This window comes from Rhodamnia argentea, chromosome 6 (assembly GCF_020921035.1).
Source record: "Rhodamnia argentea isolate NSW1041297 chromosome 6, ASM2092103v1, whole genome shotgun sequence".
Classification (NCBI taxonomy): domain Eukaryota; kingdom Viridiplantae; phylum Streptophyta; class Magnoliopsida; order Myrtales; family Myrtaceae; genus Rhodamnia; species Rhodamnia argentea.
This window is the reverse complement of record NC_063155.1, coordinates 6,207,799-6,268,746: the sequence shown is the minus strand read 5'-3', so window position 1 is coordinate 6,268,746 and position 60,948 is coordinate 6,207,799. Positions and strand designations below refer to the sequence as shown.

At 40.4% G+C, this 60,948-nt stretch overlaps 5 protein-coding genes across 10 annotated transcripts; 2 read left to right on the top strand and 3 right to left on the bottom strand.

Moving 5' to 3' along the window:
• Positions 1-1,952: 1,952 nt before the first annotated feature.
• LOC115745691 lies at positions 1,953-3,075 on the bottom strand. Its single transcript, XM_030681259.2, has 2 exons — positions 2,847-3,075; positions 1,953-2,374 (listed from the first exon to the last, which is right to left on the bottom strand). Exons 1-2 carry the CDS (start codon positions 3,016-3,018, stop codon positions 2,199-2,201), a joined length of 348 nt encoding a protein of 115 aa, XP_030537119.1. The 5' UTR covers positions 3,019-3,075; the 3' UTR covers positions 1,953-2,198.
• Positions 3,076-10,730: 7,655 nt separating this feature from the next.
• Positions 10,731-14,914, top strand: LOC115745663. Its single transcript, XM_030681237.2, has 5 exons — positions 10,731-11,431; positions 12,400-12,555; positions 14,032-14,130; positions 14,236-14,391; positions 14,517-14,914. Exons 1-5 carry the CDS (start codon positions 10,868-10,870, stop codon positions 14,649-14,651), a joined length of 1,110 nt encoding a protein of 369 aa, XP_030537097.1. The 5' UTR covers positions 10,731-10,867; the 3' UTR covers positions 14,652-14,914.
• A 254-nt stretch (positions 14,915-15,168) lies between these two features.
• On the bottom strand, positions 15,169-19,822 carry LOC115745416. 4 transcript variants are annotated; one of them, XM_048280818.1, is made up of 10 exons: positions 19,466-19,820; positions 19,245-19,322; positions 18,238-18,379; positions 17,797-18,020; positions 17,543-17,645; positions 17,242-17,342; positions 16,966-17,134; positions 15,967-16,137; positions 15,784-15,869; positions 15,169-15,598 (listed from the first exon to the last, which is right to left on the bottom strand). In XM_048280818.1, the coding sequence occupies exons 1-10, from the start codon at positions 19,730-19,732 to the stop codon at positions 15,539-15,541; spliced, it is 1,401 nt and encodes a 466-aa protein (XP_048136775.1). In that variant the 5' UTR covers positions 19,733-19,820; the 3' UTR covers positions 15,169-15,538. The 4 variants fall into 4 exon arrangements, with proteins under 4 accessions (XP_048136775.1, XP_030536817.1, XP_048136773.1 ...); XM_030680957.2 differs by having other exon boundaries at positions 15,769-15,869; positions 19,466-19,818; XM_048280816.1 differs by having other exon boundaries at positions 15,572-15,685; positions 15,718-15,869.
• Positions 19,823-22,454: 2,632 nt separating this feature from the next.
• On the bottom strand, positions 22,455-24,749 carry LOC115743715 (ecdysone-induced protein 75B). Its single transcript, XM_030678638.2, has 2 exons — positions 23,523-24,749; positions 22,455-23,362 (listed from the first exon to the last, which is right to left on the bottom strand). The coding sequence occupies exons 1-2, from the start codon at positions 24,698-24,700 to the stop codon at positions 22,555-22,557; spliced, it is 1,986 nt and encodes a 661-aa protein (XP_030534498.1). The 5' UTR covers positions 24,701-24,749; the 3' UTR covers positions 22,455-22,554.
• A 3,031-nt stretch (positions 24,750-27,780) lies between these two features.
• Positions 27,781-39,323, top strand: LOC115745017 (lipid phosphate phosphatase 2). 3 transcript variants are annotated; one of them, XR_007198892.1, is made up of 10 exons: positions 28,012-28,021; positions 28,269-28,388; positions 29,096-29,321; positions 29,447-29,534; positions 29,632-29,741; positions 29,933-30,026; positions 30,634-30,822; positions 30,935-30,994; positions 31,270-31,537; positions 39,184-39,323. XR_007198892.1 is itself a non-coding variant. In XM_030680437.2 (9 exons), exons 3-9 carry the CDS (start codon positions 29,106-29,108, stop codon positions 31,479-31,481), a joined length of 969 nt encoding a protein of 322 aa, XP_030536297.1. In that variant the 5' UTR covers positions 27,781-28,021; positions 28,269-28,388; positions 29,096-29,105; the 3' UTR covers positions 31,482-31,698. The 3 variants fall into 3 exon arrangements, 2 of the variants coding, with proteins under 2 accessions (XP_030536297.1, XP_030536290.1); XM_030680437.2 differs by lacking the exon at positions 39,184-39,323 and having other exon boundaries at positions 27,781-28,021; positions 31,270-31,698; XM_030680430.2 differs by lacking the exons at positions 31,270-31,537; positions 39,184-39,323 and adding an exon at positions 31,078-31,257 and having other exon boundaries at positions 30,935-31,044.
• The last annotated feature ends 21,625 nt before the right edge of the window (positions 39,324-60,948 follow it).

Sequence of the window (60,948 nt, the reverse complement as noted above, 5' to 3'; positions counted from 1 at the left end):
GTTTAACTAGTTGCAAGAATTTTCCTTATCTTTTGTAGTTTTTGCACCTCTGAGCTTGCTGAAATTTTCCAAGAAAGCTCCCATATGGGTATTCAGATGTTACTCAGCCTGTTTGTGGCTATAATCTCCACTCTTGTTGAGCAAAAAAACCTGAACGTTTGACTATAAATCATCTACTGGTGTGGTTGGCATGCTATTAATTCAACAATTTGCCAAAATTATAGCACAAAATCAAAGTCAAGCACACGATGTTTGATACACGTTGCGTCGAAAAAAAGAACAAAGAACTTTTGATGGTGAAAAACAGCAGAAGTTATTACACAGTGAGTCTATGTAGAGCAATAGCGTCATAACCATTAATCATGTGAGACTTACGGCAGATTGCACACCATAACATGCGTGGACTAAGACTACTAGGTAGTTTTCCGAAAAATCATGTAGGCGTCAGGTGTTGCTCAGTCTCAAGTGGCCTTGATTATGAAAAAAATAAGAGCTACACAACACTTTCTTTACTTGGGTTTAATTGCTCCCCTGTGCTGTTGCTGGTGAACCAGAGAATAGAAGAGAACCAAGAACAGTCCATCCAAAGCAATGTCAAGACATTAGAACTACCCAATTCTTCGATATCTATGACAGTAGAACATGGACTCGAGATCCAGCAAGAGGAATCCCGAGTTAAAATAAGTCAATCAGATGGACTAAAACTTTCTCGAGGAAAGATGATTAGAAACAGAGCAGTACACCAACCACAATGTGTTTCCCTGTCCCACATAGCAAGAGATGGATGATCATTATTCCTAGACTCCTGAGAGAACTAAGGAACTATAGCCTCATGTATGTGGCAAAGAAGAATAATACTGGGTAACAGACAATCTAAATGCAAGACATGTCATCCTACTCCAAAACAAACTTACACCAAATTGATCATTATCAAAACAATCCACACGACTGATTCTGTCCTTACAAACTCACATAGGAATCAGACCGTCTCCGCAATTTAAGTGGCTTACTATCAGAATCAGTATCTGAGAATGTAGAATAAGCTGCATAAACTTTCTTCTTTGCCCCGCAACATGTTTGCTGCCTCACTTTCTTCAAAGCATACAATCCAACCCTGCAAGGTGCCTTGACGGTGCGCGATAAAATGGTGAGTGGACACGCGATGCACAACAAGCAGCACGAACACATGCATTCTGTAGCATCGTAGCAGCATCTGGAAGTCTTCTCCTTTGAAGTTAAATCAGTGCGGGAGGCAGAAGGCTTCCCTTTCATTTCCGCTATGAGGAATTGGATTAAAATACATTCTATTGACCTCAAAACCAGGTATCACTGTATCAAGAGAGTATGGACATTGCCTAAGGAAGTCTCTTATCAGAGAATGTACATAAGCTTTTTCTTTTAGAAGGTGAACCTGATTCTTCCTTCTCTGCCACTTTTTATACTTTTTGCTAGATTACACCTTATCAAACACCGTCCAGATTATTCACTTCCTCGCTTTTTCTGAACCCCTTCAGACCTTTCTTTATCAACTTAGTACGAGGGAAAGCCATTTCTACACACCCTTTAGATGCTATATTCTTAAACTCAAAGGCAGTGCAATGATTCCTTAAGATGCTATATATTCCTTCAGCCAGTATGAAACCTGCTCTAGCGAATAGCGAGACAAGAGAAGGTAGTCCATTACGTCAGCTCAGGAAGTCTTAAATCTTTCAACACAAGCAAATAAAAGGCGAAAAAACTAAATAAAAAAAACCATGAACAGAGCCTTACCTTCAGTGAGCATCCGACTGCATCATCAACCAAATCTATGGATAGAGAGAACGCCATAGATGTAATTCGATAGTTGATGAGATTTCGTTTCATTCTCTCTGTCTCACTAATAGCAACAACCACATCAGAATAGGCCCTTTTGAAGTCTTGTACCAGTTCAACCATATCAAAAGCTTGGAAGGTAAGAACATGGAACAATTCAAAATTAAATTCCTCTTGAAGCAAATATCTTTAGCATTCACAAATTTACATCTGATGCTAGAAACTGGGAAGATTCCGCACAAGTTAGTTACATTACTCCAGAAAAAACAACAAATCGCCTGCATCAGAAACGCAAGCTAACAGATCTAGAGTGCTACGTATGTATTAACCTTATCCCTTCCTAACTGACGGTCATATGACCTGGTAATGAACAGATTACCAATCTCTCAACCACTGTCTTCACCACTTTTAAGATCTTCACGTCTAACGTCAGAAGGAAGTTGATCGAGTAAGCTCTCATCATTTTTTCCCGCCAATTTCCGCTTCAAAATTTCCTCGAGAATCGACGGGATCTCGTCCATGTCGCCATCGTTGTAAAACTTTAAGATCCTCCTCTTCAGTTCTGGAAGAAGGGAGAATTCACTTTGAACATAAGTCAAATGTTACATTACAAATAAATCACCTATAAATTGTCTCCAAAAAACAATATCATCTCAATTTTACAACCATCCAAACAGAATAGAACACATACAATTCAATTCCTTATCCTATGCCAATAAGGTATCACCCGCTGATGACCTAATAGATGTATAAATTTGGAAGGACAAAGCAAGTCCCAGAAAAGTACTTCGCAATCTAAAAAAAGAAACGCGAAACAAAATTATTGATTAACACTCATATCTCATGGCAATTGCAACTGTATCAAGCTCAAAAGCATTGAAAAGACCACATTTTTCAGGTGTCGTACTCCAACATTTTCACTTCCACGATTGCCAATAGTGCATAGCAATTGACCTTCCCCAACCAGTACTCGTCCACCGAAATCAAGCAAGAGCGAGAGATAAAAATTGACCGCATATTTCTCCATCCCTAACCTTCTCCGCCATCATCGTCGGCATGGGAAGCATCGTTCTCCTGATCTCGGGGCTTGCTGTGTCCGTCGTGGGAATAGAATCGGACCCTATTGATGATCGAACCAGGAAAGGCAACGATGGGTCGATTCCAATGAGAGTAGAGAGAGAAGCTCCTGAGTAGACTCCCAGTCATGGCTTCTCCAGTTCAGGGTTTCAAGGCCAGATCAAGAATGAAGATGCAGGGTTTATGGCTAGGGTTTATAACTGAGAGAATTACCGTTAGGTAGTAGATGAACAGATTGTGGGCCTTTTGGGCCAGTTTATATCTTAGCCCAATTTCTGGATTTGGGCCTTTCATTTGGGCCAGAACTGCCACTGAGCCTCTTTTGATTCTTTTCTTCTTATATCATTCCTTCAATGCACGCGCTATATTTTAACAAAATAGGTAAACCGTTTAAATCCCGTAGACAAGCGATGTGAAATACTTCGACAAAGTTAAATGGCTGAAAAGATCAGTCTTTTTGTTTTCTCTTTTCTCTATTCTCTTGTACTAGTAAGGTGAAGTCTTTCGAGATTTGCGACTACGTACTTCACCTCCTAATTGGTCTCATCACCGTACTGATATCCTCCAATCATCTCGCCCTAGCACCAAACACCCTTTTTTTTTTCCAAGCTGAAGGGCGTGACGTACTATATTAAGCAACCTAATTACAATGACTAGACGTCGATCTCACATAAATCAGATACTCTCCAGTCGTTACACAAATGTTTACTCGACGCTAGCCACTACATGATAAGAATTTCGCCCGTGACCCGTAAAAAACAGAGGAAAAGAGATGCCTAACTTGATTCGTGGAGATGATAAACAAACACAACACTGTATAACTATCTCCATCTATCTACAATCAGCCGCAATGAAGTGTCGTGAGGTGTCAAGAAGCACCAAAGACGGGGCCAAACTTTGCTTTTGAAATTGGGTGGGTGATGCACACGATACATGAACCTGGTGAACACGTACGCTTGCCCATCGCATGTCAGCACTCAAGATAAAATTCAGTAATTGCAGGTCAAACTTGCCGATGGAAAGTACATGAGAGGAAGGTGTTACAATGGGTGTTTCTAGGGTTTGAGGCATCACATCGGTTGTCCATCGATAATTGAAGTGCATATTCTTGCTTGTTGGTTGAGCTCACCTATCAAATTTCCATAAGGCTACGCTAAGGCTTCTTGATTAATTGAGCCGCACTTTGAGTTCATTAGAGAAATAGGGTTGTACTTGCTCTTCTTTTTCCCTTCTTTTTTTTTTTTTGGCCAAACAAATATATGTAGAGAGAGAGAGAGAGAGAGAGTAACAAAAACGGATCTTGAACTTTGGTCTAATGTGCGATATAATCCATGAAATATCAGTACAAGTTCAATTTAGTCCATGAACTACATGAAAATGTTTAAATATTGTCATTACATTAATCTAAGTTCGAGGACAGCATTTCTTGCAAAAGAAAAGGGTAACGTAGATTATTATCATACAACTTAGGGAAAAAATTAATATGTACCAAAAGTTTAGGGATCATGTGAAACAAATTAAAATTTCAGGTATGATACTACACATTGAGCTAAAGATTAGGGACGATATTGCACATTAGACCAAAGTTCAGGGACTATTTATGTCATTATCTGACATAAACAAAAAAAAAGTTAGCAAATCTAGGGTGCCAAAAAGCTTTTAATTAAAGGCATACAGGCATACAGGCGATGGAGGAAAGGAAAAGTAAAGGATGGAGAAAGGTGGGGGAGATATTGATGAGCATGCATAAGCTGTTGCCAAGCGAGTTAAAAGCTCAATCATGTTGAAAGATGCAAACATTTCATGATTTGGTCCATATGGACAAAACCGAGCTTTTTTGCAGGCCGTGAACTAAACATAATCGTGAATTTGCTAAGTATCTCCTTTGCACATTTTAAGCATTTTAAAATGGATGGATGATTAGCCACGCAAACAACAAGGAGCCGTGGAGGACCGGCGAATGCACGTCGCCGCCCTTTCCGACCGCTCCATGCTTATCGCAATTTTTCATTTTTGACAAAAAAATGCGTCAAAAGAACGTGAAATTTCATGTTGATTTATGTATCTCGCCTTTGAAACCTTTCTTTTTTTCATCCCTTCCTTGTGATCTAAGTTTCTTGCCTTTGGTAGACGATCTGTAAATCCACCAAAAGACCTTCAAGGTCTGTGGTATGCCCTAGCCTAGGCATGGGGCAACCTTCCCTCCTCCTAAACTTTATCAATACTAAAAATAAAAGATTTCCATTGATGATGAAAATATTTTACATTAATTCATTTTTATAAGCAATCTCGTGGGTAAATATTATATAAATCATTAGTATCCCAAGCACCATGTCTATATTGACGTGAATAACCAACAAATTTATTCATTGTGCAGCAATCCCCTTTGGCAGGCGATTTGTAAATCTACTATGTTTGGGGTATGCCCTGGGGCTTAGCATGGGGTAACCTCCCTTCAACCTAAACATATTCTGATAAAAAAATTTATACACTATGTTTTTGCTTCAAGTTAACCTAGGCTTTGTGACTATATCGCCTCGTTAGGTATAATGATAAAAGTGTTTCGACTTTTAGAATGATCAATTGAATTTTTTTGGCTATACCCTAAGATGAAACCAAGGTCCACCACTTATAAATAGACTCTATGTTGTATTCCTAGTTGATGAAGAAACTAGAGAGAGAGAGAGAGAGAGAGAGAGAGAGAGAGAGAGAGAGAGGATCATATGGGAAGAGTACAAGCAAAGAAAGAAAAGAAAAGTCAAAAAGCATCTTGTTTACCTTTTGTCTTTGCTAATCAAGCTTTGTAAAAGATAAAAAGCACCCAATTGGCTTGGCTTCTTTTCTTGTTAATTACAGCTTACCAATAATCACTCTCTCCAATGCCTTGCTTTCTATCAGATAACTCATGTCTTTGCCGGGCACTTTAATTGGCAGGAATAATTGAATGAAAAAAATAGAGATTGTAAACCATTTTAATGATTCATAATGTGTGGAATATAATAGCAACCATGATTTTAAATTCTAACATCTTTTTTTTTTTTGTACTTTAAACTCCATCAAAAGTTGTTTAAAGAAAATTTAAAAAGATAATACACACCAACCAAAAGACCATTTATTAAATTAGGGTTAAAACACAAACATCGACGAGGCAAACGACCATGGCTGTCGCGATCAACTATTGGATTTGTCAAGGAAAATTTGCGATCGACATGATATGAAGATTTAGATAATATCCGACTTTGACCGGCCCAAGAACATATCGAACCGACTAATTTAAATCATGTTAATTACGTATTCGATCGCGTCTAGTTATCAACTGGCCAGAAAATTAGTCTCTTGAACAAGGCCAATCAGTAATGTGAAGGTGGAACATAATCTTGTAGTGGGGGCATGGCTCGAGACTCAACCTGCTCTATTAGATGCTGTTTATATTAGTAGCTTGCGGCCACTTGACATTTCTAAATAATTTCCAAAATTAGCAATTGATTTTTTTCGTTTTCCATTGTGTTTGTTGGGTCGTTCCTCCTCCTAATTTGATGCATTGTTACTTAATTGCTAGTCAAGGAGAACTTATCACTCTTTATCATGGGAGGAGATACATTGTATCAAGGGCTTTTTTTTTTTTTTTTTTTTTGGTCGAAGTTTCAAGGGTTAAATATATCACCATCTCTACAATATTCGGCATCTTTGGTTTAGAGCATTTCCTATCATGTGAGAATTTTAAGGTTGTCAATTAAAAAGAACAAATGCTGGTGGGCTAAAAGAATTTTTCGATTAGAGTGAAGAAAAGTGTAAGTGTCGCTGGTCATCTCTAAATCGGTCCAATCCGGAAGCCCCTCTCTCTCTCTATAACCATGGCCGCTCAAGCTCAAGACATCATGGTTGCCTGAGCTTGCAGCGTCCATGGCCAAGGCCACCATATCCGAGCAGGTCGGTGGCTAATGGCATGGTCGATGTTGGCAAGGCGTTTCAAGGTTTGCAAGGGCGATGGCTGGTGGTGGGGGAGGTTAGGGATAAATGGTCGGGAGGGTTTCGATGTGGGTGATTTAGAGTTGGTGCTTTGTTCATTTTCTGATTTTCTATGTCGATGATTTTGCCACCTATAGAGTGCCATATAAAAATTTCGATCGTTCCATAGCACGATGCGAGTACTCCAATGGTCCACTTCAATAATTTGACGGTCAATTTAGAAACAAAAACTGACCGATAATAGAAAGAGTGTAACGGAAGGATTATGGGTTTCGATTTTTAGCCAAAGTACATGAACCATCGGTAACACTAACTCAATTTTAAAAATTAGTAGACATATATTTATGTCGGAAGACGAGTCTTTTCTCTTTTCTTTCGAGGAAGTACTTAGTCGGTAGGTCACATTCATGTTACCAACCAACCCCATCTCAGGCAAATCAAGAAAGGGTCATCGTAGGAAAAGGACAAAAAAAAAAAAAAAACAGGGAGAGAAATTTAGCAAAGATCCCTTTCTCGATCCCTTGCCTCAACAATTTCAAATGACACCATTTGCTCTCCTTTAGAACTTGCTGATTTTAGCAAGAAAAGAGAGCATCAAGGTTAAGCTTTTCAAGTTTCCACGAGCTAACTCAAACCCTAAGAAGAAACATATAGTTGTGTAGATTTTTGTGTCTCTTATCATGCCACTTCTCTCGAAATATTGCGTTCGAGCGGACTTCGTTGTCCCGCACTCGATTCAAGAAGAAACTATTGAGAAAGATTTAAACAATTTTCCTAAACATTTTGATTGTTTGTCAATGTAGTTTGTTTGGCCAAATTTTCTAGAAAATTGCTGGCATGGACGCCAAGCGTCTTACGTGGCACGGTTGGCGCCGACGTGGGCGCCAAGCGTCCTACGTGACACGATTGGTGTTGAGTGTGCAATTTTAACAAATTTCTAAGAATTTTTCTTTATTTGTTTGTTCCCTCTTCTTTTTGCCGGTTGTGATGGCCGACAAGGGCTGGTCTCTCTTGAGCGGAGTGCAAGCGCCAACGAAGGCTCCCTTACTAGATTTAGCGAGGCATACCTTCACCTAGGCCAAGGCAGCCTCGCCGAGCATCGCCTGGGCAAGGTACGACATGGGTCGACTTGGCCTACACACAAAGAAAAAGGAAAGAAAAACATATCCAAAAATTATTTACACTGGTGATGAACATGCCATGTAGGACGATCAGCATCCATGTCGGTGATATTCAGCCAAAATTGGTTTGATGGACTATATTGATAAATCGTCAAAAAATTTAGGGCTAAATTGGCTAAATTAAAAGATTTATAACCGAATTGGCACAAGTGCAATATATTTTTAACTTTCTTGGTAATTTCTCCAAAAGATTCGAAGTTACATGAAAACTCCAAAACCCTTTATTCGGATCACGTTTGGGCGAATGGACTTACTTAGACACAATTATGTTCCACAAGTTTAAAACTCAGTAAACTATGCTAAATTACAGAGTCCGACCCGCATCGAATTCGTATACTTGTTCCTCACTTCGTTGCAACTTCCAATTTTCCCTTAAATTACCATGACACTGTGCTAAATTGCTAGGAAGATTCAAAGGGGGACTGGCGCGGACAAGATCTGACTATTGAGAGTCGACAAAAGAAGATGTTAGGTAACGAAAGGAAAAATCAATGGCGATACAAAGTTAGTCAAAGAACGACAAGAAGCACGCCAGAAACGAGGAAAAGCCTGTCGCCAGCATATGACGGAACGGATGAAAGATGAAGACGTAGCTTTCTTCACGCGCCGCCGGTCCGTTCCCCGGTCCGAACAGCTTCGCTTCTGCATCAAGTGGTCATGTCCTCAGGAATTTCAAAAGCCGCCCCTTATCAGATCGAACGCCTGGGCATCTAGAATTTGGATCGGCCTGTCTTCGTACTCCACAATGATTGAGAATGTACATTTTGTCACATGATTTTGCTGGAGTAGAGCATAATGATGGGGAGAACATAAGGAACCTATGAGACGGTATGAGCGACAATGGGCGTGGACCGTCCCTTACGCCGGATACGATACGCGAACTCACCAGTCACGATGTTGGTTCATGACTTTCCGAGAGCATGATCAGGTTCATTCTTTCGTTTCCCTCCTCAACATCTCGATTCTTCGAAAATGTTGCTATCTTCAACTTCCTTTCGATTCTACCCTTTTTATTTTCGAGCATTGTTCATGCCCTACACGATTAGACTCGATCGGTGGTCTCGTGACTCATTCGGCCAATCTAGACACCCGTCAAGGCTCGTCGGCAGACGGGCAAGCCCGAGAAACACTTTATATATTGAAATGTCTAGCCGGATATATTGAGATCTGCCCGCTTGATCGGTTCTAGCAGTGAAAATGGATCATGACTTAACCCTATGTGGGTTTTGAAGGCGCTCATAATGTATCCCTCTTGTACTCTGCACCTGCATTGTTATGCTTCTTTTGCACCTTTGAAGTTCACATGTCACCAATCTGAATAACTTCCAAAGCTGTTTTTGCTTCATCTTCAAACCATCCTTCCCTCGTCAAGCTATCTTCCATCCCAATGCATTCACGTGCCAATTTAACTTGATCTATCAGCAAGTCCTCATGGAAGGAAAAAAATATATGTAAAAAAAGATGAGAACAGAGGAGTTTTTAGGCAGAGAGCAAAAAGCTCATATTGAGATGGGTTAATATTAACGAAGAATCTCAAATTAGTACACTCGTGATAAGTTTACCTCAAACTAATTTTATGATCACGAAAAATTTCAAATTGATGGACTCGTGACAGATTTATCTCCGTTAGTTTTTATGAAATTGGGTTATTGCCCCGAAAAACTACAAACTATTAAACATGTGACGAATGAATGATAAAAATTTCAAATGATACGTTTGTCGACTGTCGCTTGTCATCTAATTCGGCAATTTAATGATAAAATCTAACAGAAACTAACAGAAAATAAATTTATTACGGGTGTATCGGTTTGGTATATACTTATTATATTTGTACCAGATTAGGGTTTTTTTACAGTATTAACTATGATGAGACGGAAGATGAGGGGCCTTAAATGTGGAACCGTGTGATACATGCATGGGCCCCACCGAATTGGATGCTTTTGTCTGAAGACATATTAGCAGCGCACATGATTACAACTGTTTTTGTGGGGGGGGCCTTAATGAAATGCCAAGCTATGATAGTTGCAATCCCAATCCCAATCCTAGTGCTAAGCCTAAGCAAAAAGAGATGGAAAATCGGAACAAGACAATAGTACTCCCACAATGCCAAAAAAAAAAATGCAAGTTAAAAATGCAATTTTTGACCTTGTGATTAGCTTCATTGGGGATGATGACGAACTGGGCCCCATTCAAATGCTGTCGACACTGCTGCACAAATCCGACTTTTTGTGCACACACTGTGTCTTCTCCCCCTCTCCTGCAACTTCCTCTCTCCACCACCTCAACCAAGACAACCAGGTCCGAAGGGGAAAAAGGGTTTCATTTATCTTTTTTTTTTATCGAAATTTCTGAAACGAAAAGGTAAAATGTTTATGTAATAAAGAGAGAGAGCACTCCTCCTGATCTCCCCATTGATGAGTAGAATCTGTCAAAGCTTAGAAAAAGCAAAAAGCTCGGTTTGCAGAGGTTCCAGCAGAGGCCTACAGTCTTTCATGTTTCCCGGCAAAAGAATTCCCACCATTTCCTACAAGAAGACAAACCGCAGCCCACTCAACAACCCAACATCACCAAAATTAAATCTTTATGGCCAGAAAAGAAGGAGAGAAGATAAAAATTAAATCTTTGTCACAGGAATTGCAGAAGCCAGGAGAGGAAAAGAGAAAAAGGGGAAAATTCAAAACCAAAAAGATCAAGAATTCAAAGAGTCCTCTCTCTCTCTTCACTAAAAGAATCCCTCTATCTGCAACACTCATTCTTCTCTTCTAAGCCTAATCACCCTAAATATACCATCTCTCTCTCTCTCTCTCTCTCTCTCTCTCAGAGAAACCATGCCTGTTTTGGGAGAGAGCTCTGAGCACACCAAACCCAGAAGGCCGAGAAACCAACTCAGCAATCCCATTCAAGAAACCACAGATCCAAGTCCTTCACTCTTCGTCCCTCCAAACCGCACTAAACCCACCATATCTTCATTCCTTCACCCGGAATCCCCCAATGAACACGTGCCCACGACCATGAACCCCACCAAGAAGAAGCATTTCGCATCGTCAAGATTCAGGGGGCTCGGGTGCACGGCCTCCGCATCGCAGCAGGTCTCTGTGCCAGCAGTGATTAGGGCATCCGCGGATTGGGAGAAGAGGAAGGTGAAGAAGAAGAAACAGAAGAGAGGTGGCGGTGGCGGTGGCGGTGGCGGTGGCAATCAAACAGTGGGGGTCGATGGTGGTGGGTCAAGCTTCGGGGGTTGCAATTCTGGGTCTTCTTGCGTGGTGGCTGAGGACGCTTGGTGTGGTCCTGGAATTGGCTTCTCAGCTGCTGATGCCGACTGTGTGGTGGTCGGCAGGAGGAACTTGTCTGCAAGAGGGATGATGGATGGCGATAATATTGGTCCAAGAGAGGTAAAAAAAAATTGCATTATCCTCTTCATTTTTATCACCAATCTCTAGATTTTCCTTCTCCTAATGTGAATTTAATGCCACCGATGGATGCTTTACTTAATTTCTGAACGGAAAAGAGAGCTAAAGATTGATGCTTTGCGTCTTTCTTTGTTGAACAAGATTTTGGTTCTCTCGGTGTCAGCGAGTAATAAATAATCTTTTGGCGTTTCTTTAGATAGGGAAGAGGAAAAGGGTAATCTTGAATTTAGAGCTCATTGAATTTTCCTCCTTTTTTATGGGGTTTGATGATGCTATTGAAAATATGTCAAATTTGGCTATTTTCTCTTGGGTTATAGCATTTGCATACAGATTCGTGGATTGGATATTTTGAAGTTAGTATAGGTTAAATAATCTCTTACTATTATACGATGTGATCTTCGTTTTGTCTTTTGTGTTCGAAAGGTAATTCCTTTTAAATCTTTCCCATAGCGAATTCACAGGCACCACTCATTCCATATAAAAGCCGCTCGCTGAATGGACTGACCATACTCTGTTTTGTTTTTGGTTGAGCTCATATTTGGACCGATGATTCGCAAAGATTTGCGTTGATCTAATCTGTTTTGAGGTAAAATTTGCTGATGTTTGAGAATCTTGTTTTCTTCTTGTTATTCACATAGGATCACAAAGAGTCACAGTTTGATTTTATTTGGAGAGAATCACGGTTCTGTTTGCCATCTTATCTATTTCGCCATGGTTTGATCGGAAGAGGAAGACTCTCTCTCTCTGCGTTTGTGAAAGTTTAAGTGGTTTCTCTGTGGAAGGTGATCTTAATCATCGCTTACGTACTCTTGATATTTTGCTGTTCTGCCGTTTCTGTCCTGTGTGGACTATTTGCTTCTGCAAGGAGATGGAAAGTTTTGGTTTTTGCACCATTAAGTGTCCAGTAGCAGATTGTTTCTAAGATAGGGTTATTGATCATTTTTTGGCAGCGACTTTGTGTCTCACGGCGGACTGTGAATCCAGAAGAGTTCGTTCTGGATTCCGACCCCGCCTTTGGAACCAGTCACCCGGGGTCGGAAGCATATGTGCCTGGACCTCGCCGCTACCGCCATATTCGACATCCTTCACCTGAAGGCCTTGCTGAGGTTTGTTTCAAATGCACTCACTCTTGATCATGCTATGTCTCTTCCGAGTAATTTCTATGTGAGGAGATGAACTGGGGGTTCTTCTCTCAATTCATTTGTCCCGTGAAACGACATCCCTCTCGCATATCACCAGATAAGGGGGAAAAAAAGAAACTTCTGTGGGAGGATGGGTGTGTCTGTCTTAAGATTCACCTGCATCAAGATGTAAGCGAGTAAAGGATGCCTATAGTTAGTTTCATGTCGTAAATTTCACGCTTTTGTGCCTAGAGTACTGTTCTATCAAGGTTTCTTGCATAAGCAAAAGCTCTATGTTTTGCATCCACAAAGCGGAGAAAAGCTTCATCTTTCTAATTTCTGACACTGTAAATGGTTTGTTTTCTTTTTTTTTTGGTTTTCCCCTCTTTAGAGACTTGGATGTTATCGATAGTTATGTGCTAGGCTGTGCGAAATAGAATGGATCGATGAGAAAAAGTTTCCATGTTTCTAGCTTTTTAGTGTAATTTCATTTTAGTCTCTACCCTGTGTAAGGTCTGCTTAAGGACAGATGCTAACTTTATTTCTATGTTTTGTTTTATCTGAATCTTTTGAGTGGACTTAACGGCACTTACCACATCAAGCTCCTCACACGCCACATTGCTCGTTGGTTAATTTGCTTTATATCTTGATAATTTTCGTTGGTGACATAAGTTGAAACAACACAATGCATATCACGTGATTGTTCTCAACTTCTTTGTAGACTGGCTTAAACAGACAGAAGAACTGACATTTTCCTCTGTGATCAGAGAGAAGCATGACTGAAGATATAGATGACCTGTGAGCTATCAAAAGTATTAATGATATTATATCTGAATTAATAGTGATTCGGAGAACCTAGAATAGCCTGTTATGAGTAATTTTTGAGACATACTGTTGCTGTGCCATTAATATGGAAATATGGTTTTAGTTTTCAATTCATCCCTTCTTTGAAGATGTCTATGTTTGTTCTGTCCTATATATTTTCAGTCACATTACTTAACCTGGGAGTGAAGATGCTTCTAAGAGAATTGTTATAGTGTCACATGCACGCTGTGTCTTGCCAAAAAAAATATGGATTTTGAAATTGCTGCTTAACTGGATGGCTGTACACAAGGATCTTGGGTGGAAAAATATGTGTAATTTCAATGTGTGGGTAGGAAATTTGTGAATATTCAAGGCTGGAACTGGAGATGGATCACATGAAAACTTGTTGCTGGTTTTGGCTTATCCGTGATCATTTGAAGCATTTGAGGTTACCTGGGTCTGTTCATGACAGAATTTAAGCCGGAGTTCTTATGAGAAACAATCTACATTGTAATGCTGTTGAGGCAAAGCTGTGCCAGGACTCCAGAGTTCTATGAACTGTTCAAAGCTTGTACCCGATAAAGATTTTGCATTTTACTGAAGTAATTCGTCGAGTTGGTTGATTAATGTAGAATTTGGTCATCTGAGTGCTTGCAGATTATGGTGCTTCACACAAGCCTTGTGATGGGAGGAAGGTTAGACTCACTCGATCGTTACCGAGGCTGGAGACTCGACATTGATAATATGACTTATGAGGTAAATATGATATACAAGACAAGCTCCGTCTGGCGCTCATGTTGATCTGACCTGAACGTTCTATGTGTTACTTATCGACACCTTCTTCCTGGGTGTTGCTCACAGCAATTGCTTGAGCTTGGCGATAGGATTGGCTACGTGAGTACTGGCCTCAAAGGCGATCAGATAGCTCACTGCATCAGAAAAATCAAGCTCACAAATCTGAATGATTTGGCGCGTCATTTCGCTGCAAAAGCAGATAGGAAGTGCAGCATTTGCCAAGTAAGATGAAAAAACCTTTTACTCGGTTTCGCAATATAAAGAAAACGGATCTACTTGCATTCTCGGGTCAATTTGCCCTTATCTTCCTTTTTATTCACTCTGCTGTTAATGATTTCCGGATGCAGGAAGAATTTGAAGAAGGCGATGAGCTCGGGAAGTTGAATTGCGGGCACGGGTATCATATGGAATGCATAAAGCAGTGGCTTGGGCAGAAGAATGCATGCCCGGTTTGCAAGTCCGAAGTGGTGGCTCAGTCCTAGAATCCTCGCGAATCTTAGCCTTGGCAACTGCTTCCTCAGCCCTCATTGTATAGGTTTTGTTTCCTATATTAGGAGAACCCATTCTTTTCGATCCAGATGCAGTTCACACCCATCCTCATTGTTGAAGTTTGATTTTTTGTTCTCCTTCGGCAATTTTTTTTTGGTTTCAATTCTAAAATATATGATTCGGAATTGTCTGAGATGTTTCAATCTGATGATAACTTATCCAATTTATACTCTCTGATGACATATACATTTCATTTGTATGGAGGGGCTAATCAACAGATGCTTCAAATGTATTGCTAAAATGATGTGCTTGGTGACTCTTGTTTAGTAGTCTCTTTTGGGAAAGGGGGAAGGAAAGGTATCCGTGGAAGAAAGTCACAGTAACTGCTGTTCTGGCGACGATAAAGATAGTTTCGAGTGGTAACAAGAATGTGAATTTGCAGCGACTAGTGCCAAAGCTGATCGACCGAAGTATCCTGAATTTTGCTAAGTTTCATATCGGCTAGGCAGATCGATGAGAAATAAATGAATATTGCACCATGGCCATATCGAAGTTTTGAAGAGTTATCCAGCTGTGTTTTTGGAATCTTAAACGACTAAGTCAACCCCATTGACAATGTCTGGTATGTCCATTAGTTCAATGGGTTCATGTCTTGGGCATCAACACCACTTCTATGTCCTTCCACATGTACAAAGGATGTTTCTTCGCACGCATTGTTCACGTGCTTTCTACAACTTTCAGTAGTACAAGAAAATTTTACAGGTCGACACTGTACAGTCACTGATGCGATATACAAGAACCAGATCGAGTGCACCTCCATTGTGGATTCTACTTTAGATTTTGGGATTTGAGGACAAAAGAATAAAATCAGAGGAAATTATCAAATCCTGCCGTGGCGATTGAGGAACTGGATTATGCACGGATAGACTTGAGCAGGTGCCTACATGAAGAAATAAGTTTAAGATGCCATTCGATTAAAGGCAAATTGAGAGTAGAAGAATACTGAGTGCCATCATTCAAAAATCACAATAGAAGAATGCAGAAAATACAGGTGTGGAAGTATAGATTATCGGTGTTCAAAAAAAAATAGAGATGGTGAGCCTTCCATACCATTCCACCACCCACCAGATCATAGTGAGCATAATGTGGACCGCCCGGCTCACCAAACACTTTGTAAGTCAGCAGATGCTTCGGTATAAGCTTTGCCGTTTCTGCTCCACATAGAATCACCATCACCAGAGAGTAAAGATTATGATACAGAGAGTCGATGTACGGGCTAGTTGAGGAAGTAATACACCAGTAGCATACCATATACGGCATCGGGTGGACATATGAGATCTAGATCTCCAGCGAGGGCTAAGACTGGGACATTGCATTTATCTATATGATCTTTGTAAAAGAAAGTCCCCCTCCGGTCACATAATCCACCGTCTTGAAATGCTGTCGTCAGCTGTAAGAGAAGCCTAGCAGGAACTGTGCCTGCGTAAGGTGGCGAGATTTAATCATCGACACAGATCTTATTACCAATGACATCTCACTGAAGGCACGGAAGTACTTAGAAATGAAATGATTCGTTGACGATGCCTCCCACATACAGGCCAACCACCCAAATAGCTCGTGGAAGATCTGTCTAGCATAATTCATGGAGGCAGCTTTGATGAAGAGAATCATCTGCTGAGTACATTAAATCATATGGGCGTGCTATTACTGCAGGAGACAGTATTCAATATGATAGAGTTTCATACTCCTGTAGTACCAAACCAAACTCTTCACAACTATCAAACTAATTGTGCACTGTGGACCACTACATCCAATTTGAGGATTAAGGAGAAACTGGAGCACTATTAAAAGCCTCATCACCCCTGGAGCACTATTAAAAGCCTCATCAACCCTTCATCTATATGTAAGAGCAGGATGTTAAATCCTATCTAACTAAGACGACTATATCAATAGAGCTTGAGTTTCAAATTCACAATCGCCTGATAAGCGAAATCCGTGAAATATCTCAAACTGTAATACATGAGATGTCCTTACTGAATATGCATGTAAAAGAGAATATTTCTTGGAGGAAATGCCCTGTCTCCGGAAATTTATTATTAAATAGATTATTTGGCATGCAACAAATTCAGCCTAGTGGAACAAACTGTATCAATCTCAAAACCGTCAAACTTTGTTACTTAGTTCTCCATATTCAGTCTATTTCTTGCAGCTTAATTTCATCCAAGTAAAATACCTACTTGCAGAATGAAAATCGGTTACTCACACGGGGTAAAGAAGGAAAAACATAGTTGCACAACTTGCACTCACCGAAATTGTTCATAACAAGCTTCTCCATCAACTCTGGGTGCATCATGGCCTGAGCAGAAATTTGCAGATTCAACCATGAGAAAGGAGGACGTGATGCCAATGGATGAGCTGCAGCAATCAATCCGCCAAGAGGAACAACAGGGACATTCAGAGCCTGCGCAGGTTCCACCTGTGCGCACATTAACCGAACATTAGTTCAAGATGAGACCGCCATCAATACAAAGATTAAATAAAATGGAAAAATTTTGAAAAAAAGAAAAAAAACCTATCACTTGCCAGAGGTAAGAGCCATTTCAATGATGATCTAGAGGATGTGTAGTCAAGAGATGACCCCAGAGTAGCAACTGACACCAACCCAGGATCTTTGCCCGCATTACCTAAAGGGGAGGCACATTTAATGGACGAGAGGATACTGGTGACACATTTATAAATAAGGTCTTAAATCGTTAAGGATATAGCTACCAAGCAAACTGCAATTCTTCTCATTAACTAACAGACCGAGCAGCTTGATCTTATCATATCTTATTCTGTCAGTTCATGTGAATTGGAAATGATAAAGTCTAAGAAACTGGATTACCGTATCTTGAGAGCATGGCATACAGCAAGATACCTCCCATGGAGTGACCAATTGCAAGCAACTTGCTATCTTTTGATTTGGAGTAAGTCCTTAAGTAGTCCATCTAACATAATAGCAACAAATTAGATTTTATCCATCACCGCCAATAGGATAAGCACAGAAGCTTTAATTCTGGCCTAGCTCCTGCAAAGAACATTCACATCAAATGCCAAGTAGTTAAATATGATTTCCAAAATGAAGAAATGTCACCTCACCGCAGTGGGCACATCCTCCTCTAGATAGTGGTCGAAGTCCCAATCGTAATTCTCAATAACATCCAGTTGCTTTTGGAAATCTTCCAATGTGCTGGAAAGGCGCTCTTGTAGGCCAACCAACGGCGATGGCACCACGTTTTGACCTCTTTCGATGATATCCACTAGTTTTTTACTGAAATCCCTCAGTTGGCTAATGATGTTGGAGCTTTGCCCCGCTAACAACACTGAAATTCAGAGAATAAAGACATTAAGGATAAAGCATTACTTCTAATCCTCAGAGCAGTTCCTAAGTAACCTCCAGTCATAAAACCTGATAAATTCTGAATTAACTCCAAAAAAGTTCCGTTCTCTCTAGATGGAGAGACTTCAGCAGCAAATAAATCAATGGCACCGGTTGATGGCAATCCTGATGCTGATAGAACAGGGTTCTATACTTGTTACCTGATTCTGTCCAATCAGACACCGCATTAAGGGATCGCTTAGCCTCTTCATAGTCCAATTGCCTTGCACTCAGCCCAGCACCTCGAACTTCTAGTATCCATGTGTCAAATCCTTGGCTACTCATATGTCGTGCAAACGAGGCCTAGAAAAATCAAAATAATTGATGTCCTTTAAAGGAGAACAACGACATGCTGCAGTTGAGTTTTGCACGTGACAATTGCATAATTAATGTAACGCATATAGACTTTTCCACATTTTATTTCTACCAAGATATGGCAGAAGTTTTGTCAGGACCGATAATTTAATACTCGCTTGTCAAATTGACATAGCATCACATTTCCAACTAGACCTCCTTAAAGATAAAAGATGTGATAAAAAAAAGAAAAATTTAAATGGCTTGGCACTACAATAGAATCCAAATCATGTTCTCTATTTATCAAGCCTCTAGTGACTGTTTATGCAACACTCATCTGCTCTATAGACGGGATAACACACCATCGCAGTTTAACAGTCAATCGCACCCAAAACAGCCAAATGTTTTAAGTTTAACACTGTATTTTGCGAAATAAAATCCCGACCATCCGAGCCGCTATAAGATCAGCTGAAAATGAATGAATCCAGAAACACCGACCACTTGACAGAGCACGAAGCATGACCTCCTTTCATACAAAATTCATTTCGTCATGCCCAATCCATGCATTAAGCAATTCCATTAGTCTCCATGCATCATGTGGGTGCTTCCTTTTTCTCAACACTAACAAGTAGGACCTTCCATGATAACCTCCATCAGAGCCCAACACAAGGAGACACCCGATAAGAATTCGGCAAAACTGGATGAGAATTGAGAATTCTAACCAGAAGAGCATGATTTCCAATTTGACAGAGGAGAACACAAAGGAGAAAGCAAAACCAGCTTCACAAGCTAGCTAGATCACAGAAGGTCACGTTGAATTTGGCGACATGCGACAAAATGCATTCAGAATGACGAAAACGGATGTAACGTTAACCTCGGGAGAGAGATCGTATCCGATCGCATTGGTTCCAACTCCACTTAGCAGCAAAAGCGGGTGATTCCTCCGAGTCGCCTGCAAAAGAACAGGAAATCATCATCACCCAAAAAACACAAGAAAATCACGACATTCTTCAAAATCGCGCAATGCAACACGGAACAACAACAACAACAAGAAGCTCGAAGAACGCGTAACGACGACGGCGGCGGCGGTCATACATTCGGAGAAGGGAGGTAGCGCCAGAGAGCGAGCTTCCACTCGGAGCCGGACACCGGGACGTAATGGAGCTCGTCGGCCGTGCAGATCGCTGGCTTCTCGCCCGCGACCAACGCCCTCAGCCGCGGAGCCAGAGGCCCGGCCCGGTTCGCCGGCGGCCAGGGACCGGGTACCGAAACGGATCGGGCCCACGGAACCGTGCCTTGTTTCCTTCTAGAAGGACCGGCCAAGCGGGCTACCAAGCGGAGATCCGAAAGAAGACCCGACATTTTTCTTTCTTTTCCCTTGTCAAGCGGGTTAAACAAAAATATGACTTTGGCGGGCTGGCGAAGCGATCGTTCGGTGTATCTATCGATTCGTCGAAGATATTTGAAGTTTTGGCGGAGGAGTTGGCGAGAATTAGGCGCCGTTGATTTTCGAGCGGTCAGCACGTCTTGGTGATCGGCGGTGGCGATTTGGTGGAGTCGTGGGCGGGGGCGAGCACCGGATTAAATCATATGCGCAGTGGGGCCCATCCTTATCAGGGACCGGCTGAGTTGGCGGCATTAGCATCAGAGATTTCTCAATCAACCGGTGCGGGAACAAAAGGGCTTAATCTCCTGGGTCCCATCCATTCGCTCGCGTTTTTCGATCGGCACCTTGGAAACGCGGACATCAGACTTTCCTAAATTCGATAGTTTGTTTCGTAAAAAAAAATGTATTTTACGATTTTTTTAAATTTTTTAAATATTTGGATCGCTTAAGAAAATGGCTCAACGAAAAATATTTTTCTAATCTACAGAACAGGCCACTATGAAAATATTTTCCTACGAAAACTTAACTTCGGGATGATAATTTCATCGTTAAAAAATTGAAACCATGTATTGATGTTTGGAATAGAAACTCTGCGTTTGGGAACGAGAGCCCCCATCGTTAGTTCTTGAGACCCTTGGCAGTCGAGCTGAGCCTAGCTAGTCCTCCAGCGTCCTAGCCTAAGTACATCTAGGTAGGGGTGTGCATGATTTGGGCCGGTCCGGTCTCGGTATGGAACCGTAGACCGGACCGGTAGTCCCGATCCCTAAATTTTCGGGACCAAGGATCGGATCGAGACCAGCTGTCCTGTCTGGTCCCGGTCCCGGCCTAGTTGGGGCCCTAACACCAGCTGTTTATAAAAATATAACACTTGAAATACAATATGCTTCGATTGCATGTTAATTTACAATCTATACCCCCGGTTGAATTAAAAAACCACGCCGGTTCAATTTTCTTAGCTTTGTAATGAAGGCGTGTCTTCATAGAATGGTAGACTTAAGAATGATATTGGTGTAATCTCCGACACAATAGAGATATATAAATGACATAATCGAAAAAATCTGGCTGGCGAATGCATATTAATAGTGATGTTGTTCATTAAACGGATGGTGCAAAAACAAAATATAGGACTACTCATTAAAATGAACAACTGAAACGCATGAACAGTAAGAAATTGCTACCTCTATATTAAATGAATCGATTGAATCGTTTCTTTCTAGAAATAATAGGCCAGTGTACACTCATAATAAATAGGATAGACTGCATTCATAACATTAAGTGGTTTCGCTAGCATTGATATAAACGCTAGCATTCAACTCGGACATGCTTGTAAACATTAAGTGTACACTCATAATAAAGGGTTGTTCGAGTTTCAAAGAGAAATTGATATAAACCATTCTCGTAAAGTGGTTTCGCTAGCATTCAACTCGGACATGCTTTCATGGTTCCAACTAAACCGCTACTCAATTCTTTCACGATTCGTGTCATTGTTAACAGGCAAAAAACATGCCATATATGCAAAACGTTCTGGAGATACATTGTCAAAAATGTACAACCTAACACTAAAAATGGCTCGAGAAATAAACATTAAAAACAAATGAAAGCTTTATTTTTTTAATTGTATATATTTATATATAAAATAATTATATATTATGGGTGGTCCGGTGCAGGTCGGTCCCATCCACCTGGAATCGAGGACCAGATTGCTCGGTCATCGGTCCCATTTATTGGGACAGGGGATCGAACCGCCCCCCTCAAGGACCGGATCAACCCGCCCGGTCCGGTCCGGTTTGCTCACCCCTACATCTAGGTTGAGCCCAAGACCCCGGTCACTACGCTCAAGACACCAAGCTCGGTAATATCGAGACTAGGCTTGAGTCCTTGACTTCAAAGCTCGGGTTCATCGAGGCTAGGCCCGAACTCATGCCCGTTTCCAAATCCCCTGCGCCCGCGCCTTAGTCCATCGATGTCGGTGTCGGGATCGGCCGCCAAGGCCCCGAGCTTGACCCGTATGGACTAGGGTTTGAGCGTTGATTTAAGGGCTCGGCCTTGACGGACCCGGGCGTAGGCATTGATATCGAAATCTCGGGCCCAGCCTCGATTTACCTAGGCTTGAGCATGGGTGTCCCTATCCTAGGCATTGGGTCATACGAAGGCTCGGATGCTCGGGGACCCGGCCCCAACCTCTATAGATCGGGGGCCGAGGCACTAGGGAACTGCGTATGGACATCGAGTTCTTGAACCTAGTTTTGGTGGATTCAAGACCAGTGCTTGTATTAAGTTCCTTGGCTACCCATATGCAAGCAATTAGCGCCAGATACCGTATGTCTATCTAGGAAAATCAAATGAAATTTTTCCTTATATATTCAGTTCTATTTTCAGGTTAAATGACGAAAAATATTATCATTTTTTTAAAAAATAACTTCTCGTAAAACATTTTCCAAAAGTATCAATTTTTCGCAAGACAAACGGAGGATACAAGAGGGGGTTCCAGTGCCGGTTTTTGGGCCCGCCAATCAAAGCACTAGAAAGGAGGTTTCGAGTTTTCCTTCGCCGGAAAAGATAAGAGAGGAAACACGTTTGGGATAAATGCGGAAGATGCCCGTTCTCGCAGTTAACCAATAGGAAAATCAGCAGATCAGGAACGGAGGGAAAGCACAAGCCTTATCGACAGAAGGAAGACGAATCCAATCCTTTTCTTATTGATTTGTTCAAACACAAGGCAGCAACAATGTGTGGACATAGTTTGTTTCAAATTTTCAGTGGCGTTCAAAGTGGTTGAAATGTCATGATTTGTCGCTTAGGCGTTGTCGCCGGAAGGCTGCTTCGGAGGGTCCGCTACCGTGCTGGCGTTCGCCAAGTTTTGGTACTGAGGGGTCAGCGCAGAAGCCTGATGCTGAGAGTAATACGCCAGGTCGTGCGCGGAGTAGGAGTAGTCGAACGCCGCATGGTTGCTTGCCCCTCCTGCGGGTTGGGGCTGCTGATTGATCTGCGCCATCATCCCCGCGTGTTGCCGCTGGTACTGCCCGGCCGGGACTTGGATCAGCGGCTGATGTGAGGCCATGTATGAGTTGTACATGCTGGATGCCATCTCGGGCGTCACTTGGCCGGGGGTCCTGGCAGCGTGATAGATCGGCGCGGTCAAGTCTTTGTAACCGCCAGCCGGTTGGGCTGAAGACGGGCTAGAAGTTGGCAAGGGCCTGGCCTGGCCCACCACCGACCCGTCGGGCATCACGTACACCGGGTGGTGAAGCTGCTGCTGCTGCGACTGCATCTGATAGACCGGGTAGTACGGTGAGACCAGGACCGGGCTCTGGCTTTGGGCCGGGTGCGGGATGTAATGCGTACTCATGTGCACAAACTGTTGCTGTTGTGGCTGCGGTGGCGGTGGCTGTGGGGGCAATGGAGGCAGATGGTCCGAAGGTGGAGCTGGGGCGTAGCTTGGATCCGCCGCCTGCGGGATAGGGGCTTGGGGGGTCGGGTCAGCAGGGTCGGTCCCCGGGGTCGGGCTAAAAGGGCCCCTCCTCTGTTCCTTGAGCTCAACGTGAGACTGGTCTTCGTAGTACATGGGCCTCGAGAGAGAGCTTGCAGACGCAATGCTGCTATCGCTGCATAATCACATTCAATTTTTCGAACCATCTCATTGTAAGATTCTTGGTTTTTCCATAGGTTTTCAGAATGATTAGGGCTCCATTGTCTAAGTCGGGCTCAATCAAAACAAGTGATCTAAATTTGTCTAAATTGACCATTGACATCAAGAAATCATACCTGGCGACTGAATCAGGAGAAGGCAAATTGTAAGCAGCCGAGGCCTTGTGTTGCAGCGGCTGAACCTGCACGGGCTGAAGCATTGGCAGTGGCGGTTTCCGCAATGCCATAGGCGGCGCTCCTTGATCCGACCTCTCGTCATCCGACACAGCCCTGTTGCTCATGTTCTCGCCACAACCGCTGGCTTGATTCGCCATGCTCGCGCTTGCCGCCGCATTCAGTGCGGCGCTCGCCATGATCCCACTTGGGAAGGGCGGTGCCAGAGCCGAGAAGGCCCCGTAGCCATCGTCGTGCCTATACAGATGGTTTGCGGCTATGCTCATTTGGGCGAACTGGTCGTCAATCCCGACGGTTCTCTGATCGACCGAGACCCTTATCGGGGGCAGATTCGACATTGAAGGCGAGGACGATGACGATCCGTGGGAGGAGGAGGAGTTCTCCACCACCGGCGAATCGGGCATTGCGAACTGCACGTCCTGCGCGGCCTTCACTTGCTTGCTGTTGTCGTTGGTGTTGGTGCTGTTGTTGTGATCTTCGATCTGGGCTTCGAGATCGTTCGGAGGGTCGTGGTTGGGGTCGAGGTTGACGAGGCAGTCCACGCCGGTCGCCGAGTCGGAGAGGCCACGGGGGAGGATGCCGGCGTGGTTGAGGGCGTCGACGAACCAGGTCTCGGACTTGGAGTCGTCGAGGAGGGTGCCCATGGATGTGGCGGTCTCGGGCTTGGTGAAGAAGAGGAAGAGGCGGAGGCGGGAGGGGCGGAGGGGTGAGGGGGAGGGGGAGGCGGCGCGGTCGTACTCGTCGATCATGTTGAGGAGGTCCTCGTCGTTGGTGACGGAGATGAGGGAGTCGAGGTCCTCGGTGGGGAGCTGGTACTTGAGGGCGAAGGGGCGGCCGTGGAGGAGCGCGCGGGAGAGGCGGGCGGACAGGTCGGCAAGCGAGGAGTGGCGGTCCACGACCACTATGCGGGTCTCGCCGCCGACGTAGCAGAGGGACTTGTCATGGGGGCGGGGGATGATGTGGCCGCCGAAGCTGCACATCAGGCGGAGCTTCGGCGGGAGGGGGTCGTCGTCGACGGCGCCGTCTCGGGGGGAGTCGAGGGAGTCCGGGTAGGAGAGGGGGATGCTGGCAGCGGTGGCGACGGTGGCTGTGGAAAGAGGCGGGAGAGGGGGTGGATCCATCGCCGGCGGCGGCGGCGGCGGCGACGGTGGGGGTCTGATGGAAGAAATGGGGGTGGGGATTGGGTCAGGCGCGAGGGTAAAATGGAAGAGAGCTACGCTGATCGTCTCGTTTTTGACTCCGAGGAAGTTCGCGGACTGGAATGGACGGAGTCTCCGTGCATGTTGAAGGTGGGCCCCCCTTTATTTTCTATTGGCTGGTATTTATTAATTAATAATTATATATCTGCAGCGTTATTTTCACTCCATTTTAAGTATAACACATCTTTTTTACAACTCGATTGATCAAATTATATCTTTACTAACATGTTCGATATATTGATTTTCGATAACATTTTGTGCTATGTTTCCAAAGTAAATTAGTAAATTTATCTCCAAGTCGCTTTCGAATCTATAATAATGGAAAGATGTCTTGCATTCTAAGTAATTTCGGATAACAACCCATATCCTGATTCCAAAAGTTAAAATTTTATTTGATGTAGATTCGTTATTCCTAATTTCGTTTCTGTTGTACATCAGATACTAATAGAGATAGAGAAAGGGGGAAAAACTAAAGATTTCACTCACACAATATTTTTGATTGAAAAATCAATCTTTCGTATCCTTCGTTAATTTTAATCGATAAAGTTGCTAATTTCAAATTTTAGGAAATTGTTCATTTTTTTTCTTTTGATGGAAGTCTTGGGCTCCTTTTTTTTTTTTTCTTCCACGAAAAATAAATGAGTTGAAGAACGTTTTTCAAATGATTGATTATATAGCTCGGGAAAATGATTGGGCGAAAAATATGTTCATTGTGCACAAAAATGTTCAGACATAAAATATTCTCGATAGCAGAAACAATTTTCATTGACTAATTATTTCAAGAGATACATGTAATTAATTTTAGAAAAAAATATTTTTCGAAACACTCATTCTTAGTGAAACAAAGGGAAAACAAATCTAGTTAAACCTTCTTCGCATTCTAGCAAAAAAAAAAAAAAAAAACAAAGAAGAGGTATTTTCGTTAAAAAGAAAAGATTGTTGAAATTGCAGAGATCAAGCAATCTTCAAGCCAAGCAAAGAAATAAGATATCTATAAAGATGATCGAAGTGGTTTCAAACTACAGTATCTTCGATGATTGGGTAGGATGATTTTCTATCTAAGGAAGATTCTCATCTCTATCTAAAGAAGATTTTAGACATTTTGTCATTCATCAATTGGGAAAGTCAATCGCTTTGTGAATCTCGCTATTCTGGAATATATTTGATTGACAAGTCCACTTAAAATCGAACAGCATCGGGTTGCCCCGGTGTAATTTCCCAGACCGATCTAGCTCCTTTCAGCCGCGTACTTGTTATGAATTCGACTGCTTACTTCTGAGCTTTAAATCGGAGGCCGCTCGTGTAAAATCTCACCCGTCGCGTTCAGATCGTTCTGGTCAGGATCTCCTACGCAGGCCGGAAGGCCTCAACTCAAACGGTGCGCGGGTTTACGAGGTGCGAGAGTCGTTCCGGCAGTCGGGCCTAGATGGGATCGCGCGTTCGAGATTTAAAAAGGAAAAAAGAAAGCTAAAAATAAGGATGGGGAAGTGGGCCCAGGATGAGCTGGCCAATGCCATGCAATTTTGTGCAGTGTACCAGGAACTACGTGGATCGGAGTGCGCACGTGCGCATCCATCGGGGCATGTGCGCCGGGCGAGCCCATACACGACGCTTCGAACTTAAGCGGCGGATGATCGCAGTAACCCTCTCTCTTTCCACGTGTAAACGCCGGGAAACGAAAGAGAGAAAATAATTAGAAAATTAAAAAAAAAAAGAAGAGGGAACGCCTTTGCTTATCTCGTATACGAGGAACATGTTGGTCAGGAATAAAACCCAAGAGGGCCGATGCAGGCGAGCCCTTGGTGGACCCCACCCAGACAGACAGAATTAGATTCGCTAATCTATTCTTAATCGACACGTTAACCATAATAATCGCGATGACAGGTGCCGCCCCGGCCAAAGTAACCGATGTGGGGATCGCCTCCGATCCGAAATAATAATGCCCGATCAACGAGCCGGCGCAATCAGCCGTGGCACGCACGTGATGTCGCACGCATCAAAGCTCAAAAGTCACCTCACACATGGCGACTTCGAGGAGTCACTAGTTAATTAGATGTGATTTTTTTAGGCATAAGGACACTCTAAGTGTCAATATTTGTATATTTATTTCGAGATCATTTAGGTGTCAAATCGGAGAAAAGATGATTACTTTTGTGCCAATGGTGAGAAATTCCAACAACTTCACCAAAGTTAGCATTTAAATAATTGTTTTAAAAAAAATTAGCACTTAAGTTATCCAAAAAATGATTATCTCAATGTCAAATCGGAGAAAAAACACTCACTTTAGTATTAATTCCGACGACTTCACATGAGTTAGCATTTAAATAATCGGTTTTCAAAAAAATTGATACTTAAGTGGTAAAAAAAATATTGACATCAAAATGAGCGCCGTACACAAATATTGACATTTGAGGTGCTCTTTTACAGATTTTTTTTTTATTTACAAATTTGCCAATATGTCTCTTTTACATTACTCTCAACGCGCAAATATAAAAGTTACAATCATCCTTTTTTTCAATTTTAAACAAATTAAAATTAAAACACCTAAATTGATCACACCAAACAACTTTCCAAAATATATGTTTACCAAAAAACATTTCTCCAAATTTACTTGTTAAGATATTTTTCTATTACAGCTTACCAAACGGCCACAGTAAAAGACACACGAAGTTGTAAAAGTAACCCCAAAATCCTTATAATTACGTGGCATTTGAGCTTATTAAACTCAAACTAGAGTTGGTGACCAAAGTTTTTTTTTTTTGGGTCGAATGGCGACAAAATTTAGTTGCCAAAAAAAAATGGAAACAATATCATCCCAAATATAAAATAAATAAATAAAAATTAATAGCCCAAATCTGCATGAGATCAGCGTGCGTCATCATCTGTTGGATGGAATGCTGCTGGAACTCTCTAACTGTCGCTGAAGCGACGAACTCGCGATGCGCTGCAAATCGCGAACCCAGTCAGTTGCAAATTTCTTCCTCCAACTCCGCCGTGATCGTTCGTTCGCGAGTTCCGAAATCGTGTGACGTTCGGTTCGAACTCCGATACCGGCGTGTTCGCGCCGCTCTCCTCGAAACGTTTTTCGTTTTCGGATTCGATCGGGTGGCTCGAGTTTGCTTGGGGATCGTTCGCGGAGCCGGAGGAACGAGGTGCCGTTCGCGTGCTCGCTCGCTCGCTCGCTCTCGTCGAAGGCGATCGAACGAATGACGGACGATTGAAGGAAAAGCCGCGTCGATCAGGGTAGGTGACGATCTCTCCCGACGCGCGTCGATGGTCCGTCCATTTGACTTCGGGATAACTTCTGCTCGCTAAGCAATCTTCGTCGTCTCTTTTAAAATCTTATTGTCACCGTCGCCGTGTGGTGGTTGTTGCCTTCGGAGTTACGATCCTGGCAGAACACAATTATTATTGGTTTGTTTATGAATTCGTGTGATTTGTACTCAGACCGCGTCAACTCGGTTTTTGATGGGGGTCGTATTCTGTGCAGGTTTTGTCCGGGGGATGGTGGTATCTATCGGTCGACCCACGCGCAGCCGTGTTTTCGAAAAGAGTTCTTTCGGCTCTGCTTCGCTTGGAGGCTTCTCGCGGATTGGATCGGTTTTGCAAGGTTCGGGTGTCTTCGGCTTTCTCGCTCTGCTTCCGTCTCCGCGTCTTGCTCTGTTGTCCGCGTCATGCGCTTCTGGATCTATTCCAACTCTTCGTTTCTGCTTTGGCTTCGGATGAAATGGATTCGGGGAATAATATTCTTGCGTGTGATGTTCTTGAAGATGAAGTGATTGATTTTCATCAATCTCAGCTTCTTGACAAACCTTATGCAATCGCGCTTAGGTGTTTGCATGTGCTTTTGTTTTTTTTTTTTTGTAGTGTAATGTCGAAATCGGACCGATGGTTTTTGGGCATTGTAGTCCCTCTTACTCTTGACTCTATAACTTCACCCAAATTTATGCGTTTAGATAGACGAGGGTCTGAACATTCTTTCGATGTTTACTTTCTGGGTGAAGCTTTGTCTACCCACAACTTTTCTAATCTAGTCGCAACTTTTCTCCATTTTGACTTTTTGAGCTAAAAGACAATGTCTACCAAATCTATAATTTTGAGCAGTGGATTTGTTTTTCAGCACTAAAAGCTTTTTTACCACCAGGCAAATGTTACTCTCTGTATGGTTCGTGGCTTTCAATATGACTTGTTAAGAATCTAGATGTCCTTCAAGTGCCATGCTTTGTGTGTGAATCCTTTAATTGTCTGAGTTTTCATGAGCTCTCATGGCTTTTAGTTTTCCTTTGTGCTTCCAAAGTAATCGGTTATGTTGCGCAGGCACGCAAAAATGTCAGACATTGAGTTGGGGTCTCACACTATTCAATCCCATGGATTCAAGGTGGCAAAAACGCATAAGCATGACTGGCTCATTCTTTTGCTTCTTGTGGTGATAGAAGCCATCTTACTTATGATAGAACCATTTCACCGTTTTGTTGGAAGAGACATGTTGACAGACATGAAATATCCTTTGAAGGGCAATACTATGCCCTTTTGGGCTGTCCCAGTAAGTGTTCTCGCTGGCCTTTGAAATATGCACTCCATAGGTGCTGCCATCTGCAAAATGATCTTATCCCAACGGCCAATTTCTCTCGACAAAGAAGACTAATGCTGACCTTTTGTCTTGGGCAGATTCTTGCCATAGTGTTTCCGTTCGTTGTCTTTCTTGTTTACTACTTCAACCGCAGAGACGTTTATGATTTCCATCACGCCATTTTGGGTGCTTCCTCTGTCCTTTCCATTGATTTATAATTCTGTTCGTCCTGAAATATGTTCAACAGAATCCTTAGCTTATGGGGAGAATATGCAAGTTGCAGGCCTTCTATTTTCGGTACTTTTGACTGCGGTGATTACCGATGCTATAAAAGATACTGTTGGACGACCAAGACCAGACTTCTTCTGGCGGTGTTTCCCTGATGGAAAAGGGGTCAGTTCCAATCCTCATAATTCAGTTGGTTTTTGCTTAACATCCCCTCCCTTCCCTTTACCGTGACAGGACAGGACACAAACATAGAGAGACCAAATTTCTTCAAATAGACCGATACTCTTACAGGCATAAGCAAATGAATTTCTTGCATTATTTAATTCCTTAACTTCCAATGGTCATTTACATGCCAGGTTTTTGATCCTGTAACGGAGGATGTCATCTGTCATGGAGATAATGCTGTGATAAAGGAAGGCTACAAAAGCTTCCCCAGTGGGCATACCTCTTGTGAGTATATGTGAAATGACTGGTTTTTTTTATCATGCTTGTGTGAAAAGCTGAAAAGGGTCAATTCGATTCTCAGAACGTGGCTTTCTTTGATCAATAAATGTCTATCTCACTCTGGAGTTCTCCTCGGAGGGCCTTTTTAACTGGAACACCTGGACAGGAGAAACAGCCAACAATCCTTTAATGTCACTCTCGACTACACCCTCTTGACTAGGTCACTAGTTCTCTTAATAATACTCGATGCCAGACTTCTACACTATTCTCGCCCAAATGGTAAAGATTGTGATACTGGAATAGAAAAACAGAGCAATCTTGATATATCTGCTGGTTTTTTGCTGGAATGCCAGATTGGTTAAAAATTTGACTCAGGAATTGACACAGCTTAGTATGGTTCATAATCTTTCAGAAAGAAGTGAAAAATGTCGGTCATTAAAATGCAACAGATGTTGAGCATATCTGGACTGCAATGAAAATCTCTCGATAATTCTCAAACTAATGGCGAAATTAGGCAGTGACCTGACAGCAATCAGCTTTTGTAGTCAATTTTTTTTTTCCCCGTTTATATGGGATGACCGTGCAGAAGGCTCATTTGATTGTCCACATCCAGGGTCCTTTGCAGGTCTAAGTTACCTTTCATGGTATCTAGCAGGGAAAATTAGAGCATTTGACCGTCGGGGCCACATTGCAAAACTCTGCATCATACTTGTCCCTTTGCTTCTTGCGGCCCTTGTCGCTATTTCTCGTGTCGATGACTATTGGCACCATTGGCAGGATGTATTTGCCGGCGCTCTTATAGGTTAGTATTGGAAGTGGCATGACTGATCAAAAAGAAAAGGTCGTGCCAATTAGTCTTTGCAGATGAAATACATAACTTTCATCCACAACCTTGCTAATGTTTTCTAATGCAGGATCAGTCATTGCCGCATTTTGTTACTTGCAGTTCTTCCCTTATCCAAGTGATATGAATGGTATGTCTATTCGCTTTGCAGCTCGCTCACACACTAGCTCTGAAAATAGCAATTTCTGTCTTTTATGTTTTTTTTTTTTTGGTAAGTTCTTTCTTTTATGTTATGTTCTTCATGGGTTATATCCTCCTTCAGCTGTAGGTTCTATTCATTATCAGTGTGTCATAAGAAACTTTTCGGGATTTAAAATGATTGGAGGGCGCGGCAGAGTCTAGTTCGCTTGTTTAAGTTCATTGTCCAGTATGCCATTCATCGACGCCCGTAAAATGGTCATGCAGGTTGGGCGCCTCACACATTTTTTCAGATGATGGAAGAGAGAAATAGGGCTCCTTCTACAGCTCAAAGGGTTAACTCTTTTCATCCGCAACAAGCTGAAGTCGAAGCTTCATTTATGCGAAGAAATAATGACATGGAAAGTACGGAATCAAGCTCTCGTGAGTATGATACCTCCCCTGTTTTGGATGGCATGGAAGCTGGGAGAAAATACTGATGTAAGATAAAATATGTCGGAGTAATGCATGTTGGCATTTTTGTAGATGGATGTCCGAGTGAATTCTCTACCCTCTGTTGTAGATATCCTTCTTGAAACTATCTGAGTTGAGGCTTCTTTTCATACCTTGGGATGACATAGCATGGTGTCACATTTCCCCTTGAATGTATGCACGTTTGTGCGGATTTCAAGGAAGAAAAGTAGTTTATTTTGCTTAAGGAAACGTGTTAGTGAGGGTAGAATAGTCACTTTATGTCTAGAGGATTTTCTTATATACTCTTCTTATATATATTATTGTAATTCCTTGGTGATTAATAATAAGGCAACATCATGTCCTAAAAAATGGTATCAGATCCTAATCCCTAATTCCTTGATGTCATCGAAACAACCACAGTTTGCCAGTTCCGTCGATGGAAAACTAATTCATCAGGTCCCTCACGTCGCTCCTCTTCATCAGGCATGTCCCCAGCCTCTTGCATCTCCTCCTCACTTTACAGCCTCGCGACCAGCCACCCGTGACTCGCCTCCATCCCCTAGCCCCTTGCGCGACTCGCCTGCCCCAGCACTAGTCTCGATCAAAGAACTCTAGGGATTTTTCTTTTGGTCAAAAAAGAACTCTAGGGATTGAAAAGCAAAAAAAAAAAAAAAAAGGATAATTTCAGGGTGCCGAGAGATGCTGTCCAGTTCTCTTAGATGGCTTCTTGTCGCTGTGTACTGATCCTTGAAGCGTTGGATATTCTGTGGTAATACTTCGATGCTAATTTGATGATTTTATGAGTTTTTTTTAATAAACTATTGTCATTAGTTGTGATTCAATTGAACCTTCATTTGTGGCGGCTCTTTTGTGGCTTGTTTGATCAGATAATGATCACTTGTTATTCATTTGTGGCGGATCGTGTGTGCCTATATATATATATGTGTGTGTGTGACATAGAATGACTATTCTACCTAGACATGGCCACGGGCCGTGAACCGGCGATTCCGGTTCGTGGCCATGCTTGAACCGGAACATTCCCTTGAAAGGGTAGTCTCGATTCCGGGCCGATTCCAGTTTTGAATTTTAAATTTAATTTTATGAAATAAAAAATAAAAAATTATCAATTATAAATGATAAATAAATTGTATATTGTAATCACATTTGGAGGGAAAAAAAGGGAGATGGAAGGGGCTTAAACTCAATGAATTATCATTAAACGCCTACATATCTTCTTGGGAATAGAAAAATCAAAGCTCATGTAATTCTTTTACCTTTGATAACCCAACTTAACTTATCGTCAATCATTGCTACTCGTTGTGGTACCCGTGGTGGTGGTATCTCTACTATCATCATTGAAGAATTCATCGTCTCGATCCAACTCTTGTTATCGAAATTTATCTTTTGTCCAATCATCGACACAAACTTGAGCCTCCACAACATCCAGATTTAATCTTGAATGGCGGTTGTCCAAAATTAATCCTCCAACGTTAAATGCTTGTTCAACCGCAACTGTTGAAGAAGGTGTTGCTAACATCTATCTTGCGACGAGAGCGAGGATTAAGAATTGGGTTGAATGAGTCTTCCACCACTCTAGAATTTTGAAATCTGTGCTGTGTTCAGAATCATGAAACTCAAAAGCAATGGTTAAATAATTTTCTAACTTGAAAATATTACTTGTTGCTCATTTTTGTCTTTTTTGCTTACTAATGAGTAGATTGTACTCTCTACTAAGTCTATCGCTCTCCTCCCTTTGTGAGACACTAGGTTGAGAAGATTCACTATCACCTAAACCAGGTTTAAGTACGCTACAAGTGCTAAAACTTATGTACGGTGCTCACTTTAATGTCAAAACTTTTAAAACGATCACTTAAGTGCCAAATTTTTTGAAAAACAACCACTTCGGTGCCAAAACTTTCAAAACGATAACTTAAGTGTCATTTTTTTAAAATGATCATTTAAGTGTCAATTTAAAAAAAAATGATCACTTCAAGTGTCAACTCCACCGAGACACGTCAGCTCAAATATTAAAAAAAAAATAGCACGTTTCGGATTTCTGACAAGTCACGTCGGCTCAAATTGGAGTTAGTACTGAAGTGATCATTTTTAGAAGAAGTTGACACTTAAGTGATCATTTTTTAAAAGAGTTGGCACTTAAGTGATCGTTTTGAAAGTTTTGACACTAAAGTGAATGCCGTACACAAGTTTTGGCACTTCTAGTGTACTTTAGCCCCTAAATCATATATACTACAAAATTCATTATATAATGCTACTATAGCGTCTTTAACCTTTTCTTGTATAGTTTTAATATCTACTGTTTCATTCAAATTTAAACAATCATAATAATAATCCTTCGGATAATCATACAAACCATCCAATTTAGTATGTGGATCGAAAACAATAGAAACCAAATAAACAAGAGGAATGCATGCATAATAATGCAGCCATTTTGCTTTAATTGCTATAATAGTCGGAGCTAATTGAGCATATTTTTCATACTCACAAAAAAAACCAGCAATGCTAATACACTCTATTACAAATAAATGCATAGTAGGATAATAAAAATAAGATAAAGTATAAGTTGCATCATTAAAAACTTTCAAAAAATTTAAATTTTTTTTGCAAACAACCCAATCTTGTAGGAGTAAACTAATTTCGGAAACATTAATCGAAATAAACACACATAATAAATCTTTATAAACAAAAAATTGATGAAGCAACTTGTAGGTAGAATTCCAAAGAGTTGGAACATCTTTTGGATTTTTTTTTTATTTTTGTGTATGTGCTTTACAAAATCTGCCCCATTCTTTCATAACTTGGGAACGACTTCATAAAAATTTAATTGCTCTCTTTATTAGGGTGAGAAAATTCTCAAGAGTTCGTAAACCATATTGTACACATAAATTTAAAACATGGCAAGCACATCTAATGTGAAAAAATTATCCGCCAAAAGAGGGTTTACAAATATTTTCTAACTCGAGAATGGAAGCAGTATTTGACGCGACATTATCAAAACCAACTGAAAAAACTTTATTAATCAAATTATATTCTTCTAAAAGTTGCATAATTATTCTATAAATATTATTGGTCGTATGCCTTTTATCAAACACTCGAAGTGCAAGTACTCTTTTTTGAATGTTCCAATCATCAATCATCACCTATCCAATGACATGTGATACCCATACAAGAATGAATTTGCCAATGATCACTTCAAATGTTGCTAACTATATGCACACGTCCATTGAAATCCGTAAAAAAATTTTGCAAAGCCTTTTTTTTCTTTTTATCAACCCTAAAAAGTTCGCGTTTAAGAGTAGTTCTAGGAGCAGGTTTTGCTTGTGGAGTACATGCAGTATTTATCAAAAAATTCAAACCAATTTTTTCACCATAGGTAAACGGTAAATGTTCAATGGCAACATATTGAGCTAATGTTTCTTTATAAGCTTCATCACTATAATGAAATAAAGGAGAAGTGTCGGGATTGATGTACCCCGAAAATTTGTTGTTGGTCGGTGTTGATCTCCATTTGCGTTGCATGGTTTTGCGTCAGATGCCGACGGTATGTTCTATAACTGTCTCATTTATTAAAATTGTATGATTTTGTACAATATTTACAGTTTATCTTATACTTATCTCCGCCTACATGTACCCTATCGAAGTGTTGCCATAAGTTGGTTGTACTCTCCTAAGCCTACCATTCCGGCCGCTTTGCTGTCGACGTTTCTTCGACACCGGTAGGAGGATGAAGACTTTCTTACGTTAGGACATGCTCGGCGTTGGGAATATAGTTGATATTATTATCAGCGTCTATCCAACATGTAAATTCACAAGGATCATATTGATCATGAGGTTGAGGATAGTCGGATTCCCCTATCTCCGTCGAACTCTTTCTCTTGTCACCGGGTCCGTTTCCACTTGCCATTTTTTTTTTCAGAGAATTAAGCAGAAAGTCGGTTTAGAAAATTGAGAGAATTGAGCTGGGATTGAGAGAATTGAGAGAATTTGAGAGAAATTATGAGAAAAAATGAAATGGAGGGAATAATATTTATAGAGAATTTAGGATAAATTGGTTAATAAAAAAAAGGGGGAGGGGGGATTCGACCGTTGCAATGCAATGGCCCCAAATTGGGCCGTTGGGGGAAAGAGCCCTTTTTTTTTTGGCCTCCCAACGGCTATAAGGGGGTTCGAAACAAGCCTGGAACCCCCGGTTCCGAATTTCCACCGGCCGGTTCCGGGCCCAAATCGGCCCATGGCCGTGTCTAATTCTACCCTCATTTGTACATTTCCTAACACTTCCCCACAAGTTGGGATGCAAATGTAAAAAAATCCCAACTTGTTATGTAGAAAACTCACTCTACTCCCCCTTAGTGATTTAGTAAATATATTTGCAAATTGACATCCGTCCTTGCGTGTTGAAGAATGATCTTCCCTTTCTGAACGTTTTCTCGTACAAAGTGACAATCAATCTCAAAATGTTTGGTTCCCTCATAGAAGGCAGGATTATTTGCAATGTGAATAGCTTTTTGATTATCACAATGTAATACAGATGGATCTAATGTTGACAAACCAAATTCTAACAATAACATCCTCAACTAGAGCAATTCACATGTCACATGTGCCATAGCTCTATATTTTGCTTCAATACTTGATCGGGGAAACCACGTATTGTTTCTTGCTTTTCTAGGCAACTAAATTACCTCCAAGGAACACACAAGAACTCGCTGTAGATATTCTATCGAGGGGACATTCAACCCAATCTACATTAGAGAAACCCGTATTGTTCAAATGTCCATAGTTCTTGAAGAGTAGCCCTTTACTTGGCGTCCCTTCAAGTACTTGATAATCTAAAGTACAGCATCCTAGTGAGTAGTACAAGGAGAACTCATGAACCGATCGACTACACCAACAACAAAAGATATATATCAGGTCTTGTTGTAGTAAGACAGTTCAACTTTCCCACTATCTTCGATTCTTCCTTGTATTGTGTAATAATTCTCCATATTCTACATCAAGTTTCACATTGGTTTCCATAAAAGCATCTACGGGCGTTGCACCAAGAAATCTAACCTCATCAATAATATCGAGTACATTTTTTTGCTATGACAAATTGATACCCGCATGTGAATAGACAACTTCAATTCCTAGAAAATATCATGGAAGTACTAGATCCCTAGTACTAAATTCTGTATGCAAAAACTGCTTAAGCCATTGAATACCATCCGAATCACTACCAATAATGATAATATCATCCACATATACCACCAAAAAGATACAATCAGTCGAGGGGACAAAAATAAAAAATGAATGATCTAATTGACACCATTTCAATCCGTACTTAATAACAACATCACTAAATCTACCAAACCAAGTACGAGGAGATTACTTGAGTCCATACAAGACTTTATATAAGCAACATACCAAATTTCTCTCCTTGAGCAACAAACTCGGCTGGTTGCTTCATATATGCTTCCTCTGTCAAATCACCATGGAGGAATGCATTTTTCACATCTAATTGATGAAGAAACCAACCAAAATGTGCCGCTAGAGAAATAAAGACACGACACATGGAATTTTGGCAGCAGGTGAAAAAGAAAGTTGTGGAGGTTAAAGGAGTTTGTATCGGTGCTCTACCTGTTCTTTTGGGAGTGGAACCAAATTTGACTTTATTTGCTCTTCCTCATTTGTTGCTTTGAACGCAGGACCGTCACTGTTACTCCTTATCTTCCAACCTTCTTCCTTCAAATTATGTAGTTTCCCACGAAATTTCCAACATGTTTCTTTAGTATGTGAGGATTTCTTGCAATGTTCACACCATGATAGGATAAGAATAGTAGGAGTACTATAACTTTTATACGATGCTCACTTGAATGACATAACTTTTTTTTTTTGCTAACTTAAATATCACAAATTTAAAAAATTGATCACTTAAGTGCTAGTAGTGATCTATCTCGACGGGTATTCGACATGGGCACCAATGGAAAATTTATAATTTTATTTAATTTTTATATTTTTTCAATTATTTCATTTTTATTTTTATTTTTCTTTTCCTTTTTTAGCAAGGGTCACCAATGATTGTCGCTCGCCTCGTCCCGATCCGGCGAGGGCTTTCACGTTTTCGTCCTCAACTGGTAAGGGTGAGCCATTCCAAGCTCCGTAAAGGTTCTATCTAGAACCTGAAATTTATCCATCGGAACAAGTTCCTTGTTTTTTTAAACCCGTAACCTACTATGCATAACCCGAAACCTACCTAATCATAGGTTCCGGGGTCCACCCTAGTTCAACCTATATGTTTAATTGAACGATTGCAGCGAATCATCATTTATAATGACTACCACTTGCTACTACCATCCATTTACCCCAACTCATATTTAGACAAATGAATAAATATGAAATATTAACAACGTGAACATTTTAGTCATAAGTATTGTCGAAAATGAAAACTCAAACTATAGGTTCTAGATTATATACTCATCATCGGACGTTATGGAATATGCAAGTACACACAAAGACATATACCAAGAATTTAAAAAAAAAAAAAACTTATTCTAGGTTCTAGGTTCTAGGTTCCATCGACTTGGAACCCGAAACTTACCCATTGAAACATATTCCCTAATTTTTGGAACCTGTTACTTACCATGGATACCTGGAACTGTAACCTAGAACCCGATTGGTTCCCTACTGTTCCAGTTTGAAAATCTATCTTGGAATCGTGCCCATCCTTAGTGGCTGACTAGGGCCTTCGCTGGGTAGGAAAACAAGAAAAAAAGGTAAAGAAAAATAAAAAAATAAACAAATGATGAAAAAATCCATGTCGAAATGGAAAATTAAATAAAATTTACACGTAGGATGATTTGTTGAGAATGGAAATTAAATGATCGATTTTATTCCGATGTGGTACTTAAGTGAGCGAAAAAAAGTTATCGCACTCAAGTAAGCGTCGAACGAAAGTCATGGCATTTTGTTGTTCTTGTCCCCACCATGGTTTCTTCCTCTTGTCTTCTGCATAGTCAAGCCCCCAAGCTACAGTTTAGAATTTTCAAATATAGAGTTAACATATGTTTTTGAATCACGTAGCATGATTCCCCTCTAAGTTTCCTCCATTCTAACTTTTGAGAAAACTTCGCTGATGGATGAAAGAAGTTTTCGACCAAGGATTCTGCCTCTATCCTCATCTAAGCTTCGATTAAGGCCTGCTAGAAACATTTATACTATGCAATTATCTTCTCTCTTCATTTGTCTCTTGTAATTAGTAGGACTTTCCTATGTATCATCACAACGTTGATCTAATTCCTGCCACAAGGTCACCATTTCATTGTAGTAAACAGTGGCATCATGATCTCTTTGCCTTGATTACCATAGCTTTGCCTTCAGTTAAAAAATCTAGGAAGAATTTTCCAAATCAGAATATGTTTTTCTCACAATGTTCCACACATCATTAGTTGTCGGAAGGAATAGGTGTGGTTATCAATTGCTGGTTCCATAGAATTGATCAACCAGACAATCACTAAAGAGTTCTCCGATCTCGAAGTTTGCCAATACGGATTGCTTTTTGCTGGTTCACTCACCTTGCCTATCAAGTGGCCCAGCTTTCTTTGCCATCGATTGCTAGTTTCATCGATTGAGTCCACTCCAACTAATTTTGTACATTCAATCGGTGAACTGTTAATAGTAGGTTAGAGTTTTGGGAAAATTGCTTTCCACTACTGCTCAATTTCGATATAGATCAATTGGGTTGTTCTCTAGTGTGATAGTTGAAGAACCGATGTCCTGAATATCTCTGGTCATTGCCATTTTCACCATAGTAGTAGCCGGATTCAAAACCTCTGATACCATGCGATTTCAAAAGAAGAAAAGTAGTTATTTTTGGTTCTCATTACTCATATTAATAAGGCCTAGGACAGCTAGAAAATAAAAAATAAAAGGAGAAAAAGGAAAAGATTCCTACTTCCTAATTCCGAGAATTCAGAAATAAAAGGAAACACAATAAATGAAAATAAAATAATCTCATATCCCAAGATTTTCTCTCGATTCCTCGAGATTCTCTCCTAATTCTTAGATGGTTTATCTAATGTCCAAATTGTAGATTTGTTTGTACCTTTTGCGGTCTTTAGGCTAAGATTGAGTGTCGATCTTAGACTCGTATATCTAATTGGGAGAGTGTTCGGCTTAGGCTTCATAGTTTTTCATTTCAACACCAATTTTAGGAAGTGATCACAAAAATGTAAAAAAAAGAACGACAAATTCATGAAGAGAGCCAAAGGATGTTGAGCCAATGAATACGCCGTCGTCCCCTTGACTGCTTGCATTGTACCCGTCAAAAACTTATCTACATGACAAGCCTAATCTTCAGACTTGACTTAAGCCGAGTGATCGATCATAGAATGCATCTGTTAAGAGATCATCTGCGACACAGGCTGGTGTTTAAGCTTGACTTAATCCGTGTGATCAAGCCGCAGCGACAGGGGCTCTACAACCATTTGTAGAGAAAGCTCTTACTGCAGGTTTCGCACCGAAATCGGTTTCTTAATGGCTGGGGGCGTGCTTTGGTCAAATGTCTGTTGAAGGCAGCAATACACCACACCTTATGAATCTTCTATATGATGACTAAGTAGCATCCACACCCACACGTGACATGCGACATGACACTACATGCCGACACGTTATTCTAAAAAAAATAAAGAATTTCGACACTTTAGGAAATGTTGTATATTAAATGTATATTCTCATATATACATGATAAATTATATCAGCGATGAGTTTCTTTTTTTTTTTTTTTTTTTTTTGTTATATCACGATTATTTTTTTTTTACTGGCTGATTATATTAATTTTGAGGTGGCTGGGTATATAAATTAAGTATATATATTTTTGATAAATTTATATTTTGATCATTAATTTATTGAAAATGCTTAAAATTGACCCATGCGTGTCAAAATGGCATACCAGGATGCTAGACTCCCGTGTTGTTGACGTGTCCGGAGTGTTGACCACGGGTCGGTCACATGGCAGAGAGTGTCGGGAGAGTGTCGAGAAAATGTCGGATACGATACATAGATTCCCAAAGAGTGTCGATGCTTCATGGTATGGCATGTGTTGAGCTTGGCCCTTAAACTTAAGGCAAGTCTCTACCTATCAGTCATCATAATAGTTTCACAACGGTGTCCTCTTCTTCCCTCTATTAAACGCTGATTAATGTAGTGCATTAAAAAAACTTTGCTCCTGAAGAGAAGTTGTGAAAGTACGTTGTCAACATAGCTAATTAATGCTGAAAATATTTGGTGGTTCTTGTTTTCTGCAAGTTCGGGCGTTAAGTCCTCATTATTCTACGTTAAGGCCTCCTTTCCTGATGCTTCAGTTCACTTTAAGTTAGCTTTATAATGACCTTACCAGTTACCACTTAACATTCATATTACCATCTCTCTCTCTCTCTCTCTCTGTATGACGGTGGCATTTAGCAGTGCTCTTAGCGGAAATGAAATGAAGAAGAGAAGGAAGTACCAGAGACTGGAAAATGAGAAGATTCCTCTGCCGGATGGGAAAAGTTCCAAGGTTCCGGAGATCAAGAGGATCCCGAAGCGGCAACCGAAGACCGCCATGTCGAACAACAAGCCGTTAAAGAGGATCCGGGATACTTATGTCAGAAAGATGACCCACTTCGCCAGATGTGTTGTCCCGATGAACTACGACGACTATCCGTTCCACAAATATTCCGAAGGTCCCCCAATATGAACGGGGCCGGATACCTATGTAGATCCCCATCTGAAGTGTTCACCTGCATGCCGTCAATAAGATAAAATCAAGAACCAATACATATGAAACTGCTATGTGGTGCCTTCTATGTAGTTTCTTATGTACCTTCTGGTTCAGTATATATGCAAACATGTAAGCTTGGCTGGCAAGAGCAGTAGGAGTCATGGGGTGAATGTTCTAGGCTTGCTTCTGAATTTTAGCTGAGCCAGTTATGTTGAATTGGGTAATTGTTGTTGTGATATCGAGTTATACAAAGTGGACTCTTACTTTGCCTTGTTTTTTTCCCTTTCGATTCTGCAACTCCACATTGCCTCCATCATTTGCATACCTTGTTTCTTATATACACAAACATGGAGAAAAGTATCAAAAAAGTCTTAAACCTATTATATTGATACAAATTCAATCCTAAATCTTTCAATTGGACTAATTTAACCTTAAATCTCTTTTGCATTGGCACCAATTCACTCAATCTAGTCAATTTTGACCGAAAATCGTTAACGTGGACGCCGGCCATCTTATGTAGCGTGGCTAGCGCCGACGTGGATATTTTTTTTAATAATAATAAAAACGCATTTATTTATTATTATTATTATTATTTCTTTTCACTTTGGCATTGGCCGGCGAGGGTCATTGGCGACCCTGGCCGGCTATTGGACGAGGGCCAACCATCCCTCGCTAGCCCCTAGTGAGGGTCAATAAGTCCTCGACCGCTTCGGGAGAGGTCGCAGCCCTCACCAAATCTAGGCAAGGGCCTTTGAGGCCACGATGGCCCTCACCGTAGGCCTTCGCAGCCCACGCCCGGATCTGGAGAGGGCCGCGACCCTCGCCAGCGCCAACGAGGGTTGTCGGCGACCCCACTAGCCAAACCCATAGTGAAAAAATGAGACGAAAAAGCAAAAAAAAAAAAAAAACAAAAAGAAAAGAAAATAATTTTTTAAAAAAGCATTAAAAAATGTCCATGTCAACACTAGTCACACCATGTAGGATGGCTGGTGTCAACGTAAGTGATTTCTTGTCAAAATTAGCCTGATGGACTGAATTGGTATCAATGCAAAAGGTTTACGATTAAATTTGTCCAATTGAAATCTTTATTATTAAACTGATACCAATGTAATAGGTTTACAAATTTTTTGATACTTTTTCCGACAAACATGTGTTCCCCTGTTTATGATTTTCAATTCCATCGATCGGTTAAGTGAGCTGTAATTTCATTGTAATATTTCAATTTGATTTCCATATATTTTTGGTATTAGCTATTTATGGGAAAATTACCAAAAAATTCATATATATATATATATATATATTTCAATTATACCAATTCAGTCCTAAACATTTTTATTTACCAATTCAATCCTAGACTTTTTGCAATTGTATCAATTCAGTCAATCCTACCAAATTTGGCCGGCCGGGACGGTAGTGGCCGGCAACACCGGCTGGCACCTGCTATTCAGTGACATGATATTTTTACTTTTTTTAATTTTTTTTTTCTTCCCTCTTCATCTTCTTCCTCTGGCAAGCGACTGGGAATTCGCCACAGATGAACACACACATGATGATGCTTCCACATTTTTCACCCAGAAGCAAATTAAACAGGACTCAGCCATATTCTTGTTTTCTCGTCATCTTACGAGTAAGTGCAAGTGCAATGCAGTGTCGCCGAACTCATCCAATCCAAACCGTACAAGAAGAGACGCAATGGTCGACGATTTCTCGGAACAATATGCCCAAAAAACAAAAAGGAAGAAGAAGACCCACAACGTAATCAGCCTAAAAGAAACAAATTGCAAATACCATACCGAGCATCATCATCATCTTCGGCATTTGTGGGGTTACCTTGAAGCGTCGCGATTCAGCAAGATTTCGGATCCCGCTCAAGCTCCGCCGCGATTTGACGTTGCTTGACCGTGGAAGGATCGACTCAACATCTCTCTTCTTCTCCGAGGAAGATGAAATGAATCGAAATGCCAGATCTGGGCTGCCTCATCCAGCCACGGCGAGGTCCGGCGACGGCTGAGGTGGACCTCGCCAGCCATTGCCTCTGGTCAGTCGCTGGTTGGAGGAAGAAGATGAAGAGGGAAGAAAAAAAAGAAAAGAAAGAAAAAATGAAAAAGAAAATAAAAAAGAAAATTTTATTGAAATATTATGTCGTCGGACCATCAAATTTAGCTGGATGAATTGAATTGGTACAATAATAAAAAAAAATTAAAAGTTAAAATTGACCGGTCTCATCTAGTCCGGACGGTGCGGTGCGGTCCAGTACCCCTAGAAACAGGAACCGGACCGCCTGGCCATCATTTCCAATTTTAAGGAGCGGGAATTGGACTATCGCCCTTTGGAACCGAGAACGGGACCACCGGTCCGAGCGGTTCCCTGTTCAATCGATTCGATTTGTTCAACTCTAATGAAAAGACTCGACTGCACCAATTTGACAAGTTTAGGACTTGATTGCATTTTTTGTTATGCTTCATCAAATATTACATGGTCACACAAATTTATACACTTTGAATGAACTCATATCATGACTAGGAGCATTCCACGTGGGTCAAACTCCCCAAAAATGATTTGAGGTGGTGATTTTTTGGAGTGGGTTTCAACTTACATCTCAAGTTTCGACCATCTTAAGTCTTTTTTTTCATAAGTGATTGTGAGTGTCGCAAACTCTCCCACTTATGTGCTAGTATCCTCGTCATTGTCAACTCATATCGGGCAGTGACATTTCCTATTCTGCCGAGAGTCACGCATTTTCGAGCTTACACATCGTGGTGATCATTCACGGCTCTCATGGATCGGCCGTCCAGCCCATCCCCGAATCACGGATCTACCCAGAAGAATCTTGCGCGGATTCACTATGCCCCCGTCGCATTTATCGTTCCTGTTTGTTGCGTGGCTTAACTCACCACCAAACTGGGAGCTGACTCAAGCAATGTTATTTGTGAGAGCCACAAAGGCTTGAGTTAAACTATTTATTACCATTTTGGGGGGGGGGGACGACACTTTTGGTGTCAAAAGTTGCGTACGGAGATCATTTTGGTACCAAAAGTTTTCGTCGGATCACTTCAGTGTCAATTTTTTTGAAAAAGGATCACTTAAATACTAACTCCGATATTCTTTGCCGAAAATCCGACATGGCACTTTTTTTTATTAATATATGACGCTGAAGTGGCTTGCCGGAGCTCCATTGTGACATTTTTTTAAATTTAAATTTTTTTATTTAAAATAATTTGAAAAACAAGCTGAAAATCCAAAAAAAAAAAAAAGTTAACATTAAAAAAAATTAAAAAAATTTTAAGAAAAAGGGTTGATCCATAACTAGGCAACGAGGGCTGTAGCGACTCCACCGGGGCTCGGCGACCCCTCGCTATCCATCCCCACCCTCGTCGCCCATTGTCGGTGATGGTCGAGCAGCATCGGCGAGGGTTATAGCACACCCTCGTTGCTTAATCTCTGCCTTTTTTTTTTTTGCTAATTTTTTTTAGCTTATTTCAATTTATTTTAAATAAAGTTTTTATTTTAAAAATTTTCAGTTAATTTTTCTTTTTGTAACATCTAATTTTATTATTTTTATTTTTTTTCTAAATTTTGAACCCCACGTGGACTTCATTTTTTTTAAAAATACCAATTAAAATTTAAAAATTAATTAAAAATGCCATGTATCGAGAATGATAGGAATTTTTTGCCAGAGGCAACAAAGTGATTCTTTTATCTCTGACTTGGCACTTAAGTGATTTGATTGAAACTTTTGGCACCAAAGTATCTTTGTACACAACTTTTGGCATCAAAAGTGTCCTTTTGCCCCCATCTTGGTAAGTAAAAAACAAAGAAAGGTTTGGTCTTGAGGTGACATATGTATCAAGTGTTAGGATCGGCACACAAAGATAGCGAAGTAAAATGAGCGAGAAAGAAAAAATTGAAACACGAGATTTTATCATAGTTCACCCTTAAATTAGGGTTATATCCAGCAGATGATTTTACTATAATTACCACCTCGCACCTCTTGTTACATCACACAATTACAAGTGAAAAAGAATATATATATATATATATATATAAATAACGATAGCTATTCATAAGCCCAAACCTAAACTAGTGATAAAAAATTATGGGTTTAAATAGTAAAAACCTTCTTATGACATCCCCGATTTTAGCAATTAGTAAATCGTATAGACTTTTGATTAACCAATTAAAATTTAGAAAACATGGCAAGTGACCACGAAAGAGACGAGCACGGGCAAGGACCGCCGATCCATGTTCGGCCTAGCTCGGCAGCGCTTGGGCGCATGCCTAGCCGGTTTGACCACGCCAAACTTGTGTGGTGATAGGCGGTTTGGTATGGACTGCCCATAGCCGTCCACTTGGCCAACATTGACCGTTCGGTCGCGTCGCTGAGATTTCGTCTCCGTCTCGATAGTTAATAGTCAAAACTCATTAGTTAAAAAAGTATGTCAATGCATAAGTCAATGCTTAAGTCAATGCAAAGTCAATTAGATAAGTGTTAGGATTGACAATACAACATAGAGGGAGCGAATAAGTTGTCTTGAAACTTTTTTAGATTTTGCGAAAAACCAAAAGTGATAAGAAAAAAGATCGAGTGAGCAAATGTTTCGCTGAATAGTATCCGGGTGTGTGCAAGCAGATATATGAGCAAGAAAAGATTGGTACACCATATATATAGTGATTCAGCTTATATACCAAGCATACGTCTACTCCACACAACTAACGACCACAACTCGGGCTGGAATGCACTAGTAAACCGCCTTACAAGCGACAAATAGTACGTGAGCTGATCTTTCACGCAATATAACACACTATCTTGATACATCCTCACCACTCGGATTGTACACTTGTTTACGCACGATTACAAGGTAACAGATGATCACAAGATCTTTTATACTTGCTTTTCAACTAGAACAGATTTTAGAGCAACAATAGATATTCAACAGTTTTAGTTCGCCTCCCTATCCTACTCTTTAGCCTTCATGACCTCCTCCTTATATAAGCATCAACAAACTAGCCGTTGAAGCATCTTTGAAGGAGCAAAAGAGCTGTTGGAGGTAGATAGAATAAATTGTCATTGTGATGGGACAGCTTTCGCTTCATCAAACGAAGCCTTCCTAAAATAGGCGTTGACCCGCTGCTTCTTGCTGATAGTTCCGTAATTTCTCTAACACAGCAGAGAACCGTTCCCGAGAAGTCAAAAAACTTCCCATTGGCCATTTCCAACTTGTGCGAGCGACTTCAGCAAATCTTTTCAAAACATTGGCATGTGGGGACTTTATACTTCTCATTTCTCCCGATCTTTCAACCTCCGATATCAAATATCCGGTGACCGGATCTTTTGATGACGCCAACAAATATTTTCACGGAACTGCTTCAATCCTCACGCGATTTTTACTTGATGGCCATCTTGTGATCATTTGTCATAAGTGATAAGCATTTGCACATTAAAGGTAAATAAAATACCAAAGGATAGTTTGGAAATCATCAAAACGTATTATGAGATGTTTCTTCAATAGTCTCTTCCTTTTTTATGATGACAAAACTATCCCGCGGATGTAGTGTGAGACAGAGTTCATAGGGTATAATAAAGTAAAGATCTGCATATCCGATGTTTCGATTATAAGGCGCAATTGCAGATAAGTGATTTCTCCAAAAAAGATTTGGAACAGAATCTAGAGAAAGACTAGCTAAGCTAATCTTTTGAAGAGTTGATCCAGCTTAATTAGTCGCAATTTTCAAGAAGTTTTGGATATAGACAGTTTAAAGTAAGCATCTTGAAAAATACTTAAACCCTTAGGCATTTTGCCTTAGCTCCCCTGTTTCACGAGGCTTAAAGGCTTTCGCCTTTGGTTTTGCTCTTGGCTTCCCCTATTTTGCAGATTCCTCGTGTTTTCGACTTTACTTCTTGTTTTCACATAGAGGATATAACTCTCCCCCTTTTTGTCATCAACAAAAAGAAAGATAGTTCGAAAAAGTAATGCACGGGATACTAATGAGTTTACTTCATTTCAAACAAGACAGATAGTGCAACAATGGGAGTACATAAGATGCGGCATAAAAACATCTTCAAAACCACAAAACATCAAAAACAGGCGGTGACAAGCGCAAGCGATAGGTGTGATTATTTTATACTTGGATGCTTTCGTTTCTAAGAGGGTGGTGAATGAGATGGATCGGGAAGGGTGTTGATGGGGTTGTAACAATCCGGATTTATGATGGTCCGTTCCAATTTGACCGGATACTTCATGATATTTGCCATGGTAGTCTTCAACTCGTTAACATCATCTTGAACACCAAATAGGATGATCGAAGACACGAAGCAGGATGGTCTCACTGAAATTGATGCTTTTTCGAGGGGGACACGAGGCCTTCTTAGCAGCCATTGCCTTGCCTCTTTGCTTGGTCCTGGTTGTAGGTTGTTCAGCATACCTTTCCTTTAGCATTTCTTCAGCTCACTCAGCATCATCGTGGCCTAAAGGGGGCTATTTGGAATCGTGGGCTCGGACCTGGCCCGTTGACGGGGCCCACGGTTCCACAATTTTGGGAACCAGCCCGGAACCGCCGGTTCCGACCCATTATTTAGTTTTTTTAAAATATATATATATTTTTTGGGGCAAAGAGCCATTGGGCTCTTTGCCCACCCCCCTAGGGCATTAACGGTTCTTTGGGCCGTTTGGCCCAAAGAGCCGTTGCATGTCTTAAAAAAAAAATTTTGATGAAATTTTTATTTCTTGCCTATAAATACATATCCTCTCCTTTTCATTTGTCTCACAAATTCTCTCAATAATTCTCTCAAATTCTCTCAAATCCTCTCAATTTGCTCAAATTCTCTCAATTCGCTCAATTCTCTCAATCCCGCCTCAATTCTCTCAATCGGATTTCCGATCAATTCTCTCAAAAATGGCAAGTGGAAGCAGAAATGCTGACAAGGGCAAGATGACTATGGGAGATTCCGAGAATCCCACTCCCGAATATGATCCTCGTGAGTATACATGTTGGGAAGACAACGGCGATGATATCAACTATGTCCCGATTACGAACGTCGAGCACATCCAAACACAATAAAGTCTTCATCCTCCCACCGGTGTCGAAGAAACGTCAACGGCAAATGAGCCGGAACGGAAGGGCCGAGATAATACATCCGACTTGTGGCTACACTTCGATAAGGTACTTGATGAAGACGAAGGTAAGTATAATATAAAATGTAAATATTGTTCGCAAACATATAAATTTACGAAAGGAGATAGCTACGGAACATTCCGTCGGCATCTGACAAAAAAAATCCAACGCAAGCGAGGATCGACAATACGCAACAACAAATTTTCGGGTACGCCACTTCTAATCCTCATCCTATATTCCGTTACACCGATACACTTTATAAACAAACATTAGCTGAATATGTTGCCCTTGATCATGCTCCGTTTAATACTGGTGAAAATTTTAATATGAAATATTTGATAAATACTGCGTTGGTTCCGCAAGCACCAACTATTCCAAAAAATACTCTTAAACGCGAACATTTTCATCAATATAAAAAAGGAAAAAAATCTTTAGCAAAATTTTTTGCAGAATTCAATGGACGTGTGCATATAGGTAGCAATATTTGGAGTGATCCTTGGCAAATTCATTCTTATATGGGTGCCACGTGTCATTGGATAGGTGACGATTGGACCATTCAAAAAAGACTTATTGCATTTCAAGTTTTTGATGAAAGACATTCGGCTCATAATATTTATAGAATAATTAGACAAGTTTTAGAAGAATATAATTTGATAAATAAAGTATTTTCAATTAGTTTTGATAATGCTGCTGCAAATACTGCTTCTATTCTCGAATTAAAAAATATTTGCAAACCCACTTTTTGGCGGACAATTTTTTCACATTAGATGTGCTTGCCATGTTTTAAATTTATGTATACAAGATGGTTTACGAACTCTTGACACTTCTCTCGCCTCAATAAAGGGTGCAATTAAATTTTTATGGAGTCGTCCCCATTTTATGAAATCATGGGAAAAATTTTGTAAACAACATGGGAGAAGGGCAAGAAGATTTTCAAAAGATATTCCGACTCATTGGAATTCTACCTACGAGTTGCTTTGGCAAACTTTTGATTACAAAGATTTATTATGTATGTTTATTTCAGAAAATATTCCCGAAATTACTTTACTTCTGCAACATTGGGATGTTTGCAAAAAAATTTTAGATTTTTTGAAAATTTTTAATGATGCTACTAAGACTTTATCTGGTATTTATTATCTTACTACGCATTTATTTTTAATAGAGTGTGTTAATATTGGTAGTGTTTTTAGTGAATATGAAAATGATACTGAATTAGCTCAAACTATTTTAGTAATGCGACAAAAATGGTTGCATTATTATTTGCAAATTTCTCTTGTCTATTTAGTTGGTATTGTATTTTATCCACGTATTAAATTAGACGGTTTACTAGATTATTTGAATGTGTATTATCATGATTGTTTACATTTGGAAGATTCAATAGATATTTCAAATATACAAGGAGATTTTAAAGAATCTATAGTAGTATTATATGGAGAATTTTGTAGTAGATATGATTTAAGTGATTCTGGATCTTTACAATCTACCGCCTCACATAGCGAATGTGGTAGTTCACTTAGTAGAGGGTATAATATGCTCAAGAGTAGGCAAAAAATAAAATAAAAAATGGGCAACAATTAGTATTTCTGAATTAGAAAAATATTTAACCACTCAATTTGAGTTTCGTGATGCAGAACATAGTACAGATTTCGAAATCCTAAAATGGTGGAAGAGTCACCAAATCGATTACCCAATTCTCGCCATCATCACTCGCCGGATATTAGCAACCCCTTCTTTAACAGTTGCAGTTGAACAAACATTTAGCGCTGGAGGATTAGTTTTGAACTCTCGCCGTTCAAGATTAAGTCTGGAGTCTATGGAAGCTCAAGCTTGTGTTGATGATTGGACGTGGGCGAAATTTCGACACTAAGAGCTGGATCGAGAACATGAATTTTTTAGCGAAGATTGTGGTGATACCACCGCCACGGGTACCACAACGGGTAGCACCGATTGACGATGAGATAAGTTAGGGTTATTAAAGGTAAAAGAATTACATGGGCTTTGATTCTTCTACCTCAAGAAGATATGTAGGCGCTTAATGATAATTCATTAAGTTCAAGCCCATTCTTCCTCTCTCTCTTTTTTCCCCACATTTTATTGCATTGTACAATTTGATTATATTTTATAATTTACAATTTATTATGTTTATTTTATTATTTATTATTTTAAAATTCAAAATTTAAAAAGGAACCGGAATGAATCAGCCCGGAACCACCCGTTCCAAATCGAAACCGGTATTTTCAATGGCCAGTTTCGGTTCCACCTTTTCGTGGAGCCGAAACCGCCGATTCCCGAATTGGAACCGGCCATCACTACCGTGGCCAATCTTTACTAACTCATCCTTCGAATTCATCCATCCTTGGGAGTAGGCCTTAACATCATCTTTTCCATTGTCTTCTTCCCAATGATAATCCGTGTTAGGTGCTCCTTGGAGACTCGAGAAGCATCAATCCCTTTCTTCTTGAAAATCCGTTCGATCGTTGCTCCATAATGTAGACCTCCTATTTTCCTTCGCACCGTCCGTAGCATGTGCAATGTGATGAGGTGCGGGATTGAAATTGGAAAACCGGTGAGCAGGGCCCAAAGCACTTTGGCCTCTAATCGAGATACATCATTTGAGGACGAGGACTTGGGACGCATGATGAGAGTCAAGATTTTCTGAAGAAAGTTCACTTTAAGGGGTAAAACCTTCACTAGCACAATCTCTCTAGAATCCCGAGTAAAGTTCGGGGTCTCAAGTATATGTCCGTAACCCTCATTGGAAGAAATTTCCAGTTTCCTATAAGGAAGGAAGTTGGTCTGGAGAATTTTCAGCCGATTCCTCAGCTATAACGGTATAATTCTTGTTTTTGAAAGTGAAAATCAGAGAGTGGAGATATGGAAAATGCAAGTTTGAGTAAAACGTTGTGATCACGTTTGGCCAAGAGGGATCTTCTAGTGTGCAAAGTTCTATAAGCTTGTGTTTTTCCAAAACTTCAGTAAAAAAGATTCCATGAGAATTGAGATATTTAAAATCAACAACACGAGGAAAATTCAGGGTACGAAGAGAGAAGTTTTTCCAAGATTCTTTGTGCTCTTTTGATAAAAATCGTGGGTCGGAAAAATTTGGATCAAGTTCAAAACCAACAATGGGCTCGAAGTTTTGAAAAACAATGTCATTATCATCCTCACAACGTTTGTCACTCGTGCCATCATTAGTATCGGGGACATCCTCACTAACCTCGACTTGCTCCTCGGGCAGGCCTTAGGACTCTTGAAGATCTAGAGCGGATAGACTCACTTCGGGAGCAAGAATTCCACCGGATGTTTCTTTGGGTGGACTTGTTTCCTCGGGTTCCTTCGGTAATTCAGCTACTTCCTCGCTCGTCGACTTCCTAGGTGATCTTTCGATTGGAATTTCAAGAGCATCTGCTGAGGATCCTACCGCAGAGGAATCGGGGACAACTTGAGTAGACATTGCATCGACCTCCTTTTCGGTTACAACCTTTGGCTTGGGCCTAAGTATTCCTAGTGCTGTTGCGAACTAAGCATCAAAGTCTCATTGAGACTTGATCAGCGCTGGAGAAAAGACTTAGTCCTTCCTTTGGCAAGACCAATTCTGGTGGAGGAACAATAGAGCTCTCGGCTTTTGTTTTTGCAACGATTGACCGTGGCATTTTGGCGAGAGGTGAAGCTATCTCCATCTGTGACGCTGTACTTGCAGATATTGAACCACCCAATTCTCCTCCTATTTAACCACTTGGAACCGAAACATCCGGAGTTACTATGAGGTCGACATTGGAGAGACCAGTGGCCTTTCCCTTTCCTTTCCTGGATCCGGTCGGCCTTCGAAGGGCCATAGAGAAGGTTCAAGAGAGAGGTTTGAAGAGAGAGAAGTGAAAGATGATGAAGATGAGGAAAAAAGAGAGTGAAGGGAGTCGATTTTTTATGAGAGATAGTGAGGAGGTTGAAAAGTAAGTGGGTGCAAGTGAGTGAACGTGGTCCAATTAAATAGGCACACATGCACACACGTTTTACACTAGAGATAATGGTAATAAAACAACACAATAAATAAAAATCAAGAGGATAAGTATAACGGGCAAGAAAAAATCACATCAAGGGTCGCAGAGCAGATATTTCATCAAAATGGGCAAATCATACATTTCCCGATGCACTGTAACGGTAACTTTATCTAAAAGATTAGGTACACCCGATCTTTGACAATGTAGAGATTTGGTTACCCGATCTTTTCTTAAGTCTGCGAATCTTTTGCCTTTCGGACTTTTCATTCGGGAGGATTAGATATTCCCAATTCTCCCTTGATAAATTCGAATAATTGCTTGTCCAAAGGCTTTGTGAATATATCTGCTAACCGATGTCTTGAATCGACAAAATGTGTGCTCACATCACCGCTGTTCACATGATCTCTTATGAAATGATGTCTCACTTCAATATGCTTTGCCCTTGAGTGCAATATGGGATTCCTAATCAGGTTTATAGCACTTGTATTGTTACAACAAATAGGAATATTGATCATTTGTTCCTCAAAGTAGCTAAGTTGCCGTTTCATCCAAAGAAGTTGTGCATAGCAGCTCCCTAGCGCAATGTACTTAGCCTCGATGGTTGAAAGAGCAACCGAGTTTTGCTTCTTTGAAAACCATAATATCAACATATTTCCCATCATTTGACATGTGCATGAGGTACTCTTTCAATCAACTTTGCATCCTGCATAATCAACATCTAAGTATCCCAATAAATCAAAGCTTGAAGCCTTCGGATACCACAACCCTACCTTGGGTGATGAACTATATACTTGATAATTCTCTTCACAGCCGTGATATGTGATTCCTTTGGATTTCATTGGAATCATGCACATAAACATACGGCAAGCAAAATATCCGGTCAAGAAGTAGTCAAATACAACAGTGAGCCAATCATGCTTCTATAGAGTTTAGGATCGATCGATGTACCTTTTTCATCCATATCCAGTTTGATAGATGCACCCATAGGTGTCTCGGTGAATTTGTATCCTTCTAGACCAAATCTTTTTACCAGATCTTTGGCATACTTTTCTTGGTGAATGAATGTGCTAGCTCTTATTTGTTTGATTTGAAGTCCAAGGAAGAAGTTCATCTCCCCCATCATGCTCATTTCAAACTCGTTTGTCATAGCTTCGGCAAATTCCTCATAAAGATTCTCATTAGTAGAGCCAAAGATTATGTCATCAACATAAATCTGAACTAATAGAATATTTTTACCTTTCTTCTTGATAAATAAGGGGGTGTCAACCTTACCTTTTTCAAAAGTATGCTCAAGAAGGAAAGAACTCGATCTTTCGTACCGGGCTCTAGGGGCTTGTTTGAGATCATAGAGAGCCTTCTTCAATTGATAGACATCATCCGAACGTGAAGGATCTTCAAAACCTGGAGGTGGCTCAACAAATGCCCTTTCTTTGATATAGCCATTAAGAAATGCACTTTTAACATCCATTTGATACAAGGTAAAATCATAATGACATGCTTATGCAAGCAATAGTCGAATAACTTTAGTCTAGCAACATGAGCGTAAGTTTCATCATAATCTATGCCTTCCTCCCGTGAATAACCTTTAGCTATTGACCTTGCTTTGTTTCTTACCACATTGCTTTTGTCATCCATTTTGTTGCGGAACACCTATTTGGTGCCAATGATTTGCTGATCTTTTGGCCAAGGGACTAAATCCCAAACATTGTTGATAGCAAACTATCGGAGCTCATCTTGCATGGCTTCAATCCATCTTTCATCAATAATGGCTTCGTCAACTGTTTTTGGCTCTATTTGAGAGATCGGGGCTAGAGAGTTCATCATGTCTTTGATTGAGGATCTTGTCTTGATTCCCTCGTCAATCTCTCCAATAACTTGATCTTTTGGATGATTAGTCTTGAACTTCCAATCCTTAGGCATTTGATTTGAATTTGAAGGATTGGCATTCGGTTGTTGTTGCTGCGGTTGTGGAACAGGCACTAAAGCGGATGTTTGGAAATCTACCTCTTATTCTTCTCATTGAATGCCTTTAAGCTCTTCTTTGAATTTGATGTTTATTGTTTCTTCAACAACCTGTGAATCTTTATTGAACACACGGTAAGCTTTGCTACATGTAGAGTAGCAAAGAAAGTTACCTTCGCTAGATTTTGCATCGAACTTTCTAATGTCGTCATTCGCATTCTTGAGGATAAAGCATTTGCACTTGAAGACGGGCTTTCTTCCTTTGAAGACCTCGTAGGGCGTCTTCTCTAGAATTGGTCTGATAAGAGCTCTATTCATGATGTAAGATGTTGTTGCAACGGTCTCAGCCCAAAAGTAAGCAGGAACTCCACTTTCAATCATTATGGTTCTGGCCATCTCCTATAGAGATCGATTTTTTCTTTATGCTACCCCATTTTGTTGAGGAGTAGAGGCAGTAGAGAAGTTGTTCTCAATTCCGTTCTCATCACAAAGATTTGCAAAGCTTTGGTTTTGGAATTTTCCTCCGTGATCTATTCCGATCGTTGTGATCTTGTATCCTTTTTCGTTTTGTACTTTTTTAGCAAATTTCTCAAAGGAATGAAAAGCTTTGTGCTTATGAGATAGAAATATAACCCACGACAAACGTGAATAATCATCAACAATCACTAAGCAGTATTTGCTATCTCCTAGATTTGCAAGATGAGTAGGACCAAACAGATCCATGTGCAACAATTGTAGAGGTCTACTTGTGGCAACGTTATTGATAGATTTGAAAGATGATCGGCAATGTTTTCCCAGAGAGCATGCGTTGCAAGAATCACATTTACAATAGTTGATCTTTGGTAAGCCACGTACCAAATCTTTTGATGCAATTGTAGAGATGTGCTTCACATAGATATGACCTAGCTTCTTGTACCTCATATCACATTCTTCCTTGATGGACATCAAGCACTGCATTTCATCAAGTTCAACATTCAGCAAATATATGTTACCATACCTTTTGCTTGTAAAATATTGTGTCAGAGCCTGGTTGGTTCCAATGCACATGTTTTCTTCGAAGTTGATTTTGTATCCCTTGTCGCATAATTGACTTATTCTGAGAAGGTTGTATCTAATCCCTTGGACTAATGAAACACCTTGAATAATCAGGTTACCCAGCTTCACATTTCCAATGCTAATGATTTTTTCTTTTCCTTTTCCTCCAAAGGTGACATTTCCACCGTCCACCTGTTTGAGATTTATGAATATATTTCTTTCTCCTGTCATGTGACGTGAGTATCCACTGTCCAAGTACCACTTGTTCTTCTTCGAGATCACTTACAATCACAAAAATATTCATGTTTTCTCCGGCACGCACATAAACTTGGGTCCTTTTGCATTAGTTCTCGGACTTGTGTCATATCTCCAAGAGATCTTTTTGGGCTTCATTTGCTTAACTGGACATGTCTGCTTGTTATAACCAGGTTCATTGCAAATAGAGCAATTGAATTGTTTGCCGGTGAATCTAGTGAATTGACGTGCATAGTGATCTTTGTAAAACTAAAGATGTGGTTTTTCTTTCAAACGTGCTTTGACATTTGGAAAGGGATTCTTCTCTCCATGTTTCTTTTCACGTCCAAGTCCAGACTTGTCCTAAAGAGGAACTTGAATAGACAAAATGTACTGCAAGGCTTTTGAACTGAAGGAAAAATTCGTGCTGATTTTCGAAATATCTTCCTTTAAAGATTTGCTTTCTTCCCGTAGAGAGTCACGCTCATTCCGAGTATCCACCGGATCTTTCTGCAGTTTTTCAAGCTCATCTTTTTTAGAAAGGTTTTGCTTTGTGAGATTTAAAACTTCCTTTTTCAATTTTGAAATTCTTTTTGAAGCTTTTTTGTGTTCAAAAAAATTTCTTTAATAAATTCTTGCATTTCTTCGTAAGAGAGTTCGGGGTTGATTACCTCATCTTCATCTTCTCTTTTAGATTCAGCCATAAGACAGAGATTTGCTTCTTCTCCATCGCTTGATTCGCTTTCAACATCACTCTATGTTTCTGCCGTTTCGAACCTCGCTCCTCTTTTCTTCAAGAGAGGACATTCTGGCTTTATATGTCCTGGCTTCCCGCATTCAAAGCAAATGATCTCATTACCTTTGCTTTCATCTTTTCCTTTGAATGGCTTCTTCCCTTCGGAGAATCTGGGATTTCTCTTGCTCTTGAAGTTTCTACCTTTCTTCGTGAGGGTCTTGAATCTTTTGGTAAATAGGGCCATTTCAACATCGTCTTCTTCTTTAGCCAATGATTCACCTCCCGCATTATCATCGTCAGCATTAAAGGCAACTATTTTCTTACCTTTGGCGAGATTTTCCTTGTTCACACCTTCAGCTTCATATAACATCAATGTGCCTATGAGATAGTGCATGGTGATGGGTTGAACTCGCATGGTTTCTCGGATTGAGGTTTTCACGATCATGGTGTGGATCTTTCCTCGACTTGCCAAGTCATTAACCTGTCTCATGAATCTAGTGTACATCTCTCGTCTTGTTTCATCAAGGCTCATCATGAACATTTCATATCTTCCCAGTAAGATGTTCATCTTTATCTCCTTCACTCTATCCATGCCTTTATATATCAACTAAAGTCGATCCCATATCTCTTTAGCTGAGGTACAAGAAGAAATTCGATTAAACTCAAAAGGAGATAGAGCATGGTAGAGAAGATGTCTAGCTTTGGAATTGAGAGTAGCTCTTTTTTGAAGAAGTTAGAGGCGAGCAGCAACCACTTTAGCGATTTGATCGGTTGTTTGTTCTCCAGCACAAGCAAGAGTAGCTGGAACATCTATGCTATTTTGGATCACATCCCACATGTCTTGGTTACATGTGTCAAGGTAGGCGAACATCCTGTTTTTCCAGTAGTTGTAGTTACTTCTGTCAAAGTATGGAGGCTTGTTGGGTGCTGCGGATTCATTGCTCATAAAACCACCAAAATCAGCCATAATAAGGATCTTTATGCTCATAAGAAATACACTTCAAATACAAGCAGCAGAGCTCGCTATCAATTGTTAGGACTGACAATACAACCTAGAGGGGGGTGAATAGGTTGTCTCGAAACTTTTTCAGATTTTGCAAAAAACAACGATGATAAGAAAAAAGAGATTGGCACACTAGATATATAGTGGTTCGGCTTATATACCAAGCCTACGTCCACTCCACATAACTAATAGCCACAACTCGAGTTGGAATACACTAGTAAATTGCCTTACAAGTTACAAACAAGACGTGAGCTGATCTTTCACATGATAGATCACACTATCTTGATATAGCCTCACCACTCAGATTGTACATTTATTTCTGCACGATTACAAGGCAACAATAGATAATCAACAGTTTTAGTTCGCCTTCCCTCTCTTGCTCTTTGGCCTTGACGACCTCCTCCTTATATAAGCATCAGCAAACTAGCCATTCAAGCATATCCGGAGGAGTAAAAGAGCCATTAGAGGTAGATGGAACAACTTGTCATTGTGATGGGCTGGCTTTCACTTCGTCAAACGAAAATTTCCTAAAATAGGCACTGACGTGCTGCTTCTCGCTGATAGTTCTACAATTTCTCCGACGCGGCAAAGAACCGTTCCCCGAGAAATCAAAAAACTTTCCGTTGGCCATTTTCAGCTCATGCGACCGACTTCAGCAAATCTTTTCGAAACATTGGCATGTGGGGACTTTATACTTCTCATTTCTCCCGATCTTTCAAGTTCCGATATCAAATATTTGGTGACCATATCTTTTGAGAACGCCAGCGAATGTTTTCACGAAACCGCTTCAATCCTCACGCGACTTTTACTCGATGGCCATCTCGTGATCATTTGCCATAAGTGATAAATATCTGCACATTAAAGGTAAATAAAATACCAAGGATAGTTTGGAAATTATCAAAATGTTTTATGAGATGTTTCTTTAACAATAAGGACAAGATTAGTGTCACTTTTGTGTTTTAAATGAGGTTCATTAATTAAGCATACAAATAGACCAATTGAGTAATGATAAGTGGCTATTCTAGGGACCTGGGATATTAACCTAAACAAATCAACCAATAAGAGGCAAGCTCATTAATGAAATTTGAAAAATAAGTTAGAAAAGTTAAATGTCATGAATGTTCCAAAGGATAAGATCAATGTCATTTTCAAGTATTAAATGTAAAGATAAAGATCAATATTAACCATTCAAGTGGATCAATCAAATGTGGAAAAGTGGCTACTCTAAAACCTAAGATAACTAGTTTAAATAAATGAACTAATCATATGAAGATAAGTGGCTACTCTAAAACCTAAGATAGCTAGCTTAAACAAGTGGACCAATTAGAAGCAATCTCATTAATGAAACTTGAAAAAAAAAACATTATAAATAGGGGTGAGTTCTCTTCAACTTTTCCATAGCCAACCATTTCTTTATTTCTTTTCTCTCCCTCTCTAGCTCTCACGCCTCCCTCTCTCTCTCCCCCACGTCCTCTAGCTCTCACGCCCATCTTTCAATTCTTCTAAGTGTTCTCTCTTGTTCGGCTACAATCTCACTCATCTTTGTGTGTTCTCAGGTGGTTTGTACATTAAAAAGGTAGATGATTACCGGTTTTGACATATAGATGTTAGTTTAATGCTTGATTGAAGTGGATGCATGGTTGTTCTTTATAAATGGGATGAAATGCATGTCGGAACGTGTGTATAAAACTTACTAAAGATAGGTTGAGAAATCACACCATTCTCATGTGTATAAGTAATTATTGCATGCGGTATATGAATTTTCTTAGAATGTGTAGATGGTATGATAATCCTAATCAAAGATAGTAAAGAGGTCATGCGTGTGCAAGTATGTGATTGCCATTAAAAAATGATAATCACCACCATTAGCTAAGCTACGGCATAGGGGCTCAAGGGTAAATGACGTGAGTTAAAGTGGTCGTTGTTCGCGACAATGAAATTGAGTACTGTCATCCGCAAAAAGTTTACTTGAGGCGATGGCGCATACGTCGTTTATTAAATGATCGAATTTTATGTGTCATCTCACATGTGCAGTGACGACGTTACTCAGTATCATAAGTCTCGTTGTAACCTCGAGAAAAAGAACGCTCATAAAGTGAAAGAAAAGAATGCATATTGCATTTATTGAATTGTGGTTGATGTTGTGATTGATGTCGACGAGATTGCTATGAGAATTGAATTATTTGGGAAATTAAGACCCGAAAGTGAAAAAGAAAATTATATGGTTTATATTAAGTGCATGCTTGACGCTATGATTAATGTTGTACTTGATATTTTGAGTAATGGATCACATAATAGCTTTGTAATTCAGAACATCAGGTGTTATAACTTCTACTCTATCTCAAAACTAGTGTTTTTCCTACTAAACCGTGTGCTCATCCCTTCATTTTTCAAGGAATTAAAAATGTCTCAGTTAGTCTTGCGCATCAGCATGGTTACTGGAGTGGACATCAAGAGAGGGACATAGTGTATGGTAGTTCTAGTGTGGTATTTACTAGAATAAAGTTAGTTGTATGGCCTAACTTGGGTAGAATAGAGCGACTCCCAATGCGTTTCGTGGCCTAATTCTTGAATAATGATGGTAGGTGAGTCGGGCCTATCCAAGACTTCGATGGACCCCCGGGTTTTCAAGGAGGATAGTCGCTTACACGAGATTGAGCTACCAAGGAGTTCCAGTTCGGGATCTTTGATAGTCGTTGTATGGTGAGTCCGTAGGTCGAGTCGTCTAGTGAGAAGTTGAGTATATATGTTTGTTAATGGAGGAGTTATGACTCTACCCTTTTATTTCCTCAAGAGTTTGACTAAATTTGTAATGTAGGAGAGGATTATGTAATGGTTTAAATAATATATGCCACTAATAAATAGAAGGGTCGTTAGTTTTTATTAGTGAAGTTTATTTTTCCAATGTTTTGGTTGCTTCTTGCCCGCGCACAAAAATGGTAAGGGAAAGTTCCACCACGTAAGCCATTGATTAAATGAATTGAATTAGGTAATTAAGGAAGGGATGATCCTGGGTCATCACACTTTGGTGTCTAGAGGGCTTGCCCACTCGGCATGGAATGGGACCCACGTGCTTTCCTATCGCAGGGAAGTATGAAGCATACACTAACATCCAGATCCAAGAGCTTTTTAAGTTTTGATTGTTGTTGATTCCTTCAATACTTTGCCAGCCAAATGCTGAAAGAGAGAAAGAACAGCTATGACGACGACAATACAAGTGCGATTTGGTGTTTTTTCGCCAGAAATGTCCGCGACGAAAGATTTTTCACCGAGAAGCATAGAGCTTTCGGATTTATTGTTTAAATAGGCTCTTGTGACTATTCCAGATAGGAAGTAAAGTAAATGGCGCAAGATATACAATGAAGGAAATGTAAAGTGCGATAAAAGGTAAGTGCTTGATAAGAAAAATTGCAGAGTAAAAGATAAGTGTTTGATTGTTGATTGATTGGTCCCAAACAAAGAGTCGTCTCCGATTATTTATAGCCTAGTACAAGGTATAATCGTCGTTTGTGGTTATTTCACGTGCACCTTATCCCTAAATTCTTGAACTAGCTTCCATAACTGCTCTCTTTATCATTTGAATGGTTTATTTCTCCAACTTAACTGCTCCATATAATTGTCGATGAGACATATTGACTTCATGGTGTCACCGATGTTCCTT

Excerpts from the sequence above, each read along its gene's own strand:
- LOC115745691 (XM_030681259.2), bottom strand. The coding sequence starts at position 3,018 with ATGACTGGGAGTCTACTCAGGAGCTTCTCTCTCTACTCTCATTGGAAT. Across the intron at positions 2,375-2,846 it reads CGACGATGATGGCGGAGAAG|AACTGAAGAGGAGGATCTTA; the intron begins GTTAGGGATGGA and ends CCCTTCTTCCAG.
- LOC115745017 (XM_030680437.2), top strand. The coding sequence starts at position 29,106 with ATGTCAGACATTGAGTTGGGGTCTCACACTATTCAATCCCATGGATTC. Across the intron at positions 29,742-29,932 it reads GTTTCCCTGATGGAAAAGGG|GTTTTTGATCCTGTAACGGA; the intron begins GTCAGTTCCAAT and ends TTTACATGCCAG. Across the intron at positions 30,995-31,269 it reads TTATCCAAGTGATATGAATG|GTTGGGCGCCTCACACATTT; the intron begins GTATGTCTATTC and ends ATGGTCATGCAG.
- LOC115745663 (XM_030681237.2), top strand. The coding sequence starts at position 10,868 with ATGCCTGTTTTGGGAGAGAGCTCTGAGCACACCAAACCCAGAAGGCCG. Across the intron at positions 14,131-14,235 it reads TTGATAATATGACTTATGAG|CAATTGCTTGAGCTTGGCGA; the intron begins GTAAATATGATA and ends TGTTGCTCACAG. Across the intron at positions 14,392-14,516 it reads GGAAGTGCAGCATTTGCCAA|GAAGAATTTGAAGAAGGCGA; the intron begins GTAAGATGAAAA and ends TTCCGGATGCAG.
- LOC115745416 (XM_048280816.1), bottom strand. The coding sequence starts at position 19,732 with ATGTCGGGTCTTCTTTCGGATCTCCGCTTGGTAGCCCGCTTGGCCGGT. Across the intron at positions 18,380-19,244 it reads GATACGATCTCTCTCCCGAG|GCCTCGTTTGCACGACATAT; the intron begins GTTAACGTTACA and ends TGATTTTTCTAG. Across the intron at positions 17,343-17,542 it reads TGCCATGCTCTCAAGATACG|GTAATGCGGGCAAAGATCCT; the intron begins GTAATCCAGTTT and ends CCTCCCCTTTAG.
- LOC115743715 (XM_030678638.2), bottom strand. The coding sequence starts at position 24,700 with ATGGATCCACCCCCTCTCCCGCCTCTTTCCACAGCCACCGTCGCCACC. Across the intron at positions 23,363-23,522 it reads TCTCCTGATTCAGTCGCCAG|CGATAGCAGCATTGCGTCTG; the intron begins GTATGATTTCTT and ends GTGATTATGCAG.